Here is a 62,339-nt window from a genome sequence, read left to right on the forward strand (position 1 = left end):
TAGAGATTTAATTTATTAATGTTTTTTAGAACATTAAAATAACATGTTCTTTTCAATTGGCACCTTTTAAAGTGAAGTTTAAGCTTTATGGGAAGTCTTCACATAGATTTAATTTGATTATCTTAAGCATGTTATCTTCATTATTAAAATATTGATTAAATTTTTAAATGTTTACCTCTTTATATTGGGTTAAGTTTTTAAGACAAGTGGTGATTTAATATAGTATCAGAGCTAAAGGTCCTCCGTTCGAACCTTAACTTCATTATTCACCTCTCATTTAATTAAAATATTTCACGTGTTATGCCTCACCTATTAAGAATGAATTTGAGCGATGTCCTACTCACAAACTTCTATAGTAGAAAAATTTGCATTATTCTTATAAACAAAGACACAAAGTTTGCGTAAGTTGCTCTGATATTGGGTTATCTCATTAATTAAACATTCAAACAAGAATCACACGACAGTGTATCTTATTTGGAACTTAATTGATTAATTTTGCAATTAAAATACTTTATCTAATTTCTCTCTCTTCGTTTAATTAGTTTTTAAGAATATGAGAATCGGTATAGCATGTTGAGAAGGAATTCAAAAACAAAACAGAACAACATTAAATTTCCAATAGCTGAAACATATTCGAAGGAATCACAAAAAAAGTCCCACCAAATCGGCCTTAATCAGATTCCCCAAGATTTACAAACCCACTCTCAACAATTGGAACCACAACACGCACCATTGATTTAAGGTAAATTTATCTTCTCATTTCTTTTCTTTAATGCCAAAGAAATATGAATGATCAATGAAAGCATTAAGCATGGGACTTTAAGTCCCTTTTTTTGGGCAATTAATCAAATTCACTCTCCCCAAAATCTAGACAACTTTCAAAATTTATAGGAGTGCAAATTATCGCGCCCATAGTTTGACAAATTGGGCAGCTTCAACTAGGTTTCTTTGGAAGCATTCCCTCATGAATGTTTCGATTATTGAGTCTTCCTATTAACTAGGAGAAGAATTCAACCAGTAATTTTCATATCATTTCCATCGCTGTTTTTCGAAAAACAAACACGTAAAATTCTCAAAAAAGCCTTATACCATATATTGACTATGCAAAGGCCCATAACATATATTAACTTGAAATTTTTTGCATTTAAAGGCCCACAATATATCTAAAAATCGTGACCAAATGTGATCATTAACCAACTCCAAAATTTCATATATTTTGAGTCGTTTTAATTGTTTGACAGCTTGACTTTTAAAGCTTAGAAAAATCATAACTCTTTCAATTTAACTCCAAATGACACGAAATTTGACTTAAAATTTTATTCATTCAAAGGCCAACAACATATCCAAAAATCATAGCAATCCAAAACTTTTTAATACCTTAAAAGTCTCTTGAAATTCTGAGGTTATGCTTGATTGGAATTTTTGCTTTGACATTTGCACTTTTTAAAAATCGTAACTCCTTATTCAAGTGTACAAAAATCATGAAACTATTTTCAAAATTTTAATTTCTCATTATTCTATAATACTTTAAAACCATTTCATTTATTGGCTTTGTTTGGCAAAGCTTTTCTTCCATTTGTTACTATTCATGCTTTTCTTCCCTTTGTTACTCCGTCCATTCAACTTCAAAGTGGTTGCCTCCCCACGACATACCTTCATCCCCTCATCTACCATCCAGATGAGAGGGTACGTTATCTTGACTTGTGCTTGATTTGTGCTTGATTTGCATTTTGAATTAATTAATTTCTATTTTGATTATAGGTTAAGGAATCGGTTGCCTCTTATTTGCTAAAGATGTGCGAAAAAGGGGAGATAGGTGCCAAGCACAATTTTGAAAATGCAACAGATGTTGATTTTGTGGTGGCTTTGATGGAGAGCGATAGTGAGAGCATCGAAGTGCTCGGTGCAACGATAGTTTTAAAATGCTTCTTGGATATTCATAAAAAACAGGCTGTCTGTTGTGAGAATGTTTTGATGAGGCTAGGTGCTTTTCTTGAAGGATCACCGAGGAAGAAATACGTGGCTGTGGGAGCGTTGCATGAAATCAGGTGGCCGAAGAAAGGCAGACAGGATGCTAAAATTGAGGAGAAGTTTTGGCAAGTAATCGGAAAGTATATAAGAATTCAAAACTAATTGGTTAAATAATTCAAAGTATATATGGTTAAATAATTTTTATGATCTAATGTTTTCAAATCAAGATTTTTTTTTCTTCTCATATTTCAAATTAAAATTTTGGTTTTCTAAGGTATGAAAATGATAACATGCAAGGTAGTTTTTTATGTCGAGATCTTAATGTTTTTTCAATATCTTAATCATTTTTCGAGATCTTAATGCAGTATGAAAACTTCAATATAAATTTATTTTTGCAACTACTTTATCATCCATGTAATACGTATCACTTGATTAGCATAATCTGGAATCCTAAAGTTTTAATCACATCCAAAAATCTATTGAAGTTTTACCCAAACGGCGGCGACTGCTTGGAAGGCCATGAAGTGGAATGGCCTGAGAAGACTACTGAGCACCTCTGCCGAGTGTTGGCCATGGTTTGGAGCGATATCCAAGATAGGGATGACGCCGAGCTTAATTAGGTCGTGGTGGTGAGCAAGACCAAGACTGTTGACCTCATTGAGCTTGTTCAGCAAGACTTCCGGCTCATTGGATCCTAGCCGGTAAATTAGGTCCGGCAAGTTAATTTCTTGGTGGTGAACAAGTCATGGTGTGACTGTGAGCCCAAATGTTTGAAATGCTTATCCATTGAAACCATCATTTATTAAGGGCATTTTGGTCATTTTGATTTTGAATTGGTGCAATATCTACATAGAATGCCCTGTATTTTCTTCTTTCTTCTCTTCTCTTTTCCTTTTTATTGGTTTAATTACTAATCTCCTCCATATTTCAATTTTAACAAGTTGTATATTTCATTTAGACCCGTTTGGCGTCTTTGTCTTTTTTGAGATCTTAATGCAGTATTAAAACTTCCAGCTAGATTTTTTTTTGCAGCTAATTTTTGTCATATTTGTAATATGTATCACTTGATCAACCTAATCTGGAATCCTAAATTTTTAATCACATCCAATAATCCATTGAAGTTTTACCTATAGGGCGGTGACAGCTTGGAAGGCAGCTAAGTGTAATGGCGTGATAAGACTACCAAGTGCCTCTGTTGTCTAGACTAGGAGGCCTGCTTTGTCTTCAGCACGGGCATGATAGTTTGTTGTTTTAGCTAGTTTCTGGTTTTTTTTTTTTTCCTATCATAATTTATGTACCAGCTCGCCTATAAAATAAAAATTAATATGCAAAACAAAAAATCAAACCATTATTTTTTGTAAATCAATTTAACACTTTCATTGCTTAAACTAAGGGAAAGCATATTGTTTTCGTAATACACTATTGCAGATATAATTAAGAATCTCTTCCATCCATACTTGATCAGTAACCCGTTGCATGCTTTAGCTATGCTATGCGCTACAACATTAACTTCTCTCTTCACATTAGAATTTGTCAAAATTGTGTAATCTCTAAAACACTTCATTGCAATCACATTTTAACTTTGTAGACACCCACTAGAGAAATTAGCTATTGAATTTCTCCCCTTTGCTTTCACTCCATTATTGAAACTTTCCGAAATCAGGCAAGAGATTCTTCTAACCTCTAATCAATTGAGTCGGATGGTTAAACTCCTCCCATGAATTATTCCATTCCTTATACACCATATTTAATTTCCTGGCTACCAGTACCAACAATTCAAATTCCTTCGCCACACATTTACCAATCATCTCCTATTTGGTTGGTAACAAATTATTGCATGCTGATCATAAGAATATCTTCTCCGCATTTGGCACATCCAATTTCTATATCACATCACACACTCTATTTTACCCCGATTTTCATCAACCTTCTCCTCTATTCACACATTGTCTTTCTTTTTCCAAATGATAAGCGATTCTCACATAAAATTCAGCACTAGTGGTGTCCCTCCAAATGAATTGGTCCTTTAGATGATAGAGAGTTAATGGTAACTAACATAAAACTTAAGCCTCATCCCGGTGAAAATATCATCCTTCACTTTTGCACCTTTCACTAATATTCTTTTGGGTGATTGGACAACAAAGGTGGTGGGAGTAGGCAATTACCTATCTTTCCAAATTTTAACCGATTCTCCATCACCTCAACGCCAACTAGGCCCTTCTTTGAGGAGGTCACATGTCGACCAAATACTTCTACATGAAAAGAAGACAGTCCATCCAATCTTACATCAAGAATCGTACCCTTCGAAAAATACCATGCTTTGAGAATCAGTGTTATGTAGTAGCTTCCAACATTAATTACTAATAACGCCTTATTCAAACATACTAAATCTTTGAATACCAAACCATCCACGACTTAGAATATTTTATGTTTCTCTCAACTCATCTAGTGGATCTTGCAATGCTTCTCCTTATACTTTCACCAAAACGTTTGCATCTTCGAATTGATATCCTTAAAAAGAGTCTTGGGCAACTGGAATACACTTATGATATATGTGGGGATTGCTTAAGTCACAGCCTTTATGTGAACTTCCTTCCTTAGTTGTGAAAATAATTTAACCTTTCAATTTTGCATCCCCTTCCATATAATGTCTTCAATACTTTTAAAAGCTCTATCTCCCAATTAGTGTCGCTAATCCCAAGTACTTGTCATGTTGTCTCCCGAAGCATGGACCCAAGCAATCTATAGAATTTGTTCCTTAATTTCCTAGCTAGATACCCAACAACCGTTGCAATTTGCATTATTCTAGAGTATTTGCCTTGCAAAATAACAAAGTATCATTAGCAAAAAAAAAACAATAATAATTTAATAAAGGCTCTCATTTACCGATTGCTACACCCGTTATTACTCCCACACTCTCTACAAGGTGAAAGAGAGCAATAAGAGGCTTAGCATGGAGAATAAAGAGATAGGGGAGTGTAATGAATTCCTTTGTCTTATACCCGGATAACATTATATTCTTTGTTAGCTTCCTATTGATAACGATGGAATAGAAAATAGAACTAATTCAGTCCATAATCACCCTTATCTACGTCCTTTAAAAAAAAAAAAAAAAAAAAAACCACATTTCTATCCATACAAAAATGCATTGTATCATATGCAAGGTGATAAGTAGCCAAAAAAAAATGATTGTGGGAAATTGAGACAAATTTTGAACAAGTGTTCCATTTGAAAGATGTTATACAAGCTACAACATATCATACCATTTAAGATACATGTCGTATGAACAAAAGATTGTCTGACAAAATGTTCACCCATTTCCTCGCATGACAAATCCAATCTAATCGACAAAAGAGATAGATATGGCACTGTAGGACTGTAGAAGGAGGCCAACACGGACTCCACGTTTAATTAATGAGAAAAAATATATATATATATATAATGTGCGCGTAGGGTGCACGCGCATGACTCAAGCAAATCGTGGGATGGGGTCGGGTCCCACCCTAATTGAAGGTTTGATTTTTTTGTAGCACCTCCACGCGCTGTCTAAAAGGTCGGGAATACAAACACAACAACACAACAGTGAAAGATGTTTTGCTTAAATGAATGAGAAATGTCATGCGACTTTGGAGGGTCCATAGATTTACAAAGACTAGCCAACAAAATTCTTTATTACACTCTCTCTACTCTACTATAGTTAGCGTTATTATTGGAGAGAGAGAGAGAGAGACAGAGGGAGAGGTCGAGAGGAACCCACCTCAGTTTTCGCTTTCTAGGAAACCATATATTGAGGGGGAGAGAGATAGAGAGAAAGGGAGCGTATGTTTGAGGGGAGAGAGAGAGAGATAAAGAAAGAAGCTCAGAGAAGAAGGGAATTGGAGAAGATGATGAAGGTGATGATGAAGAGAGAGAAAGGTCGGCAACAATAACAAGAGCAGAAAATACAGAAGAAAGGTCGTTATTGCATTTTTTCTCTCTCACACACAAACACACTCTTTTCACTGCTCACTTCTCTGCTCTTTCTGGCCCCCCCCACACCTCCCAGAAGCTCTTCAGTCATCGCTCTCTCTCTCTCTCTCTCTCTCTCATAAACCAACTTTTTTTTTTTCCCCCTCAGAAAAGCCAAAGGGACAGTGGTAGTAGTCTTACCAACAGAAGAAGCAGAAGCAGAAGATGATGCTGCAGTACTCCGCTTTAAGAGCGAGAAGATAGAAAGCAACCCAACAAACAAGATCTCCATCTCTCACTCTCTCTCTCTTCTCTCAAAATTAACTCTATTTTTTTTTTCTGTCTCTCCCTCTTAAAATCTCTCTGAGAGAATTTCAGTGACCCCACTCACATAGCACCTACACAGATATATCCATAGATTGTGTCCAAGATCACAAATCTCTCTCTCTCTCTCTCTCTTTGAAATCCATAGTATATTTAATACAAACACCCAGCATCAGTTGTGGCTACTACAAGGAGGTTACCTTCAGATTCTGGAGCCTTCGCAGACTGGGTGGCTACGTCCTCATCCGGCGCGGGCCGAGCCGCGCCGGATGAGCTCTCCCTCGGCTTCAATGCCGGACCAGCCGCCGCAGGAACCAGCACCGGACCCACCTCCGGAATGTGGTCCGCCACGCCCTCCAGGCCCGTCAACTACGGCCTCGCTCCCACCGATATGGGCATGGTAGGCCTGCGCGACCTCTTCGTCGTCGCCCCCGCCTCTTCCTTCAACCATCACCACCACCACCACCACCACCAGCACGACCCCATCATCTCCGATCCTCATTCCATCAACGCCTCCAACCCCGCCACTGCACTTGGCGTCGGGGTCGGCGTCGGCGTCTTCCCTCTCCTCACCGCTGCTCCCTGTCTCGCTTCCGCCTCCAACGTCGGCGTCGAAGATGACAACAATATGCTCAGCAGTAGGAGCAGGAGCGGCGGCGGAGGAATTCACCTCTGGCAGAACAGTAATCAGCCAACCGCCCAGCATGGGCATTATTTCAAGAAACCAGCAATTCTCGATCACGGCGGTTCGGGTAATAATTTGGTCCAGAGCGGCGGCGTTGGTGGTGGGATTGGCGGGTCACCCACGACCACCTCGTCCACTGGTACCGCCACGTGTCAGGACTGCGGCAACCAGGCCAAGAAAGATTGCAGCCACAGGAGGTGCAGGACTTGTTGCAAGAGCCGCGGTTTTGATTGCGCCACTCACGTGAAGAGCACGTGGGTGCCCGCGGCTCGGCGGAGGGAACGTCAGCTCATGGGCGCCTCTGGTTCTGCCGCCGCCGGCTCTTCCGGGGCTACCTCCGGCGCCAAAAAACCTAGACTCATCGGCTCGCAAACCACAACAACCTCTCATACTTCCACTTCCAACACCACTCCCCCAAGAAGCTTCGATACAAGCTCTAGTCATCAAGGTTTGAAAACATTCAAAAACCCAAACGTCCTTTTCTTCTTTTCTTTTTTCTTCATATTTCATGAATTCAGAATAGGGTTTTTGCTGAATTATCCGCAGATGCGAGCTTCAAAGAGGGTTTGCCCGGTCAAGTACGTGCACCGGCGGTTTTCAAGTGTGTGCGGGTGACAGCGGTGGAAGACGGCGAGGACGAGTACGCATATCAGGCGGTTGTAAAGATCGGTGGCCATGTCTTCAAAGGGTTTTTATACGATCAAGGGCTTGAAAATAGAGAAGGGTATCCTAATATATCGGAATTGCATTTAGGCGGTGGCAGCGGCGGTGGCGGTGGTGTTGCCGGGAGGAATGGGGCGTCGTCGTCGTCCCCAATCCTCGACCCGACCGATGTCTACGCTGGCGGAGCATTGCTCGGAGGTTCAAGCTATGGTAATCCAATAAATTGAAACATCCTTTGGAGTCGGGGAAGGAATGACATTGTAGGATAATTCTTCTTTCTGTTTACCAAGTACTGATAAGATTATGTTAAAATTGTTCAATATTCTTGTATCTTATTATCATATGTCTTGGCTTCTTGTTTTTTTTTTATTTATTTATTTTTTTTTTAATTTGCTGTTCCTCCATATAAAGAGCCTATTTCCTGTTGTCATTACAATGAGAGGACCATTATATGCTAATGACGCAACATTTTCTAACTGCTAGAATCATTTCTGTACCAAATTACTAAAAATGGAAGTTTTTTATTCGATATTATTGCTTCTTGGAAATTTATGATAATAATATTAACTGTTTGCTTTTTCGTAATTGCTGCCATTTCTATTTATATTTTTTGATCCTCGAGTTTTATTTTCCTTCCATAGGTGAAATCTACAGTGTTAAAGGATTATTGTGGTGTCTGTCAACCTTTCCTTTATTATATTTTTTTCCCATTTTGTCTAATGCTTGTATATATATATATATTTTCCTGGTAATATTGAATTTTTCCATCGATAAAGTATGTTGTATGCTTCCTTTTCTATATATATATATATACACATTAATACAATCATATCTACTTTCATTGTTGGGAGCCAACATTATATTGCACAAGTTCTTTAGAGTACTGTTTGGTTAGTTTGGTTCATTACCAACTTGAAGTTGGATATCATAACTATAGTTCTGCTTTAGACTTTAGCATGAGAAGTAGTTGTAATGTCGCCATCATTTGTTGCCAAAGAAAGAGCATTACATGTATGTCCTTTTCAATCCTTAATTTCTACAGTGTGTAGACAAACTGACAATTGCATGTATTCATCAACACATGTTGTACTTGCTTCTGCTAGCTGTTATGTTTTTAGATTTGAATTTCATTAGAATATTTGATATTACTTTATCATATTACATTTTAATCTTGCAGGTTTGTGTGGATTGTTTGTAAGCATTGATGCACTAATTAAGTGTCTGTATTATTGAACTTGCTGATAGCATTCATTTTGCATCATGTTTGAGTGGTTATTTGTTTATATTTCTTCCCCTTAAAATGTTTTGAATATTTTTTTCAATTGTTTATTAATGCTGTTTGTTTTTCTTTTTATTCTTTTACCTTTTTATTTTTTTTATTTTTTTGTTATCTGGGTATATGTCATTTTGTGCTTGACAGGAGGCGAGGATGTTTATTTGGCTTTTATTAATACTTTATTCCCTGAGATGCTGCAGGTGACTGAAACTTTTGGCTTTGATCTAGCATGCAAATGTTGACTAATCCGATTTGACAAAGAGGTGTCTGTATTCAATGGTTGCGTGGTTTTCTTTTTGCCTCACATGATGTCCCCCTTTAGATGTTTTCAAATTAATTAGAAATAGATGAATTTTGTCATGTGAATTGCGTTATCATTCACTTCTATAATGCTTATATAAAGATATGCTTGCATTAAACGTTTGTATTTTTCTGTTTTTAAGGACAGGCCTATTGTTTTCCTTCTTGCTTTATTGGATGCATTGCCCACCTGTGTCTTTCTATACATCTCTTTTGTTTTAACTTTTTTGGATAATTGCATTTAGGACAATTCTCAAGTCAAGCACCGAAAAACACGGATGTGTCCTTCCTACAGAAATATTTAACTTTGGCACATTGTTTTAGTGTCCCACAAGAAAAATTACTTTCCAAATAGTAGAAAGATCAACACTAATCATGTTATTTCTCCTGAAGTCAAGCATTAGAATGTTAGTTCATGCTGGTGGTAGGTTATAGAAACAAAACAATCTTCTTCTTCTTCAATGTATCTTTTTTCTTATAAGAAGACGGGGGGTGCTGAGGAATTATCTACTTTGGTTCTGTCAATGGCTGTATTACTGTTTTATTGCTTGTTTTCCTAGCTCTCCCAAGTTGTGAACTCTAGGTATGATACCCAAATATAGATCTTAAGCTAAAAGTTGGTTTACTTCATTCATCTTCATGAACTCTTTATTCTAAACTTCAATTCACTAAGAGAGAGAGTAGTGTTTATTTGAATTGTTATCCCAAAATGTTGAATCAAGATGAAGAGAGAAATTCATCTAGCAAGACCATCAATTATTCAGTGGTAATCTATCCATATAAGAAAAGAACTTGCTTTTTCATAGGTCTCCTTTTTTTGATACTCGAGTGGGAATATCCTGTTATGAATAGTTGTCTGCAGATTGAAGTCTTTTCTGCTTGGTTCTCCTCATGGTTATTTTATCTCAAAAGTACAAATCAAATAACTGTATAGTAGTTTTAACTGTACTAAGATGACTTGAGGACATAGAAATGGCCATGATTCATCATTTGACTTGTTTCTAAGAGCCACAATGCAACGAAAAAGTACGTAGGTTTTCATTCTTAAGTTTGCTGCATGAACTTTGCAAACATCTAGCCGAGGTTCATAGTTGTGCCTTTTCTTGCTTGCACTCAAGGCAGAAACTGAGTGACTGTATTGCTTTGTTGTCCTGTATACATACATAAATTTGTGCAATTAATTGTAGTAGATTTGATTTTAAGAAAATGTCTTCTGGTCTCTTGTCTTCATTATAATCCACTGAAAGAATCTGTGTCATTGACTAGAATCGTTCAGTTGATGCAAGTTTTATCATATTGGCATATCAAAGTTTTGGTAGTTTTCTGTGTACCTCTTTAGATTTGGCTTATAACTTGGTGTAACCTAACTAACAAGACAAGCTTCTTAGTCTCTGCTGGGTTGATCTATTGGATTATTATCTTTGCTTTTTATTTATTTATTTTTTCTCCTTTTAGAATTTTCCACTTTAGACTTGCATGAAAGAAAAGATACTGGCATGATGGTGATGATGATAATTAATTTTTGTATTCACTGCTCTTAGGCTCTTTGGTAGTGATATTGTTCTTTCATTTCTCATTATTTGAGCACAAATTAATTTGTGGTGTGGTTATCTTTTAGAATAGGTGTAAATTGACTTGTACCAATACACAGTAGCAAAATTATGTAATTAGTTTTAAATTATCTATCCTTAATTCATGGATGAAAGTTAAATTCCCTTGCTACATTTCCTATAGATATAAAATTTTTGCTTGTCGCCCAATGTAGATATGCAATTTCTTCTACAACTACCTTGTATAAATGAATATATTCTTTTATGCATTTTGTTTTTTAATTCTTGATCTTTAATGAAAGATTGCCTAGGGCTAGGGTAATTGCTTGATCATTTAGTCAATCAACTTGTTTCTTCCTTGTGAAAAGTCAATAAACTTGTTTTTGTCAGTATGCTGAAAATCCAGTGCATAGATTATTCAAACCTGTCAAATTAGAAGTCATGATTATATACATGTGATAATGGAATTGTGTAAAAATATCTAACATATTAATTGTGACATTCCATCAGCTTAAATCATTCTTCTTTTTTTAATTTTTTTTTTTTTATTCATATTGTATGTGGGCATCTTGTTGAATATATATATAGGTTTCGGCTTACATGCTGTTATTAAAATAACAGCATGTATGATGTAGTTTAATCAACAGTCAAGATTGAATATCTTCTAGAAGCTTTTAATAGGAGGGAGAATGAAGAGAGATTTTGAGAAATTCAATCTTGACTGTTGATTAAACTATAGTATACGTGCTGTTATTAAGCCGGATCCATATATATATTTTTCTTGTGTAAAGAAATTGTTGATTTTTCTTTTGTCTCCCCACTTTTGGTGATGGCTTGTATTTGACTGTCTTGAATGCTATGTATGGGAAATGGAGCCCTTAGGAAAAATGTTATATAAAGCCATGGTGGATTCAAGACCTTATGAAATGTTGTGAGGTACAGATGCTATGAAATTGTTCTCGATGGTTGTATGAAGCCATTCAAGAGCCAAAAGCCTTGAATCGTGGATTCTGGTCTTAGTGCAGCATTTTCTTTCTTTACTATTTTTTGGTTTAGTGGCAAGTGAATAGCCCTTATTCAGCCCTAAATAAATAAATGCAAAGAAAAAAAGAAAGAGAAAGATGGGTGCACTAAGATGCAATCAACAATGATACTCAAAATTATATGATCATTTTTTGACAAAGTTCTCTACCTTGCATATTGGGTTGTAGGAAATTTGCAACCCAATCCATTGACCTCAGATTATGTGAGAATTAAAAATGTATGTTATTCTAAGGACGCATGTTAATTTAATAGTCCGGGTTCAAGAAAGTCTCTCCAACCTAATTTTGCGGGAAATTGTCCTTTTCTATATACCACAACCCTTCTCTAGTCTACCTTCTATTTTAGGTTTATTTATTTCTTATTTTGGTTCTGTTAGAATTCCTGTAGTAAGTTTAGGTCTTTCCGAAAGCCTGTTCCTTTAACGAAGGTTTGAAACCCTAGTGGGATAATGATGTCATATAAAATGAGTGTAAAAAATAGATCATTGAATAATTAGAGGAATGTCAGGCTTACTTGAGATAAGAATCTAATAAAACTTCATATTTTGTCAGTAAAAAGTCTATGTTACACACTGCCACATCATTATCTTTTGGTTATCTTTCTCTTTTAAAAAAAAAAAATAATGATGTGGCATTTTGTCATGTAGACTTTTATGAGTAAAATGTGGAGTTTTTATTAGATTGAAGCATTTCTTGGCTTGCAAACACATTTTACAAAAAAAACCTTTTACAAACTCATGTGGCACAACATGATTGGATATGAGACAAATTCAAATTTTGAGAAATTTAATTAATTATGTTGTATCACATTAGTTTGTAAATTTTATTTTGTTTTGTTTTTGTAAAATGTGGTTGTAAGCTTATTATTTTTCTAAATATTAACATTAAGACGATAAAATAATCCTCTTGCAACTCTCTCTCTTTCACACAGCTGGGCTTGAATCTGCCACCTTTGTACTTTGCTAGGCAACTTGTGATAAAGCGTTTGATTAGATTTGATCAGGCTTTCAAGAAAATTGAGGTGTGCCTGTGACGACACTGATTCTTTCAGTCACTTTGATTGTTGCTTAATCTCACATTTTCATGGTGACAGTTTCTATAAATGGTTTGGGAGCTTCTTTCCTAGTAAATAAAAGTCATTGCACAGAGGGTTTCAGACCAGAATGTGCCAAAAAATAAAAAATAAAACCCCATATTTCCCTAGGAAAGTTTTTGTAAATGGTCAAGAATCTGCTTTTGTATATATATGCACGTACGGATCTTCTTGACTTCCAGTTCCAGCCTTGGCTAATGCTAAAATGGAATCATGTTAATATTCATCAGATCTTTAGCTAAACCAGAACAAGGTTGGTGTCAGTGAAATTGACCAAATTTCAGAGAAGTAGGTGGAAAGTTGATATACTTCGTTTTTGTCTCCTTGTAGTGGAGCCAACTGCATGCCAAGGGTGTTTGTGAAAAGTGTCTGTCTATACTTTGGCTTATATATAAATATCTGTAATATATGTACCAAGAATGTGCTTTCTTGAAAAATTGCTTTTACTTGCTAATATATGTGAAGGGAATCATAGGAGAATATGACAAGAAGAAGGAAGAAAAAAAAAAAAAACCCTTTTTTCAATGGGGAAAAAAGGGTTTCAAATGGGGTATTTTCTGCTATAAATTCTTAATGAGGAGAGAATGAGAGAGTAAATGAGAATACTTCCAAACACATGGTTCGAAGCGTTTCTAAAAAGCATTTAAAAATTCACATATAATATTTACCATTTAAAAGTTTATTCATAGTATGCAAGTATGAAACAGTGAATTTTTTTTTTTTTAAAAAAAAAAAGAAGTAAAAAAGAAAGTTGTGGTCTAAAGATCTAAGGTATTTTACTGAATTGGTTTTGGACACATCTTGTCATTTGATTTACAAAGTGATTTTATAGACATCCGCGATTGAGATTAGGTGGGATTTTTACATTTGGTATAAAGATTGAGAAATGGTAAGGTTGTTGTCAATGAGGATGCTATTTAATTGTTGGGAATCTTATGAGCTGATAGTGATGAGTGAGTTTTCTTGTAGAAAAGATCTTGTGAGTTGTTGAGTGGTTTTCTTGTGAGAATGATTCTGTGATTTGGTGGTGGGCTGGAGATTACTCATTACCCCTCCACAAATGAACATGTGGCACACAGCGTTGAGCGTGGCCTTATGAAAGAAAAATGAGGAGACGCAACCGGTTTAGAAAAGATGTTTGTCAAATTATCTTTGCAAGAAAAAAGGCGCACGTCTAAAGTGTCGGCGACAACTTTATCACAACAAAATTGAAATCAATTTTTATATGGTTGATTCATGCATGAAAGATGGGGTTTGTCGGGAGATAAGTGGCACCAATGTTATCACACCACAAAGTAGGAGTGGGAAAGGCCACAAAGCATTGATTGAAGCCATTTGAGTTCAACAATGTTGCTTGCTAGAGTGTGATATTCAAACTCAGTGCTTGAATGAGCTATTATTTGTTGGTTACAAGAAGATCAAGAAACAACAATGTTGCTTGCTAGAGTGTGATATGCACTCTAAGGCTTGATGTTCAAGAAAGCATTTTGAACATCGATTGAGCAAATGAGAGAACCTGGCAAATGGTGGTTAGCTTCACTACTAGATTGTATGCGTCAGCGTGTCGCCAAAATCAACTCTAGGTTGTTGGTGACATCCTTTTGTAATTAGACGAACCTTACAATAGTCGATAGAGCCTTCAACTTTGCGCTTGACGCGGAAGACCCTTTTGCAACCAATGATGTTCATGTCTAGGGAACGAGGGACTAGAGTCCAAATCCTGTTAAAGAGTAAGCATCAAATTCAATGTTCATATCTTCACGCCAGGCAGGATGCTTTGCAGTTGTTGAGTAAGATGTTGGCTCGACCTCATTAGAATAACAGACGTCAAGAAGATCTTTGGAAAGTGGATATATAGCGAACTTTGACTCTACATTTCACCTATTTTTAGTGTTAAAATATTAATTAAATGATTATACTTAATCATTTTAACATAAACTTTTGAAATAATGAGTGTGGATGAATTAATTTTTTTGCTAAAAATTTAAATGAAAAGTGCATGAATTTTGGGTCTTAAGTTTCAGCCGAACATTAACGTGTGGAATTATCAAACTAGGCCCAATTTGACATCAAAAACTGAGTTGTGTTGAGCTTGGGCTACATTTGGCGCAAGTTCGAGCTACGCTAAGCGAAAGCACTTGGCCCAATCCAATTTGCATTTTCTGGATCCAAAAGAGTTCGGGCCAATCATAGGCCTGGCCCGCCCGGCCCGATCTGCTTTCCAATTCAACGTCTATTATGCTTCAGATAGAACAACCAAGAAAGGAAAAATCTTGCTTTTCTCTTTTTTTCTATTCCCACATTCTCTCGGCAAACGAGCAGTCTTAGTGTTTCCATCACGGTGAGATCTCGTATTCGGTTTGTTTCTGAGTTTAATTTTGGCTTTATTAAACCCTAAATCCAATTCAAGCTCACACTTTTCCTTGTAGGAACTCGTTTTCTCTCTTAGATCGAAGAGAAAATTGATATGGGGTTCTTGGTAACAACCTTAATTTTCGCAGTGATTGGGATCATTGCGTCTCTGTGCACTAGAATATGCTGCAACAGAGGACCCTCTACTAATTTGTACGTTTCTCACAATCCAATTCATTTGTGTGTGTGTGTGTGTGTTTTTAATATATAATTTTCTATTTATTTATCTTCCTCAAATGTTTAGGGTTATCGATGTGTGGAAATTGTATTAAGCTTCTGATTTTGTCAATTCATGGTTGAATATATCATTATTGGAGCTTATTAGAATTTTCCCTTTTTCTCCTTTATCAACTTGTAGGAACAGTAAAGTAGCTCAAAATTCTACATTTTTGTGTAATTTGGTTAGCTTTGTTGTATGATCTGTGCCGAAACTACTTGGGGTTTTGTTTGGTTGTCTCATGAATTATTTGATGAGTGAGTTCATAGTTTGATGGGAAGTAATAAACAACTTCATTATCTTAAATGGGAGCATTTTATTAGTAATATGCATAGAAACCATATTTTGATAAAATGGAGTTCTCACTGTGACAGATGCTGTTGAATCGTTTCTTGGAGGGTTCATGAAATGCCCACTGTCGACTATTATTTTTGAAATCCACCAGTTATAGTGGTAGAGTCGTTTATCAAGTGACATATGGAACAAAATGCCATTTGAATTTAAGGAATGTCTGTTGATCTTAATTTTGTCGGTGCTGGTCTTTTAGATATTGGGGATCTGGTCTTGCAAAATGGCTGTGGTTTAGTTTCAATTTCTGATTCAGTATTGGTAAAGTTTCTATATTCAAATAGACCATCCATTATACTGATTTCATCGGTATTTAATCAATTCAAAGAAATTGTATCCCATCAACTTTCGGCTGGATAGTATCCTTTTTAGATCCACTCCACCTGGGGCCATCTTAAGTTTCAAGTCATTGATCATGACATTCTCTTCCAAATGAAACCATAATGATCCTTTTGGTTGTGTGCTCCTTCCTTGTAGCTTCTTTACTTTAATCAATTTGGTTCTTTGTCATGCAGTACTTTTGCTTTGAACATTATAGCCAAAAAAAAAAAAAAATCTAGATTTGTGTGATCTAGGTGTATTTGATTAGTAACTCTTGTTGAGGTCATATTTGTATCTATTCTCTACTTTTTGTGTTTGGCTGTGTATATTATATCGCTTATTGATAGTATCTAGATATCTCAAATTATCTGCACTAGTCAGATGCTAATGAATAGTAGGTGTGCTAATGAAATACCATGGCTCATCATCTGATGGTGGTTTGAGTAAATATGGTAATTGGTTTTTTAAATTTATTTGAAATGCTCAACTATCTAACAAAGACAAAACATGTTAGTTAAATCCAATAAAGACAGTAGCTTGTATTATTCTTTATTCCTTCTAAAACACTTGTGTGTATGTGCTTTCAATCATCTTTATTTTCTTCTGGTAATGTGCAAAATGGCCTAATTTGCTCTTCTCATTGCAGCTTCCACCTAACATTGGTCATTACGGCAACAGTCTGCTGTTGGATGATGTAAGTGCATGTTTCATTTACATTTTATTAATTTCATCAGCTATCACTAGGTATTATAACATTGGAAGTCCATCTAATTTGATGTTATGTGTAAAAGTTACTTCATGTATTCATAATTTTTTAGGATAAAAAACAGGGTAATTTGATCAGGGCAACTAGATATCATCCTCTTAGATTCGACTTGGGAAATTGTTTTTACTTTTATTGTCATATAACTGATTATGTCAATTGTTAAACACTATGTTGAAGACGCCAAAAACATATTAATCTGACTTTTCTTTTCTCTTGTTGGGCTCAATTTTAATTTGAGCAAAATTGTTCTTGTGTATGTTTATTTGTTTCATTGTTATCATAATGTATTCCTCTTTTGCATGTTAGGTGGGCGATTGTATATCTTGCGCAGTCGAAACCGCTCATAGTCCCAATTCTGAGTGGAGAATGAAGTTCTGTATTGAACACCATACGGTGCATTATTGGTAAAACAACAGTATGAGTTATGGATTGGCTAGCAAAGCATCTAATTTTGTTTCGTGCGTCATTCAGTATCTTCTTGTGTGTAATTCTTGTTGGAGCATGAATCTTGAATTGGTTTTGCATTGTTGCTCAACATTTCATGCAATAAAATTGTTATATTACCCTCCATTCACTTTCAGAAATCGTTCCATCTGATGGTGAAAAGTAAAAATATGTAGTTTAGATTTACTGTGTTTTTTTACCTATAAAAAAAAAAACAAATATGAGGTGTGGGGGGCAATGAGTGAGACATAGGAAAGAGGGGGGGAGATAGCAGACAAGAAGACAGTAGGATGTGAAATAGATAGAGTGGCGGTATACACCTTTCAATTGCACTCTGGTTGGCCATGTGATCTGTTAGGATATTGCATCAAGAATGATATTTTATTAACTTGATTGAATTTCTAAAATTCTGCGAATAAGTTTTCGATGAGTTTGGCTTGCATCCGGTGAAAAAATTCTGTGAGAAAATTAACGATGAAGATGGCTCCTATTCATTCGATCTCCTCCTTTTTTTTTTTTTTTTTCATGAGAGATTTGATAACCCAGTTTCATAATACATTTTCTGTGTAAAGCTTTGAACTTCACGATCATAACTAATATTATCTTTTTTTCTTTTTTTTTCTTTTTTTCTTTTTTTTTTTTTAAAAAAAACAAAGCCCTTAATAAACAAAATCATTCCACTTTTTGTTAATTGCATTTTTAATCTCTTTATTTTCTTTCTTTAATTTTTCTTAATAAAAGCATGGTAACTAAGAACAGCTACGACTACACAATAAAGCTAAATAAATATTGGATAACACTTGTTGGATGTGATTAGATATGTGAGCAGTCACCCTGACCCATCGTCCATTGTGGTGGCAATGAACACTAACCGAGTAAATATGTAATTAACCACTCAATTAAGGGTGAAAAAGAAACAAAAGGCAACCATTGTAGCTATAGGCGGCCAAGTTGTGTTAAAAAAAAAAAAAAAAAAAAAAAATCATTTACAATAATACTTTTAGCTTGGCGTACTTGTAGAATTTATTGTATGATAAAAAGGTGTTCTTGTCGGTTTGTTTTCTCCTCATGGGTAAGATTGTAGTTGTTTATTGGGCTGATTATGGGTTTGGTACTTTGGTCTCAGCTCATAGAATGGGGATATAAACATGGATGTCTTTAAAGAGGGAAAATGGGAGAGATGATTTATTAAGATGGCTAAATAAATGGACTATAAATAAATTGAGAAAATTTTAAGTAACTTGGAAATTGAACTAATCTATAAAATTTTAATTCATAAAATGTGCATATGATTTTGTTAGTGATTACGAGCCCTATTTTTTTTTTTTTTTTTTTTGACATGTCTGCACAAAAGGGAGGATGGAGATTTGAACTAGTAACCTTTGCTTTATTAGGCGTGGTCCCAGCCGATTGAGCTACCTCTTAGAAGACACGAGCATTAAGTTTTAAATATATGTTTTGGCGATATGAAATTATTTGCCATGGCCCATGATTATTTATTAAAAAAAATCACCATCACTTGATTATTTACATGTGTCTTTGTGATATGAAACTATTTGCCATGATATTCTCATGTGTTAAATGGAAAATAATTTTCAAAGAAAATGAATTTTCAAAGGGATGAGGTTTGGATGGAAAATAGGATTTTATGGAAAAGAGTTATGTTGCAAAAAAGTTCTAAAAGTGTATGTTAAAACCTCTCACCATTGTTCCCACCGGCCACTTTGCTCCAAGCACCGACAAGTGGGTTGCATGCCCAAGATAGCCCGTCTTCCTCCGTCATCCTCTATGGCTTTTTGTTGTTGGTTTTTGTATTTTTGTAATTTCTGTTTTTCTATACTTCTTTTTGGTTTTTGTGGGTTATAGTCTCCCTAAATCTGATTGTTTTTCTTGTGGATGAGACCTTCATTTCTGAAGTGAGTCGCTTCTTGATGACATATATGGTTCCGAATTCAGCAGTGCCTCCCCCTTCCCCCTTACCTAGTAAAAGTTCGAGTAGGGTTGAAAGGTCACTTGAGGGTCATGTCCACACCTGTTAGAGTAAGGTTAAAAGGTCTTTCGAGAGTCATACCTTTGCTCGCGTCCTCTTTATTGGGTGTTAAAGTATGATTTAAGGGTCTTGTCGTGTCCTCTTTATTGGGTATTCAGGTATAATTTAAGAGTCTTGTGACTCTTATGGGAGTCATAACATTGCTCTCTTTTGTTTTGATGCCTATACCTTTATGCGGCCCATTCCTTAACTTTTGTCTAAAGGTATAAAGGACCATGACATTTTTAACTCCTTTGAGGTCATTAACACACCTATTTCCTGTTTAGTGTTTCCAAATTTGGCTTTATTTCTTTCGTATGAGTTTGTTATTAGGAAGCTCACCCCTCTTGGACTTTTTGTTCCTTGTAACCCCTCCCCTTTCTATTGAATGGTATATTTACAAATAAAATAAGAAGAAGAAGAAGAAGAAGGCATCTGCATATTGTTTCCATGCATGCTGTCAGTATAACATAGCCTGATTCACTGAGTGTCTAAAATGCAAAGGAAAAAGGGAATTGTTTACTTTATTCCTCCATCAATGCCATCCCTTTTGTGCTTGCATAAAGTGAGATGCTTTTTTCTGGTTAACAACAGAAGTTCTACACCCTTTAAATCTTTTAGGCAAAAAGAAGCTACCTCATTGTTTTTTTTTCTTTTATTTCACCAGTTCTGACTTAATTAAAAAAAATAAAAAAGGTTTTTCTCCTTCCTATGTAGCGAAGCACATGTAATGAGTTTGGATGTATGAAAGTTGGAAAGACTACTAAATCAGCAATATGCAAAGAGCCAGTAGAGACTCAACAGCTTTGAACAAAAATTTCACATTACAAGCTTCTAATTTATAAGAGAAAAAACATAATGAAATCTTTTAACCAAAAAACACTAGAAAATCTTTCAGAACTTTTGACTTCAATTAGGAAAGTCGAACATTAGGAAACCCTGATACCAGCAAGTTCTACTTGTGCCACTGCTGCGTTAATTGCATCAATGACATCCACCTTATCCCGACTCACTGCTTCATCCATCGGTGTCTTCTCGTAGCTGAACATAACCCGGAACCACGATGGTTTATGATTTAAAACAAAAGAAGAAAAAGAAAAACTCATGTTCATATTAAAAAGGCTTTCTAACTGTAAGTAAGAGGTTAGAAATAACAGACCTGTTTAAAACACTCACATTTGCTCCTGCCAAGATCAGTTTCTTAACCACCTGAGAAAAACAAACATTAGTCAAAGATCTTTAATGTTGCATTACATTTGCCAGACATAGGGAATGTGATAATTACCTCAATATGCCCATTGAGGCAAGCCCAATGAAGAGGTGTATTATTCTCCTCATTGAAAGTATTAAGGTCCTGCTCAGACAAAAGTCACAAAAACTCTTTAACATTTCCGCAAGTAATTTAACAATCATAAACCACAGTAAGAGTAGGAACTAAGTAACCAGTCCTTTGTAAGAATTTATGAAATTGGAAAACAATGGCTAAGAATATATTAAGTTCCATGGTAGACATAGAATTTTCTTTATTGGAAATTTTACAAACTTGCCTAATGGATCTTACCCTCCATCCCATTCTCATGGGGAGCTAAAAATTCATTTGCACATAAGGGTAAGGAATTACCAAAAATATGCTCGTCAAGGTTGGAATGGGGTTATAAATCTGAAAAAATTAAGACTAAGGATTCCACAAAGTACTTGGAAAGGTTTTGGTCATCAAAAGAGGAAGAAAATGAGAAGTAAGATAACCATTACAGTCTGCATATACTAGGAAAATTTTTGGTCTTTTGGCAACCAGATGATACACTCAACTAACATTCAGAACATGGAAGCTACTTAAACAAGCACATATTTCTAAAGTGAATATCAACTCTGATAAATCCAGTAAGTTTAAATGGTCAAGATCTTGTCGCCTTAATTTGAACTACCTAGCCAACCAAGCACCAAATGTTTTTCTTTTCTATATTTTACATCAAAGCTGCAACTCAGGAATCAGAGGTTGAGAACATAGGGTAATATAAGCACAGATAATTTGTGCTAAAACAAACAGAGTTAAAACATTTATTTTTGAGCAAAAAAATGTAGAGAGTTTTTGTATGATATGGCAGGCAATAATTAGCTTGAACATAAAGGGTTGAACCAAAGACAGTGCCAACAAGTTAAACATAATGAACACATCAAAAGACAAAACTTGTAATTTACCAACTATCAAATATCAGTCTATTGAGGATTTTTAAAGTATGTAAATGATAAACAAAAGAAAAAAAAAATTGTAATATGGCTTACTTACCACTCCTCTGTTGACAAGATATTCTACGATGTCAAGATGCCCATTAGCTGCAGCCATATGAAGTGCTGCAATCAAATATCAGCAGGACTTGGGTGAAACATAGATAGATCCTTGATTAGCAGAATAGAACAGCTTCATCGTCAACAAAGGATACAGTAAAAGTATCATGGCAAACAAAGTTTTGAAATTCAACTTAGAATAGAAGGGAAATTTTACCAAAATCTAAAGGAAAATAGTAGAAAACCTTAACTAGAAAAGATAATTCTTAAACTTAAGCACTAACATGACAAAATGTTATATACAAAAGGTAGTGGACATATTTTTATTGTTTCAAACTCTTATCTATAAATATGTTATATACATGTCATGCATCTAATATCCAAAATTGTGCAATGTGAAATTTATGCCCCACCAATTGCACATGGGTACATTAAGAAGATATTTACCTAATCCACAGATCTCATTTCATAAGGGCATGAATCAACTTAAACCATGCAGTCTCAACTTTCTTTTGAGAAAAATGCATAATTTGGGAAATGAGGGGCTCAAGCTCAAAGCAAACTTCTTAATTATATTCGCAACCACCATGCTATAGCTATACCAGTAAATTGTGTTGACTTTCCAGCTTTATTTTCAAATCCACTGAAATTCTTCTTCGAATACCATCAACTTCAAGCAGAACAACGATCCCCACTAAATCATTTGATTCATGTGATTTCTAGGGTATGGATTTGCCTTCACTTGGAAGGAAAGTATGCGCTACCTATTTCCTGAAGCAAATTTGAGGAATAAAACTAAAATCCAGTAACTGGCAACACTAGGCGTAATTTCAGAGATTGGAACAGAATGTTCATACGTTCAATCTAGATCTTTAAGGAACTCATTGCTGACAATTTGGAAGCTTTTGGGATAACGAAAACAACCTAAGAATGAAATCCTTCAACCTGAGTAAAACGATCATCAAAATTCTTTCTTTCTTGCAAAAAAATTCTCTATTTTTACACAATAAATCACAGGTTTTTCTCCAAAGACATCGTTGTCTGCTAGAACACAGCAACGAGAAACAGAGAGGCAAAAACTATGCAATAAGGTTATAACCTGTTCGGCCAAGTGAGTCCTTGGAATCAAGAAGAACGCCGGCGGTGGCTAGGCTTACGACGTCGTCGAGATCATCATATCTAGCAGCCTGTGAAAGTCGTGCAATTTTAATACTCCAGATAAATTCAACCAGAAGTAATGGAAGTGGTGTTGTACCTCAAGCAAGGCCTCCACATGCTCCGGCGTCGTTTCTGTTGGCGTCTGCTCTGCTGTGTTTGCCTCCGTCCCCATCTATCCCTAGTTCCTCAATTTTCAAAGTAGACAGGGTTTACTAATTACAAAAAAAATTCTTGAGAAAAAGGTTGAGTTTAGAATGAATTGATTTGTTTAAACTTTAAAGTAGATTTATTTATGTTTTTAGGGTTTTTATTGCACGAACCGAATAAAATTCCTAATTTGCTGCATTCTTTTTTTTTCTTCTCTTTTTAAGTAACTAACTTTTTTTTCTTCTCTTTTTAAGTAACTAACTATAAGCGTCTAGTTAGTTCCTTGGTTCGGGCGGGAAGGGAGATGAAAAATTCGAACTAATGATCTCTGTTTCATTAGGCGTGGTCTACAGTCAATTGAGCTACCTCTTTCAGACATAAGCAATATCACATGATTATTATCAAACTAACTTAAAGAGAGATCCTCATAATTTGGCTCTTTATTGATGCCTAATTCATCATGTCAAATGCCAGACAATAGTGACACAGAAGTGTGCTTTTAAGCATTACTCTTATCTTATTTGTTACATCCAAATAATGAAATGTGGTTCTTGTTATAATCAAATGCTAGTATTTAGATACCCATAATCTTATTTTTATTTTGATTAACTCAAGTCTCTGTTTATTATTACTAGCTAAGTTATAACATAAAGAAAGTCATTCAAATAATTTTTTACTTTTTATATATGGTTCTCACCATTAACACCGTTTTTAAAATAAAATACAAAATATATATATATTTTTAAATAAAATACAAAACACTTGTTATAAAACTTCCCCCACATTTATATAAAGATGTTTTAAAAACACTTTCAAAAATCCTTATTATCTGCCCAACACGGAGGCTGCCCTTCATGCCTTTCTACCTTGCTGACGTGACAATGATATTGGGGTGTTAACATATAGGTTGATATGTCAAAAGAGATAGGGGTGTTCAAATTGTTATAACTGTCGATTATTAGTTATAACCGCTAAGGCGCTAACCGCAACCGACTTTAGTGGTTATTGGTTTTTAACAACTGCAACCGCCTAAGTGGTTAGCGGTTATTCAATTTAATAACAGTTATACCCCCTTTTTTTTTTCAAATGGGCTTTTGAGCTTTTTAAAGTGTTTTGAACTTTTAATTTGCTTATTTTTTAGTCTTATTTAAGGGTTTAAGGCCAAACATGAGGGATTGAGAATCGAAAATGAGGGATTGAGAGGCAGGGAGGGACTAGGGAGAATAAGATGGAACCAACCTATTTCTCTACGGGTTTCATCTTATTCTCCCTCCAAAACAACGTCGTTTTGGATGTTTTATTTAATAGTTTATATATATATAAAGGCGATTATCGGTTATAATCGCATTTTTCTATCCTTAAAATCGCTAACTGTAATCGCCATAGGCAGTTAGCGATTTTTAATAATCGACTACCAAATCGGTTAGCGGTTGTCGGGTCGGCTATAACTGACCCGCTTGAACACCCCTAAAATGAGACACGTGACAAATAACAATTCGAGTGACGTAGAAACATATTTAAAACTTAAGAAAAACCTAATGACCTTATTCTTACGACTATAAACCAAAGACTAAATTTCGTAAATTATTTTACATACAACCTAAAACATAAAAGATAACGTTAATAAACAACTAAAACAAAAAATGAAAAAAGTATTAACAAAAGATAGTCGTATTTCATAATATTAAAATTCCCATATCGTGATCGTGTGAAAAACTACAAACCCAGCTAGTCGTTGCATAAGCGAACACGCTATTCTCTCGTGGAATGAGGGATTAGATTTGCTCCGTGTTTGGCTCGTGGGCTGTGGCTCGACACCCCTTTTTCCTTTTTGGGTGCGTATTTAAAAAAAGTAATCTGCGATTTTAAATCAAATTGCAATTTTATGGTATTTGGGATTGCGATTTTAAAAACACAAAAATATCTGCAATTTTCATAAGCTGATTAGAGGGTGCTTATTTGAAAAAGTGCGAATTTAATACAAAATCACGATTTCTATTAAAAAGATATTTAACGCAATAATTACCTTTTTTAGAACGAGAATAAAAAAAAATACCAAGAATACCCACCTAAAATATATTAAAACCCTTCTTTTTTCTTTTTTTTTTTTCTTCATCCTCTCTGTCTTGTTCATCCTTATTGGTAATTTGGTCATGAAACCGCAATTATATGCTAATGTTATCAAAACACTAAATTGATAAAAAAAAATACTTTTTAGTATGTTTTTCCAAACGCGTGTGCGATTTTAAAAAGTAGCGATTTTAAAAACACAATTTTTAAAATCTCACTCCCAAATGGACCCTTACTTTATTATTATTATTATTATTATTATTACTATTTTCTAATTAATTCCTTTTACTTTATGCTTTTAGTCCCAAACTTTGGTTGATTTGGTATAAAAGTGTTACAGTGACGTCTACGTAATGACAAGCGCGTTTCCATTGTTACCAAAGTTTTTTTAATTTTATTTTTTTCGTACAAGTCATTGTTTCCAAAGTTGACGACATATATGCCCCAACCACGAAGACACTGAGGAGTTTTCGAGGGGGTAGCTCAAGTTAAAATATATTGAAATATATTAGCATATATTGTAATTGATAAAATCAAATTAGAATTAACCCATATAGTTTTGTATTATTTCCTCATAATATCACAATATATTATAACAGCTCAATCAGTTGAGGACTACATCTTATGAAGCAGAAGTCATTAGTTTGAATTCTCCTTCTATAGTATGAACATGTAAAAAAAAAACAATTATAAAAATAAGGAAAAACTTTACAAAATTTCTCTGAACTTTTACGTATTTTGAAAGTACTCTCGGAGTTCAAAAAAACTCTCAATTAAGAGTATCGAATTTTCAATTTATTTCAATTACCTCATTTTATTAGAATTTTTCGTTAAATTTTGTCACAATTTAAAAAATACAACTATTTTTTATTAAAAAAAAAATTAAAAAATTGTAAAGATTCAAGCGTCTATTTCTTCTTCTTCCTATATATATATATAAACATCTTTACAATATTTTTGAAACATCTTTGTAATTTTTTTTTTTTTAAAAAAAATAATGAGTATTTTGAGAATTTTGAAAATATTTAACGAAAACTACTAATAAAAATGGGCAATTTGAAAAAAAATGAAAGTTCAATATCCTTAAACCCCAACCTAACCCACCATGCCAGAATTGGTTATTACTTGAATTTTAAACTCACTGTAAGTTGTAGCTAGGGGTAGCAAGATTGGTGTTTATGGGTCAGATTTGAGTTATATTGGGAACTTAGTATAAGACTATATAAGTTACTTTAATCTGACTTATTTAATTAAATTGGTTAGACTTTTAACTCTAACTTTTAATTTTGTGTCGAGTTCATAGATCGAGTAAAAAATTATCGACCCTAATTATAGTTATGTGTCCAGTTAGTGAGTGGTTTGCCACATGTAAAAAAAAGTTAATTGGTCCAATTACATTGCACCATGCGTATCATCTTCACATAATATCATTACTTGACAATTATTAAATAATTCCTAACTAATTTTTCATTGGTCCTCTGACTCCACCTTAGCCTCGTTACATCACTAAAAACAAATTGCACTTGGTTCATCATTGAATCGAGGTATTTTTTGTCCCGCCTAGTAGGCGTATATATTTTTAGCTATTGTCTTTTTCTTTTTTGACATGTCTATATAAAATGGGGAAGAAAATTTGAATTAAAGATCATCACTTCATTGGGCGTGGTCTCGAACCGATTAAACTATCCGTCTGAAACTATTGTTGTTGTTATCGTATCACCATTCTCCGCTTCTAACCGGGAATAAAATAAAATAAAATATTCGGTTAACTAAAGTAGAATTGAAAACTAATTTTACACCGTTAAACTTAAAAAAGTAGAAAGATTAATTTATCCCTTTTGACACCTCATTCAATACGCACATGAACAAATTTTATATTGAACCCTAAATTAAAAGGTCAAATAGACAATAGGACAGAGAATGAAAGGTTGAAAGCAAACAACGTGTCGCCATTAGATAATCCCACGGGGTGACATGTCACCACACAGCAGCCCCAACAAATTTGGCAAAAACGACTTTTTACAAACTGATAAAATATTTATGCAGAGAAAACATAAAGAAAAAAAAAACAGAAAAAGGTTTTTTTCTTTTAATTAATTAATTTTAATTTTTATAAATAAATATTGGTAGGGCCTTCGATCCCTCAAAAGAAGGCCTCCCTAGTCCCTCCTCAACCCCCAACCAGTACCACACCAGTCCTTCCTTTCGTCTTTGGAATCAGAATATTTCTCTTATATTCTTCTGGCATCTCTTTCCCTCCACAACTCTCTCTCTCTCTCTCTCTCTCTTTATTTTTTATTTTTTTTTTTGTGTTGTTTTTATCTTCTATAAAAGGATTCTTTCTCTCTTTTCGGTTGGTGTTAGCTTAAACGAAATCAATTAGCACCATGAGTTCTTCAGTCGTCGAGATCAACGGTGAGCAGATAGTCAACGGTCTTCACGGGCTATCCATCCAAGACCAGGTACGGTTCTTTTTCGTCGTTCTTGGTTCTTTCGATCGGTGTTTGAGATTGGGCGATTTTCAGAAGCGGATCTAGTTTAATTGTGTTTTATTGAGATTTTTTTTTTTTTTGGGAAAAAAAAATGTTCCGTTCGTTTTTATGGATCGGTGTTGGTTGCGGAGAAAGCTTAGGAAAAGAAAATGAAAGAAAGGAGGGAATTCTGAATGGTGTGGTGTTTGTTGGTTTGGTCCTAAACTCGGTAAAACTAGGCGGAAGCTTTTTTAATTCTTGCATTTTCTCGTAAACCAAACGGCGCGAAAGTGAGGAGATGCATTCTTTGACCGTGTCTAATGCTTGCATTTGTTTGAGGTAGAAAGTTCAAATCATTTTCTTTGGCTTGGTTGAGTTGTTTCTCGAGGCTGAAATGATAGACAGTCGAAGATTGGAAGTTTTTAGTTGCGTCCTTTGTTTTCCTGTATTTTATCAGTAACCGAACAGTAGTTTAGCAGCACATTCTAGTCATTGAAGAAACTTGGAATGCAAACAAAATATTCAATTACGATCTTTAGATGGAACTTTGAGTGATTGTTGTGGGTTTGGGAATTACAGGGTGACATGCAAAGTAAATCAGAGATTGAGGAAAAGGGGTGTGGGAATCATGGTGGGATCTGTGCAATATGCTTGGATAAGATAGCGCTTCTGGAGACTGCTCTTGTAAAAGGTTGCGAGCATGCTTACTGGTATATCTAATCAATCTCTGTATCCATTTACCTTTACTATTCTGGAAATAATGTCGCATTGGTGATGCTACTTTTTGTGTGCCTTTGAAGTTATGATTATGGTTGTTTGCATGCATCTTGGAATTCTTTACTGGAATTGCAATTCTGCTTTAGTCATTTGGTTTTAGGTTTATTCTGATTTTCATTTGATTAGATCTCCTCTAAAAGGCTAATGCCATGAGTGCGGTTATTTAGCGATATTTATGGTGTTTTTGAGGGCAGTCATGGATAAGAATTTTGGTCTTCCATTCGCTGAAAGCTCAAGTCTGGTTAAATTTGATTGTTACAAATTAAAAGCATGTGATTTGTAAATGCTGGATTAGTAGTTTTGGCATAGCTACAGATTTTGAGGATGTTTGCAGGCAGATGGTTGTCATAGTTCTACACTTACCTTCATTTGTGCATTATCTATGCGTTAGATTTGTGTTTGTATGTTCAGAGTTAAACTGATGAAGAAATTATCAACTCTATACCTTATTTAACTAAAAAGAAGGGAGAGAAAAAGGTAGAGCAACATTACAATTGGTTTTGGGAGGCATTGCAATGAACAGTGGCTTAAGCACTCATATAAAACATGGATTCTTGTTGTGTTGATGCTATTTGTTATATTCGGAGTATTTATTAAGTTAGTCAAGAAATAGAAGGCTTTGTGAGGATACAGTTGATAGCCTATTATTAGTCACAGATTTTACATTGAACTAAATAAATATGTATTTGTGTATAACTTATGTATTTTCCTGAATGTTGGATGTCTATATTTGTGTATAACTTATGTGTTTTCCCGAATTGTGGTTAAATATATTAGCCTTCTGAACTTTGATAAATACTTGTGTGTTTGTGTACACCATTGAAAGCTTGATGGCGTTTATTTAATTATTGATGACCATTGTAGTTAAGGGTGCTATGTAGAAATGACAATAAAGAGGTGATGTTGGTTTTAAAGTTAGTTACGTGCACTATAATGACATATTATATTCATATCTTTTTGGTTAATCAAAGTTATAAAAATCATGCAACAAAGATATTTATATGTGGTTGTTTCAAAATTTGACCATATTTATGCTTATTCTTCTAAATATTCTTTACATTGTTTTTTGAATACGTTTTCTCATTTTTATTTTTATTTTCTTTTTGTTTTGAGAATTTGTGATGCTTTGCATCTATGCTATGAGGCCTACAGTATTCCTTAAGTTGGAGAGTAATTAAAAACCTCATTGCTTTCGTATCGCCTATTGAGACATGGTTTAAAAATTGTATCGATCAGGTTGCTGGAATGTAATAAGAGGTATGTTAATTTTGATCTGTATTATGTGAGCTAGTATTAAATGAACATCTTGATCACTTGGTGCATTGTTATTCCAATATTTCCCGCACTCTCTTTCACTAAAATGTTTGGAAATTGTTTTTACCTGCATGTTAGAGTCTACAACGTAGAAGAACTAAAATTTCTAAACTGTGTAAACAGTTCATGTTAGGAATATATATAATCATCATTAGATGCTATTGAATTTGAACATTTCTTACCTTCTTGTTTTGTTGCTGGTAATCTCTAGTAATCTCTCCTGGATAGTTGAGATTCACAGCATCTATACTGTGTTAGTGGCCAATTTAATCTCACCCTAATCAGCATGGTTTTTTACTGCTGTTCTATTATTATGCCCCCCCACCCTCCCTTAGGACACTGTCAAATGTGCACTACTATATGCGCTAACACACAAGGTCCTGTTGTTCTTTGGAGGATTTTAACTACCTTCTTTCCTGAATATCTTAAATGGAAGAATGAAATGACTTAGGAATTATCCCGTATTGCTCTGTGTAAATTGATCCCTGAACATTACTGAATTCCAGTTAGGTTGATTTTGCGAAAATATTGAGTTTTAGTACTTATCCACTCACACACACACACACACAAGAGGGAAAAAAAAAAAAAAAAGGCCAAGAAAGGAAGAGTTTTAGTTTGTGAGAAAATTTAATCATGGGCATGGGACGTGGGAGAGTTTCTGAGGTACTGGAAACCTCATTTATTTGGATCTAATAAAAAGTATTGTACAATTTTGTCTTTTGTTGATTATATATAATAATATATTTTTATTGTTACCATATTCTGGGGGGGAACTCGTGTCAAGGCATAAGCTTTAGGTGTAAGCATGAGAAGTGGCAATTTTTTGGATTTAGTGAAAATAGAAATGGGAAGAAAAGAGAGAACAAAAATTGAAAACAAAAATTGAAAACATGTAGAATAGGGAGGATTGTAAGAGAAAGTCTAATTGCCTACCTTTCATTAAGGATTGTTAGAGAAAGTCTATTCAAACATGTAGAATAGGGAGGTTGTATCTTAGTTTGACTTTTGTCTAAACTTAGTGTTGGATATAATTTCTTGGATGTCCAAAGTTTGGGTAAATTGAAAATGGTGATTTATAGAGTTCGGAGAAATTGAGAGGTGGATATGGATTTCAAGACCCATTGTTTGGCTTTTTTCCTTTATATTAAGAGTGAAGTTATTCTTCACACCAATTTTATCATACCTATTTCATACCGACTGATGTGGCATGGGTTGAATGACCACTTTAAAAAAAAAAAAAAAATTATACCTTCATTTAGCTCATGCCATGTCAATGGTGGGAAGTGAGTGTGATAGAATGGGTGTAAGTTTAGCATTACGCTTATATTAATCAGGGTTTTTGTGGCGATGGAAATAATTTTGGTTGTTCTATGCTTACTACATGAAGAATAAAATAGGACAGAAGCTTTGCAAATTACGCTGTTATGTTGTCTTCAAGGAGTGGGATGCCATTCTAGTATTGATGGTGTTCTTTTGTTGATTATTTGTTTCTTTGTAGCGTGACTTGCATCCTTCGATGGTCCACATATAATCAGCAGCCAACCTGCCCTCAGTGTAAAAATCCATTTGAGTTCCTCAACGTCCATCGTTCACTTGATGGCAGGTAGAGTTTTCAGACCCTTCTCTCTCTCTCTATATATATATATATATTATATTCTCAATCCTGCATTATTAAGGAGAAAGAGACATGGTCATGCAATAATATTTACTGGGAGATGGGGGAGTTCTGTTTTCAGGAATGACACCTTTAAGAATTATAGTGGGGAAAATATAATCAAATGGTTGGAAATATAATGGTGGCAACAGAAATTTGATGAGAGATTTATGGTCGGTAAGGAAGAGAAGCTGAGAGCGGAATTAAGTGGGCGTACTGTTGCCAACTGTTTTGGGGGGTTATTTTTCTTTTGGATTAGTCTGGGATTGAATTAGTAATTTCAATTTCTGATGCGATTAGTGACACATATCTTTATGAACAGCATCAATGATTACATGTTTGAGGAGAGTGTCTGCCTACTTCTTAGAGCCACTTGGTTTAAACCTTTGATTGTGGAGGATCGGGACGACGTGTATGATGATTCTGAAGATTATTATCCATATGAGGACGAGGAAGATGATTTAGATGAAGATTACTTCAGTAGCTCGTCGACTCTTCGAATTGGTAATCGAAGGTGGGGAGACAATGGATATGTCAGGGCAGGACGCCAAGAAGCGAGGCCAGTTCATCGATCCAATTTCCAGGACTCTGGTGCTGGTTCTTCCCGAGAACCCAAGAAGGAGGCTGTGAAAGCTACAACAGGACGGCGGGCAAAGAGGGCACTTAAACGTGAAGCAGCCGATAAGGCGGCTGCAGCAAAGCACCAGGAGCGTCTAATTAGGTTGGGCAGGACATAGAGGCCTTCTCTGTAATTACGTGGGCTGGATGTCTCCTTGTACAGTGTTTCCTTGCTTTTAACTTCATGAAATAATGTACAATCACCTTGAAAAAAAAAAATGCAAAAAAAATACTTGTGAGATAATGACATGGTAGTTTGGAATTATTGATTGATGTAGGCATTCATGATTTAGATTTTTAATCCTATAACGTCTTGACAGTGCAGTTGTGATGAATATCTTCTTCTCCTGGCGTTGATATCCCTTTCTTCTTCACATCTTTGTCTTACTTGTGCATTTGAACGAATTTGGGTGCATTTGGGTTCAACAATTGTAGGCAAAGAATAACGAAAAGCTTCTGGTTTTACGACTGCGAAATGATATGTGAGAAAATTAGGCTCCGTTTGTTGAGCTGAAACAATCTAAATCATAGAACATTCATCAAAACACAAAAAATAGAACCTAGAGAGTTGGTGTCAACACAGTTAAGTTGAAGTAGACAAAGAGTACCCAAAGAAAAGGACCTACTTAGTTGGAAAATGGGAGTATTTCACTCTCTAAGTCCACGCTGCCAGCTAATCAAAATGGGGGTATTTCACCCTTTTCCATGCTACCACCTAATCTACTTACCTAACCTTCATGAAGAAAAATAGTGATGCCGAAGTTAAGATGTTAACCGTGCCAAATTGGTCATAAGTATTTGAATTTCTTCTGCCTTGGAAGTGGTCACCCACTCCCAAACAATTTATGGGATGGCAACACCCTTTTTTCTCATTCACACACATATTTCTCTCTCTCTCTCTCTATATATGTATAGAGAAATGCTATATGCTTGACAGGTACTCACATTCCATCTACTAAGCCGAAGTTAAGATGTTAACCGTGCCAAATTGGTCATAAGTATTTGAATTTCCTCTGCCTTGGAGGTGGTCACCCACTACCAAACAATTTATGGGATGACAACACTTTTTTTTCTCATTCACACACACATATCTCTCTCTCTCTCTCTCTCTCTCTCTCTCTATATATATATATATATATATATATATATATATAGAGAGAGAGAGAGAGAAATGCTATATACTTGACAAGTACACATATTCCATCTACTAAAGCTGATGTGGCATGGTTTTCACTCATTTCTATCCACTAAATGCTATGGGGGACCATGCCAACATCAGCATATATATATATATATATATATATATATATATATATTCTTTTTTTCTTTTTTCCTTTTTTTTTTAAAAAAATAAAATAAAATTGGATGGCATGGTATTATCCTGACCATTTATTATAAATGGAGGACCACATGCATATATGAGGTATTGTAGGAATCCTAATCCGAGAAATGATTGGTATTAATATTTTGCCCATATTTCCTTCATATTATCTTACAAATCAACTATTAAATTTGTACACTCATATAAACTCTACATAAGTTAATGGTAGATCCCACAAATCTAATGGTTTAACCATTAAATTTGTAGGAGAATATTAAAATATATATAAATTATTGACAGTTTGACACCAATCATTTCCTGCTGAGGTCATTTTTAAGCGTTGCAATTCCCCTGAGGTATTACAGCAGCGAGTGTATGAAATGAAAGCACCTCATCATCATCCACTAGGCGTTACTTTATGATTTTTTTCCAAAGAGTCGTGCAAAGGGCTCTCAGGAGGGAGGCAATGAGCCATGTCTAATGTCTAATCGATTTGCTCTTTCCCTTGCTAAACAAGACTCTTTTAACCATTTTGCCCTTACTTCTTTGGTGAGAAATCCATTAACATCTGAAGCATGCGTACTAATAAAGTTGGTACAATTATGGGTTAAAAAGTAGGCGACAAAATCCATTAACATTTCAGCATGCTTACTAATAAAGCTAGTACAATTCTCAAATCAATATCATTAAAGCAAAAAAATTTACTTTTAACCCTTTGAACTTCTAATTATTTAAAGTTTAAAAACTCTCAGTTTTGTGTATTAAATTTCTAATTTTTAGCTAATATGTTAGGTTTTTTCCCGTCAAACTTTTCAAAATAGTCATGCTTTTTTATAATAAAAATTGACAGATTCAAGCGTTGGTATTTTTGCAAATTTTATCAAAAATCTTAACTAACACTTAAATCTTTGTATTTTTTTTTAAAATGGGTATTTTAGTAATTTTGACATTACGAAAAAACGTAACGGAAAGGTAGCATTGCAAACAATTAAAAATTTAATATATTAAATTGAAATTTTTTGAAAAAGGGAATTAAGTGAAATTTTCCAATAAGGACATACTCTCTATTGGATAATGTTGATAATCACCAAGACTAGATGTTTCTCCATTGGGTATTGCTTTCTTAAACTTCATTTTCGGGACAAAGAGAAAATGAAAATTGTAAGTGTTTTTTTTTTCAGTCTTCTCCGTGCATTTTTTTTCAAAAAGAAAATTGAAATCATCCACCAAACTCATCATTATATTGACATGCTTAAACCCCATTGATCAAGAAAGTCAAGATGTGAGCGAGCAAGTTGGAACGTAGCCATCTTCATTTTTATAATTGAAGGTTAGGTGGTTACAATGGTTTGGACTCAAAGAGAGAAGCTCTTGCTTATTTAGTCCACCTTTGAGGGAACCACCCCCACCAATATTTTACGGTTGAGATTTTGTTTTATTGAATCTGACGGTGTATGTTACCATGTAATGTCATCGTACATACATCATTAGATTTATAATGTCTAACTTGGTCAAGTTTTCCCTTTTTTTTTTTTTTCATCGTATTTCCCTTTCTGACTAGCCTCATTTTACTATAAATAAGCTTGTAATCACCACTGAAATATACCGTTCGAATCTATATACTTTTCTTTTGTTTATTCTAATATAATATCAGGGCCACTTTTTGTGGCATTGTCTTATTCTCGATACATCATACACATGACTTGATCTTTTACCAAATCGGTCAGAACTTTCAGAAATTTATTATGCTTTTCAAAATGGGCCAAGCTTAATTTTTCAGACTCATAAATCATCTACACTATGAGGATAAATCTCACTCTTTTCACAAAATTAGTTCTAATTCTCTTTTGATAAAGGATAATGGGAGAAGAAATTCATGATTTTTCCAAAACCTATACCTAAAATTCTCATCAATTTGCTTTGAAGAAAATGTGTAAAAGAGGATGCAAAAGGGTTAATTGGAGAATATAACATTGATTGGCCTATGCCCCATTACTGACCTTTTACTTCTGTCAGGTCCTTGCAATTGCAGCTGTTCCCCATTGAGATTGTAATTTTATTTTTCTTTTATTTATTTATTTATTTATATGAATGGTTAAGAATTATCATTTTAAATATTGACCTTCCAAATATGTCTAAACACAACCTCCACTGGTATCTCACAAATGGGTCCCATGTGCTTGGTCCATCAAGTTCAACTCCACAGTTGCATAATTTGAATTTGTCTATGGCTTATATGACTTTTACCGTGAATGATATTATTGGCATTGTGGTTGTCAAATTACCAGTTTCTTCAAAGATTTATCTCTATATAGACAGGTATCTCTGTGGATAGAGATAAAGATAGGGATCCATCATCTAGATCTTGATTCACTATTTTCATTTTTTTCCTTTATGAGTAAGAAGAAAGAAATAAGACGCACCCACTAAAACTAAAAATGATTGATTTAATAATTTAATTAATATTTTAACATACTTATTCAAACTCTTCCCTAATATATGAGACTCAATGCGTAAAATATTTAATTAAAATTAGAGGAGAACGATGAAAACAAGATTTGCAAGCAGATGCTAAGCAAGGGGTACTGGCTTATAGAGTATTCCTTCTTAAAAGAACTTGGGTTCTACTCTAAAAATGGATCAAACATACCAAAATAGCTGGTTATTATGTTGAGTGGAAACCAAATTCAATTACAAGATTCAAGTCATATAAAATGGTGAGCCATGGCTCCCTCTTTTCTTTGTTCAAGTATAAATCATGTAGCAGATTAAGTTGTTGGTCAAGGGCGAAGGACAGAGTTCCTCATATTTTGTCACTTCCTTCCAATAGTAACTAGAGAGAGAGAGAGAGAGTTGTAGGTGAAGGGAAGAGGATAGGTTCCTCATATTTTCCCACTTCCTTCCAATATTAACTTGTTCGTTTCCCACATGCTCTTTTGGAAATGTTGAGACACTTTCTTGCATTAAAGCCTGAGAGAGAGAGAGAGAGAGAGAGAGATGATCTTGTCTTAAAGCTTTGGGGAGCATCTGTGAGAGAGAGAGAGAGATGGGTGAGGAGAGTGATAATGAAGATAGGGTAAAGTGGGACCTCCAATACCCTCAGTGGAGCAAAGAAGTCATTAGAAGTGGAAGCTGCAATGTCAAGCAAAGCAAGCCCCGAAAATCTCTCTATCCCTCACCCACCCCCTTCAAAAAAATAAAAATAAAGAAGGAACACAAAAGTGACATAAAGACAACAATAACATCATCATCCTCCATAACAAAATCATCATAATCATCATCAGCTTTGATTTTCTTCATTCTCTCGTCCCTTCACTCCCACCAACTACCACACCCACCTCTTCTACTTGCTCAAAAGCAATTAAGCTCCTTCCTTCCACCGTAAGTCTCTCTCTCTCTCTCTCTCTCTCTCTCTCTAATCTTTCAGTTCTTTCCATGCTTTTGCTTGATTTTTCATAGATTATTCTTGTCAAAATTCTTCAAGAACCTACAAGTTTGGAGGATACTGGAGCAGGGCTTCCAATGTCTTGCTGTCAATCACTCTGGTAGTAAGATACTCTGGTCTTGTTCTGTTTTGTTTCATCTCTCTCTCTCAAAATTTTCCTGTGTTCAATCTTTCCCTTGAATTCATGTACTGAAACTTTGGTTCTCACAGCATATCTAAAGGAAACAGAATTAGAAACAAACTGTATATATGTGTTTGTATTGATTAATCAGTTTCTACATCAACTCTGTTTCTGTTCTGTTTTCACCTTCTGGGATCTTTCTCGCAAATCAAACAGAAGATAGCAAAATTATAATCCACCCATTGAATGCTATATTCCGATGGATTCATTCAATCAAACCACTGGTTTCCGCTACAATCCAAGCTCAAACGTAATGAGCCATCATGAAGATGGTGATTCCGAGTTTTCGGGGATTCTTGACATATATGTTCATCATGCTAGGAACATTCACAATATATGTATTTATGAAAACCAAGATGTCTATGCAAAGTTTTCTCTTACTTATAATCCAGACGACACTCTCACAACTAGAGTCATCAATGGAGGCGGCAAAAACCCGGAATTCAACGAGAACTTGAGAATGAAAATCACCCAAGTTGATGCAGTCCTAAAATGTGAGATTTGGATGCTCAGCAGAGTTAGAAACTACATGGAAGATCAGCTTCTGGGATTTGCTCTGGTCCCAATTTCACAAGTTGCTGGCAAAGGAAAGGTGACACAAGACTATAGCCTCTCTTCCACTGATCTTATCCACTCCCCTGCTGGAACTGTCCAATTGTCTCTTTCTTTAGACACTTCCCTGCCAGACAATTCCTCTCCCAATTCGTTACCTGAGTCGGCTACCAATTCATCAATCTCTTCAGAAGTTGTGTTGCTTGATCGAAAAATCTCAGAAGTTATCTTAGACCCAGTAGAGTACTCGAGAATCGAATTCCCTGACATTAATGTTGTCAAAGAGACTCAACAAATGGTGTCCGAGTATTTCGACTTGGCGGGGCAAGGTTCTGCTTCCGGGGCTAATTCCGGGGGATTCGTTTCATTTCTCCATCTTGGTTCTTCTCCTCAGTTTGTTGATGACCACGAAATGACCGGGAATTCGTCCGAGGAAAATGGAAGCATACACAATTCTGGCTTCTTAAGTTCCACTACAAGCAGCTTAAGCGATGACAGAAACTCTGCTGATTCAATGGAGAAAAAGAGTCGTTTATGCGGCGAGCCATCGAATTCTGTCAACATCTCAATCACTACTGAGGTTAACCAGAGCTCCTGTACTTGCCCAGACACTCCAACTTCAAAGAAGGGGACTGAAATCAGAGATGAAAAGGAGTCAAATTTCACAAGCAAAGAGGAGGAGAGCAAGAAGGATAGGAATATGGGTGGTTCTGCAAAATTTGGTCAAGTATTTTCAGCTCCACTTGGGAACTTCAATCTTGAGGCAGAGCAGTCTGCGATGCAGCAGCAAATAGTGGACATGTACATGAGAAGCATGCAGCAGTTTACTGAGTCTTTGGCAAAGATGAAGCTTCCAATGGATCTCGATAAACCTGAAAGTGAAGACCATGGAAATGTGATTCAAAGCCACTCCAACAAGTTAGAAGCTGACAAGAAGAAAAAGGAAGGATCCCGGGTGTTCTATGGCAGCCGGGCCTTCTTCTGATCTCTAAAATGATGTTGCATATCTGACAGGGAGTTTGTTCTATAGCTGGATATGGAGTTTAATTTATGGTAACTTTGGCTTTCTCTCGGCTTTCTTATGTGATATTTATGTCAGATGTCAGTTTTTTTCTACTCTTATTAACCTCTTTAATTCCCATCTTAATGAGGCTATTTTCTTGAAATTTAGTGGCAATATATTCCATTAACTTGAATAACTCGACTTTAGCTGCATGTAATTGAGTCTAGAGCATATGGAAATATGATTATCATTTGTGGTATACTTTGTTTGCGTGGTTAAAATTCTTTGCTTTTAAAGCACTGAGGAAGCAGTTGATCAGGGATTCAGTGCAATAGGTGTTGCCTTATTGAACGACAGCTTCACTTGTTCAGACAAGAGGTTGGACATGAGAGGTTGGACATGTGTGATTTACAGGAAACTTGCTCTAGCTATTTTAGATTTGCATACCTAACCAGGATATTGTTGTTACTCTGCTTTCAATTACTCTGTTGAGCAGATGAGATTGTTTCATCTCCATTTTGCTTTGAATTGCACACAACTTTATTTTCATCAATTTGCTTTGAATTATACACATGAATCCATCGACCGGCGTCATCTCTCTAACAACTCCATGCTCTTACATGGGTTGTCCTATTGCATCCGGGAGCGAAACCACCCTAGCCTTAAGGGTTTTGGCCCCTCCAAATATTTAAAAATGTCAACAAAAAAAAGCTGAAATTATTTTTCTAGTTCCGCCCCCATTGCAAAGATTGAAATCCGAAAGCTACTGTTACTAGTGCAGTAGTGAACAATGGCCAACATAGTGATGGTGAAACCTAATATTCTAAGCTTACATATCCTGTCAGCAACAGTATGTATTATTGTTGTCAAGTATAGTGAGAAAATGTGATAAGCAGTGAGATACCTAGTCAACTACCTAGCTAGGTACCATGTTATAAACCACAAACAGACTGTCATTGGAACTACATTGGGGATAAAGAGTACGAGAAAATTTATAAATGCTATTCATTGTCATTTGTCGCCTAAAGAAAAGCAGCAAGCATTGGATCTCTCTCAATTGCCAACATGGGGGAGACAAGAGATAATGTAGAGATCTGGGAGGCTAAAGAGTTGGTGGTGGTGGCGGCTCCAAAAGGATGGGGGCGTGCGAAGATTGAAGAGCAGTGGCTGAGCTGAAACTTTTTTTTTTTTTTGGAATGGGGGTGAATTAAATATTTTAATAAAAAAAAAATTATGATTATTATGAATTTTTTTTTAAAGAAATGTTGAAGGTGTTACGGGTGTTTTTCATATTTTTTGTGGGGTTAGAGGGGACTTTTTAAATTTTTTGGGAGCTCATGAGATTTTTCAAACTTTTGGGGAGATATTTTAAATTTTTGGAGATCTAGATTTTTAAGAGAACTAAAGTAAGGGAAAGATTAAGAGAGATTTTGTTTTTATTTATTTATTTATTTTTCACTTTTATTTTTTTTAAAGAATTAATGAAGTTTTCTTATGTTCTTAAGTGCATCATAGTCCTCCCCCCCTCGGATTGAGATCTCATAGAATTTTTTAAAAAATTTAAGATTTTCAATTTCATAAATATCAGCCATTCATTTCATCTAAGCGTCTAAAATAAACCATGTTTAGCATTTAATGAGGAAACATGGCTTATTAAATTCCTTGAGAGTAGCTTCCTCATTAAATGCTAAAACATGGCTTATTTTAAATGTTTAGATGAAATAAGCGACTGAAATTTATGAATTTGAAAATCTCAAATTTAAAGAAAATTTTAGAGAATCTCAATCATTTCCTCTCACACAAGTGAAAGAGTAATTCTAAGTGGTTTACTTGTGTCCTACTTTGTCCTACTAAGAATGAACTTGGAAGAGGAAAAAAACAAACACTCCTAGACCAGCTACCATGCTAGAGGATCACCCCCTTCCACATGACATCACTGCCACCAGTCTTCTTGGACTGGATTATCTTTCATTGCCTTTTCCTTTATCGTATCTTGCTTGGAGTTTTGGAGGTCAAATGCATATTCATCTATCCACTTGAATCATCCATGTGCCTCCTCTTCACCTTCACCATCTTCTGTTTCTGTTGTATATAATACCTCTTAGCCTCGCTAGTTTTCTCGAAAACTAGTCAGGAATTAAGTATTTTAGGGTTCTCTAATTAACACTCCCAGGCCTTAGTTTAACTACGGGCATTTTCGCTCGACCTTCTCTTACAAGGTCTCCCTTTGAAGTAGTGAGGTGTTAGACGTCTGTATAAATTGAGGGCCCGTTTGATAAACGGTTTTGACATGTTTTTAGCACAACACTATTTATCCCACTTTTTTATTTTTCCAACATTCTCTTACTTTTTTTCACATCAATCAATTTTTACTACAGTATCGAACCGAAATCAAAACAAAATCGTTTACCAAACGAATCTTGAGTTTCTCAGATGATTTGCTTGCATTTAATTTTACATTTTTTTGGTTTTTGTCATCTATAGTATGTTTTCTTTGTTGTATCTACCAAAAAAAAAAAAAAAAAAACTATTGGAAGAAGAAGAACAAATTTATCATGTTAGATTCACTAACATCTGAAATTAAACAAATCAGATAATTAGAATGATCTATTTTTCTCAATTTTATCATTCAATAATAAGAACATTGGGAAATTTTCCCTTGTTTTCTTTGCCCCCTCTTTTTCCTTTCTGCCCATCTTGAGATGAGAGCTTGAGATGTGAGTCATGTGACCCTACAAAACAGGAACTTTTGGGCCCTACTTCTGGATAGTCCGACTTTGAAGTGGATAGTATAAAGAAATTTTTTGACGGTTAGCAAATGACAAAATAATATTTATACCAAAAAAAGAAAGAAAAAAAAATATTTATACCTTATGAAATGTTGTAAACTAATATGATAGTTTGTGTAGCGTATCTCATTAATTACTCAACAATAAGAAATATAGGTCCCTAAGAGATAGCTCAATCGGCTGGGATTGCGCCTAATGAAGCGGATGTCATTAGTTCGAATCTCCTTCCCTCCTCTTGTGTAGATATGTAAAAAAAAAAGAAAAAACAATAAGAAATATAGTCACATTAGTTTTTTTTTAACAATTAAATATATTCTTCATTGATAAAAAAACACAAATAAACCCAGAGCAGTTTACTCCTTGATTACAATACCATAAATATAGTTTTGAGATTTCTTCCAGCCAAACACTATCTATGACTATAACATATTTAATGACTTCTCTAACCAAATCATGAGCCGTTGAATTTACGTCCCTTTCAACAGATGCATTCGTTTTTTAATACCATCTACTATTGCCTAAATTTACTCCAATTTTTGTGCTTGGCTTTGACTACATCTACAATTTGCAAGGCATTTTCCTCCATGATGATATCATTGAAAGTTAGAAACTTAAAAACCCATCTCCCACACTATCACCTTAGTTTTCAACAAAATGTTCGAGGTAATATAATTTTTTTTTATTATAAATTCATGTGATATTTTATATTTTATAAAAATTAGTATTACTTAGACTGTCGTGTGACGCTCTAGGGGTCTTATAAATTGTCCCTAAGTTTATAAACATAATAAATGTCAAAAATCTACAATTTAAAAATCACATGAACTACTATATTTATTTATAATATTCTAAAGGAACATTCACGACCGTCATGATTTAAATTTGGATGGAAATATAATTGCATGAATTAATTAACAGCTATATTAATGTTCATCAAATTTGGTAGTAGTATAGTATAACTTTCCATATATATATATATATATATATATAAAATAATAAAAGTGGGTAATTTTTTTTTAAAAAATAAATAAATAAAATTGTTGTCGCCAGTGTAAACCAAACCAATGTGAGTTGAGCGCTCTCTGGCTCCTTATATGGGAATCAATTTTCTCTCACTGAATTCCTTCTGCTTTTGAACCCTCCGAGTGGACCCCACAGCTCAAAACCTGACCACCATAAGCCCCCTAAAACATCGCAGCGCTCAAACACTCTCTCTCTATCGCTCTCTCTCTATCTCTCTGTAGGCTCAGCAGCTGTAGCGTCCGAACAATGGCGGACTATGGCAGTGCAATCTCTCTCTCCCAGGGTCGAGACCTTTCCCACACCTCCGAAGACGACGACTCGGAGCACAGCCCTCGTAGCGTGCCCAATCTCTCAGCAGGAGCGACAAGGCCAGCAGGCTCATCGCCACCGTCCAAGCCCAAGAAAACCACGGCCATCTGCGAGTTTGGATCGACGCCTGAGGTTTCAAAGAAGCCCAGAGGCCGACCGCCCGGCTCCAAGAACAAGCCCAAGCCTCCCATTATCATCACAAAAGACAGCGACTCCGCCATGAAGCCAGTCGTCCTCGAGATCTCCGCCGGCTCCGATGTGGTCGAGACGGTCATACAGTTCGCGCGCAGGCGACACGTGGGCATCATTGTTCTCAGCGGGTCAGGGTCCGTTTCCAACGTGACTCTCCGACACCCCGTCTCCCACGCGCCGAGCCTTTCCCTGCATGGACCCTTTAGCCTCCTCTCTCTATCCGGATCATTTCAACAACAACAACAACAACAACAACCCTCTTCTTCTTCTCCTCCTCCTCCTGTTTCTTTTTCTTCTTCTTCTTCTTTTGGGATATGTCTTGCAGGGGCACAAGGGCAGGTGTTTGGAGGGATTGTTGCCGGGAAAGTTATCGCGGCGAGCCGGGTCGTGGTGGTGGCTGCCACGTATACGAGCCCGGCGTTTCATAGACTTCCGAGCGAAACTGATGAAGCTGGTGAGGAAGCAAAGCCTAACATTGCTGGAAATGCAAGCGAGTGTTGCAGTACGAGCAGTAATGCCATGTGCATGCCTGTTTACAGCGTCGCTAGCCCTACCCCACTCAACTGCCAGATTTCCCCTGATGTTATGCCTTGGGGTCCCACCTCCCGCTCTCCTTACTGATCACTACAAGTCCAAGAAGGGAAAAAAATTATTAGTATAGAAGTATGCAAATTCAAACATCTATAAAGTTTGAGGATTTTTGGTAGCCTTTATGAAATGGTTTTTCCTTTAGATGTTTGTCTTATGAATCTAGATGTTTCTTAAAACTTTGGTTGTTGTTGTTGTTGTTCCAAAGCTTCTCTATGTTTGTGTGTTGGACGGGTTTTGTTGTTTACTTTCTTGTTCGTAAAGTTTCTAGTGCTTTTTTTTTTTTGTTTTCCTTCCTTCCTTCCTCCAAAGAGACAGGCTTGGACGGTGGTGGAGGGGCCTGTTCAAGGCTTCAAGCTACTGTTTACTGTTGGGTTTTGCAGCCACTGATTGTCAGTGTTCCTCAGAAACCGCATGCCATGGTCCTCACCCTCGGGAAGGGCCCATTTACCATCTCCAAAGCAACAACCATATATAATTTAAATTAAAATTAAAAAGAAAAAAAAAAAAAAAACTGGGTTCATGAATCATGATTATATATATATATATATAATGCGTGAACTCAGATGACTAGACTACACTAAATCTGGTAGCTTTATCATCACTGAGTTCTCTCTTCTTTTCAAATCTTTAATGATACAGTTTACAGAGTGTTTCATCTTTTTTGTTTGAGCATGGAGGAGGGACTTTTTTTGTTTTTTTCTGCTCTCACGAAAGAGTCATATCCATACATATTATCATATGATATTTAATACGCCGCTAAGGCCGGTATACTCTCATTTGTTTCATTAAGAAGGCATGAAGAGAGTATGTCCAAATTCCAGTCAAAACACTCGGAACATACTTTGCTGTAAGACGTGACAATCACAGCAGTCCATCGAACCTCTGCTCTTTTATTTATTGGCTTTTTTGTCCTTTTTATCTATCACACACACACACACACACACACACACACACATATATATATATATATATATATATATATATATATATATGTGATAGAGAGAGAGAGAGATAGAGAGAGGGGTAACTTTGGGTGAAGAGGAAAATGATGAAAGAAACAGTACTAGTAGTGGTGAAAACCTGGGCAAGAACATGGTGATTGGGTTTGTGGAGGTGACTGGAGAAAGACTGCGACGGTGGGCGCACGCGAGGCCTGATAAATATGCAGAAGGCCAGGGCTTGGGAGTGCTCACTTGTCAACCTTCCATTGGCCGAATCATTTTCACGGGGGAATGCAAAGACAAACAGAGAAAACTCTAATAAAAGCTGCTTTGACTTCCTTTTTACCCCCCCCCCCCCATTGTAAATTTGTAATTGCACCGGCTGGTCAAAGTTCGGACAAAGCTTTTCCTGGATTTCTATTTCCACGACAGATTTTGTCCTTAAAAGAGCTTGTTTTGCCGTACAAGGGTGGAAAAAGCAATAAATGTGTTGGGACTTGTAAGTAGGTAAATTTGTGGCCATTTATTTTGTATTGTAGGCTTTTTTTGTTAACGTACGGGGGCCTAAACTGGCCCAACTGGGGACCCTCCTCAGGGCTAATTGTATCAGTAATAGGCCATGCTCTCTGTCTTGTGTAAGAGATTTCCTAGGGGTTTTATCATTTACGCTCTTTATTTACTGTTCTCCGTTTTTCCTAAGGGGAAAAATATTCACACCTAATTTTAAATTGTTTAAAAATTTTAAGTTAGTATAAAATAATAAAATTTAATTATTTATTGCTCACTTTTCGTGAGCACATACATGATATATTTAATTAAAATAAGAATAAATTGTTGAGTTAAGGTTCGAACTTATAACTTATTTTTTTGTTACTATGTTAAATTAGCACGCTTCTCAAATTTTAAACCGATATAAAAATCATCAATTTATTTAGCTTAACTATGCAAGTTCATAGATTACCTACCACTTGCAGGAACTAAGAGTTTTCAATTGATGTGTTACCATCTCATAAAATTCACTTGGAAACTGATTTTTGAAGAAAAAAATTGGTAAGTAGCAATTTTCTTCTTGAAATTAATAGTTAAGACTCTTTACAAGTTAGATATATCATCCATGCCGTGGAAGAGATGAGCTTAAGCTCAAGGGAGTTACCATTTTGCCTTTTGGGCTCTGTGCATCATGAAACTTAAAGCTAAAGCATTTGTCTATGTGACTATGTCTTCTTTCCTTCTAAATTAAAAGTCAACTATATTCCTATATGAAGCAAAGATACTCGTAAGTTTTATACTAGAGGGAATTATGCGCTTGATTTTATAAGCTCATGTAGGGGTAGTAATTTGGGTTAGTGTGTCGGGTTTGGGTCAATCTACTTGACCTTTTAACCCGTTAATGGTCAACTCTAATATGATTCATTTATCTAAGCAAATCAAATCTTTCCTTGACATGACCTACGGGTGATACGACACGACTTATTTAACTTGTTATTTTCTTTTTTAAAAAAAAAATCACAACTACAAAATCAAAAAAATCATCCAATCCAATAAATTGTTTTTTTTTTGGGCAAACAATGAAGATGAATGCTACACTTATACTCATTTCTTTACATAATTTTTCTATACTCATAGGTGGATCAAAATTTAATAAACTCATATTCGATGGTGGTTTTAAGAGTCACCTATGGCTAGGGGTGAAAAGACTGTTACGGTTAGTAGTTATTGGCTAAAACCGCTAACTGTAACCATTTAGGCGATTAGTAAAATCCACTAACCACCTCCGCTAACCGACTAGGTGGTTAACCAGCAGTTAACGGTTAATAACTACTAACCGATTTTGAAAGAAAAATTTTTAATTTTTTTTTTAAAAAAAAAGTTAACAAAACTTTTTAAAAAATCAAAATGACTTAGTTTTTATGGTAATATGATAATACCCTACTACATATATATATATATATATATATATATATATAAAGGCAATTAGCGGTTAGCAGTTAGTGGTTTATGGGCGGTTAATAACCACTCTCCTTTTCATCCCTACCTATGGGTATAGAAAAATTGTGTAAAAATATACAATCTTACCAAGAGCCGTACAAGGCGGTGACAAATGGCAATAAAATTCGGTCAAGAGTACTACTAGTAAAGGTACTAGAGAAAATCAGATAGGAGCCGTTGAAGATATTAGCTTGGTTTCATTGCACAAACATCCGGGCCTTGATGGCCAATTTCTAGTGTACTAGTTTTGAGTTCTGCCGCTGGTACAGAGGATCTCAGCACCCTATTATTATAGGATCTAGATCCCCTCCAATTGAGGGGATAATTGGAGATTTTCCAATTGTCCATCTGAACTGTTCATTTTGATTCAACGCACTACAGAATGCCACATGTCCCACTATAAATTAAATAATAAAATATCATTTAATTTTTAAAAAGAAAATAAAAATTAAAATAATCAAAAATTAAAATTTTTTATAAAATAATATGGGGTGACCAAACCATCCCCTAGGGCCCTAGGGGGAGGCGTTGGCCATCCCCAAAGACCAGTTGGGGGTTGCTTTGGCCACCCCCTAGGGCCTAGGGGGGTGGTTTAGCCACCTCCTAGGGCCAATCCCAAAAAACATGGGGTTGGTTCCTGGGGCCCTAGGGGGGTGTCGGCCATCCCCAAAGACCAGTTGGGGGTGGCCGAAGCCACTCACTAGGGCCCTAGGGGGTGGTTTGGCCACCCCTTGTGGCCATGGGTGTGGCTTCGGCCACCCCCAACTAGTCTTTGGGGATGGCCGACGCCACCCCCTATGGCCCCAGAGGGTGGCCGAAGCCACCCCATATTATTTTATAAATTTTTTTATTTTTTAATTATTTTTATTTTCTTTTTAAAAATTAAATGATATTTTATTATTTAATTTATAGTGGAACACGTGGCATTTTATAGTGTGTTGGATCAAAATGAACGGTTCAGATGGACAATTAGAGAATCTCCAATTATCCCCTCAATTGGAGGGGATCCGGATCCATTATTATATATGAAGGAGGGATCTGTATTTATGACTTTTAATTAGAAGCTTCTTGTGTATGATTTATTTAAAACCAGGAAACAGAATTTTCTTCAGGCAGTTTGTATGGTTTGCCTAACTTCTCTGGAGTGGTAATATATATATATATTAAAAAGTATCACCATATATATAATTGGATCAATTAGATGATACCCACTTTTTGTTTGGGTCAAATTTAATTTGTCAGACTACTTCATAGTTTGTCCAACTTCAAAGAGAAAACCCACACATTTAAAATGTGTCCCCGAATTACAGATCAGAAAACGTTACAACACAACCTTATTATAATATAAATAAATACATCATATTCACAAATTTAAAACAAATACAATTAAATTTTAAATCTAATTAAATCAAATATTAACCATTAAAACATGACCTAGGAACATTGATGAAAAACTTTAGTTCTCGCCCATTGCATTTCTCCATCATTGTCACTAGTCATTCACCTCTTATTTTTATGTACACTCAGCTTTCTTTCATGGGACTTTGTGCTCTTGTATTTGGTGATTTTGGGTCTATCTTAATTCCAAAAATTAGCTCAAAAGGTGAGACTTTTTTCCATACTTATAAACCGATCATCAGCCCTTTTCATAATCAATGTGAGATAATCCCAATAATCTCCTCACACATCGAGTCCTGGGTAAGAACAGAGACAACCCTCTTATCCCGTAGACTATTGGACCGAGACTTGTTGGTTGAATCAAGGCTCTAATACCAGTGTTAGGTGGTTTTGAGGCCTATTTCAACCCAAAAACTAGATCAAGAGATGAGATTTTTTCTCACACTTATAAACCGATCACCAGCCCTTTCCATAACAGCCCCAACATCTTGAATATAACTGGATCTTCTTCTATTTAATAATTGTTTGAATGAAGTAATACCTTAATGGGTTGCGGTTCTAAGCCTCTCTCTCCCCTATTCAATTCCGATAGTGATAGGATCCTCTCAAATATTGTAAGTAAATTGAAAATTAATTATTTTATAGTCAATATATATTTTGTTTTATTTATGCACATATTCAACATGTGGCAATACATACACCACTAAATATGTAAAATCTCATATTGACCATAAAATTAAGCACATTGTCATTATTATAAGCTTTTAATTTTTTTTTTTTTTTTTTTTTTTTTTTTTTTTTTTAAAAAGGTCATACTAAAATTTTCTTGAACAGGTCATTTTGGAGTGAGCTGGATCTATGTACAGATCGACATGAAAATATCTCTATTCATGAATCATGGAGAAGGTTCCTTCTATTTCTCTATCATCACCACTCCCCATAGAGGCTTAGAGCTCTACTTCTTTAATCGTTTATTGTTAAGTTTATTTCAAAATTTAAGGCATAAATATTGAAAGGTTTGAAAAGAGATGGTATATTGCAAAATTAGATTTGTCAATTTTTTCTCATTAGTACATATCTTATCCATTAGTAAATGGTATTAATTATTACTTAATTAAACATCAGGTCTTTTAATAATGGTTTTATCTAAATTTAAAAAACAATTACACATAACTCCCAAATTAACATTCCTTTTATAGTTTTTAAATTGAAAATAGACGAAAAGTTATGCAAGTAATTTAAAAAATATATAATTTTTGACTTTATATATAGCTAAATTACTCCTTACTTCTCTTGTTTTGAACATTTGAAATCAAAACTTTATATATATAAGCAAATTTCCATCTATTTTAATATTAGAAAACAAATTGAACATTAAAGAAAGTTGGTGTGTGGTGGAATTTTCCCTCACCAACTTTTGTTTGTAGAGAAGATTCTTATCTCTAGTATATGACTTGATCAAAAAGTAGTGGTGAAAAGAGCTTCAAATGTCTTCTTAGAGTCTTAATCACTGATCCTCTCAAAGCTCACTGAGATCGACCTAATCTGACCTAAATTGAAATAACATACAAAAAAAAGAAGAAGAAGAAATGGAGGTCCCCAAGAGAAGCTTTGAAAGCTCTGCTTGGTGCATATATATATATATAGCATAATCCAAGCCATTACTGATCACATGAAGTTTCCTCAGTTACTTATCCTCCTATTTTCGCTTCTTTTTTTTTTTTTTTTGAGAGAGAGGAAATTCTACAAAGGACAAAGGTGGACAAATTAAGAGCGACCTTAAACAACAACACTGAAAAAAAAAGAAAAGAAAGAAAGCAAAAACCAAGTTAAGCAATATTATTCAACAAGAAAGATCTAGAGCACTACTCAAAATGCAACTTGGAGGATTCGATGAGCAGTGGTCTTCAGCTTTTCAGGCGGGTTTCTGAGCGGGTGGCTTCTTTGGTGTATCCTGGCAATGGGTGCCGGAGTACTGTTCTTGATTAGCTTTGAGAGGATCTGTGGACCTTTGTGTACTGACGCTGGCACCTGCACCAGTGCTGGCGCCATGACCTCCTGTAAGAGCGCCTGCAGTGGCCTGACCCACGTCAGAAGGCTTTGCTGGCTCGTTGCCGGCTAGTAGCTCCGGCGGGAGCACCAGAGAGGCTTGTCGTCGATGACGGGACATGGGTTTTTGCTTGTTTTGGAGAGAGAGATCGAGAAAGAGAGAGAGAGGGGGGGTTGAAGGCAGTGAATGCTATGGGGTTTAGTGAATTTATTATGAAGTGATGATGCCCATACTTATAGTAGTGTTGCGTGGTAAAAGAATATACAGTAAACACAAGCGTACGGAACTTTTGTATTCTTTACTATAAATATCGATTTGGTAAAAGATTTTGTTTTTGTTTAAGTTTACGTTGTAGCAAAAATTGATTAATATGAATATATATATATATATATATATATATATATATATATATATATTTTTTTTTTTTTAAAAAAAAAAAAAAAAGTGAAAAAATAAGAATTTTTGATATGAAAAAATGAAAAAAAAAATTATTTTGAAGTAATTTTTTTTTTAAGTAATAAAAAGTGATTAATGTGATGTAAAAAGTAAAAAAATGTTAAAAAAATAAAGAAGTGAGATGAATTGCCTTAGCGTTTACCAAAGCTCCGGATATTTCAACACATTCTTCAAAATTTGAATCTTTGCCAACAACAATTACAACTTTGCCCAAACATAAGAATTGAACATGATTATAAAGGATCTTAATTAGAAATCATCCTTAAGCTTATATATATATATATATATATATATATATATAGACACGATTTAGATAGGGTGCAATACAACTAATTTGAGCGGATATTTTAAATGAAATGCCTAGATTATGTCATGAAAGTAAAAAAAAACTCGTAACTTTTTTATTTTTACCTGTCACTATTTATACTTTTATTAGCATCACCACTACTACTACTCCCACCACGACCACTCCTTTGGCTATTGAAGAAGTGGTTTGATCTCCTTTAATTGGCTTTTCGAGTGGCCGAATTATACATGCGGCCAAGAGAGTTGTTTGGCCTAAGGGATTCGTACAACCAAAAAAAAAAATGGTTTGTCAAACTATTATCTTTAACTATTAAGAGTTGGTTCGACTATTTTCAAGCAATTAAATGGTGGCTAGTTAGTCGCTTTCGGTGGTGGCATTACCTATCGGAAGGTGATAGTGAGGCTGATGAGATGACAAAATTTAGACCGTTGGATTTAAATAAACAATCTAAATATAGCATCATATTTCAATCCCATATAGGCATGCATCATCTACCGACTACCAATAGTCATGTAGTACACAAGTTATATGCAATCTTTAACTTGTGCTGTTGTGGGAAATGAGTGATAGATAGTAGGCGGTGAGCTACGGACCACATCTTTGTCTGTGCAGGCACAGGCTTTAAATCGGGACTCTCTCCATGCACGTGATTTTCTCTTTGCATTTATTTGAGAAAGAAATATGTTTTGACTCAAAAAGGCTGACTTCAATCTTATCACCAATTCTCTTGATTCGACTCATCTTTCTTTTAGTGCCTCCCCAGCTTACAGCCTTACACTGACAATCTAATTCTCTAGCTACAAATTATGACCATAAAATATTCATAATTCTGATTAATTATATCTTACGATCTAATCAATCGTTGTTTCACTTTGAATTAAGACTTAATTAATTAGTCAAATTTGGCCGATACATAGCTACCTAGTCACTGAAACTGATTCCATTGGCCTGCCAAAAGTTAGAAAAGAAAGGCTTAAAAGCAAAAGAAAAAGAAAATCTGACACATACCCAAGGTATATATATATATATATCATCGAATAATGGATTCGGCTTATGGTAAAGACTGAATTTTTTTAAATTTTATTTTATTAAAAGTTTTAAAAAATAAATTAACTTTAAAATTTAATCTTAACCGTTGATTAAATTACAATATATATTTCGGATCCATAATGCTATTCTTTACCTTGGTGAATTATCTCCTTACAAAAAGAAAAATTCATTTGAAAAAAACATAATGGCATTATGGATTTGTAGCATGGTAGCCATGCAGCTTGTCCCAAATCAAGTGATAATGAAGAGACAGCTACGTGTACAAAGGAGGCCCCACATCTTTGGAACGTAGCATCAATAATGTCTGTGTAGGGGACATGGATGTACGGACATGAGGCAGACAGTAATACATACACCTGCACCACTTCTAAAATAAAATCGAGACGACACGTGGTTCACGTACAGCGGCTCTGTTCCTCTATGATTCTTCTCTTCTATCCCCACACATGGAATATCTGTTTTTTTTTTAAAAAAAAAAAATTAAAAGTATTTTTGAATATTGCGAAGATATCTTAAAAAAACAACAAAGTACTCTGATGGTTCGTTTTGCATTATCCGTCAAATTATTGGGTCAGATTTTTGTGGGCCAGTGGGCTTCTTAGCCACATATACGTGTACCGTTTATGTGAATTTTGTTCGATATGAAGGGCACTTTTGGAAAAGCATATCCTGGTGCGTTTAGTTGAGGATTTTATCCGCATCCTATTCTTATCCCAAATGTACGTGTTTTGTTCAATAAAGTTTTTAAAATCAAAAAACAAAATTGTACCTAATGTTTTCATATGTTTTCATACTCAACCTTGAACCTTCACCTTAGGGTTTCACCGTGGGGGTGGGGGAAGAGTGGGGAAGTATATTTTCTCCAATTTGATTTGGAAAATTTTTTTGTACATATATATATATATATAATAGGAACAAAAACAGTAAGAGTTGAGAAACGCTAGGTTATTGAGGAACCGACAATAAATGCCCAAGACTAATAAGAGTATGTTTAAAATGTGTTTGAGAAATAGAGTTTTTAAGTCAAAAAGCATTTTTTTGACAAAATTTCAATTTTTAAGGTTTTGTCAAAAGTGCGTTTTGACTATTTTTAGAATAAAAAAGTTAAAGAAGTACTTTTGAAATTTTTTACCAAACATGATAGGTTTTATTTGACACAACTTTTTAAGTACTATAAGTACTTTTTAAGCTCTCAAACACAATCACAAACATGTTTTTAAGCTTTTAAATCAAAAAGTGTTTTTTTGGCAAAAGATTCATTTTTAAGTTTTTAACAAAAGTAGATTTTGGCTATTTTTAGACTTTTTGGACCCTTAAAAAGGTTTTTTTTTTTTTTTTTTACCAAACGAGTACTTTTTTCTTCAAACCGATTTTTTTTATTGTTAAACGCACTTTTAAGCCCATCAAAGACAATCTCAAACAAACCCTTAATAAGTTACCATAAAATGGTTCACTTTAGGTGGGTTGTATTAGTTGAGTGGTGAGTACGTACTGAGGTGGCAAAACTTGAGCCGTTAGATGTAGTTTTTGGCACATGTCTAATGTCTTTCATGTGTCTAAAAATGAGAGGAATTAAATTGCTGGTTTTTAATATGGTAGGTTTTAATTCAGAGGATGCTAATTCATCTTGTAAACCAGCCAAAACATCTCATGATCTTGTAATAATTTTTATAAATATTCATCCAAAAAAAAAAAAAAAACAATATTTATAAATAAAATCCAAACAACCAACATGAGTCGATTCAAGACAAACATATTAGTATTGCTGCAGATTGTGTTGTTCATAACAATCTTTTTTGCAGTAAATGTGCATGGAAGATTAGGGAATTTAATTTGATCCTTGTCTTCGGGTGTTTAATGCGGAGTCCATGCGTTGCTACGACCGGAATTGAATCAAATTTTTTTAAAATATTGTAATTTTTAAATATTTATATATTTTTATCGATCTTAGAATTTGGTTAAGCCTCTATCAAAATTAAACTTGATCCACCCTCTTGTTTATGGGGAGAGTATGGTTTTAAATATGCATGGAATTACTTAATTTGAAGGTGAATACTAAATTACAATTAGGAATAATTATTTTTTTTCGCGTCATTAATTATCCTCATTGCTTCATAGAACTCAACATTGACTTGTAATCTCACTATTAATTAGGGCTTTGATTTTCATGATCAAGGAGGTTTCTTGAGAGATAAAGCATCTATTGATAGAATAGAGTCTTCATATCAAGTTTATGCATAGCATCGTCATTAATTTTTGCATACACTTTTGGAACGCGTATTCGGCATTTGGTCTTTTGTCAAGGAATTACTAACGTTCCCTCAAACAGCGTCAAATTAGTAGAACAATGGAGCGTGGGTCGAATGAGTGATTCTAAGTACTTGCAAAGATGGAGAAGGTTAAACACAATTGCACAAGAGTTTGCCAGAGGGCCAATAGGTAATAGATTTGATGCTTAGGAGATGGTATTGGAGAATAAAAAGAGTAGAGTAGACAAGAAGATGAGAGTTTCCTATATGAAAAGTGCTTAACGACTCCAAAACCCCAATTTATGCGGAATTAACAGATATTAATCAATATGCAAACAATTCAAGCACCAAAGTCATGTAAAGCGATAAAGCAATCAGACACAAATATTTTGGTGACCAAGAAGAAATCTTTTAAAAAACGATCTAAAAGTAAAACCTCTTCGAGACAGCCAAATCCAGAAAATCACTATCAAAAGATTATCCAAAGATTACAGACACTAGGAACACTTACAACCCTTTGCAAGACCTTGACTATGTAAGATCGACAAGCCTACAACTCATCTCCTTACTCACAATTTTCTTCAACATGATTCTTCTTTACCGGACCATTCCGATAGACTTCTTAATCAAGCACCATGAAACTAACAATAATCATTTAAGAGGAATAATCAAGCTCACGCAGATTTTCTGTCTAAGCACAGCCTCTCACGAAACCTGGGGTAAAATAGGATGGCTGGACCACCCAATTTTGGCCAAGAGGGTGGTTGGAGCCACCCCATGGCCGGTCTGGGGGTGGACGAACCACCTCCATGCCCTATGCCACCCCCAAAAGGCCAAAAGGAAAAAATAATAATAATAAAAAAAAAGGTTCGAGTTTTGGCCCTTTGGGGATGGTCTGGCTACACCCAAATCCCAAACATATATATATATATATATATATATATATATATATATATATATATATATATATTTGCTTTTGGCCCTTTGGGGGTGGCTGGACCACCCCCAAGGCCAGTATGGGGTGGTCCGGCCACCCCATTTTGGCCCAAAGGGGTGGCTTTCATTTTTTTTTTCTTTCTCTTCTATTTTTTTTAGTACTTTTAGTTTTTTAATATTTTTCTTCTTCTTTAAAAAATTTAGTTTTTTATTGCCCAAAATGACTCGTTTTGGGTTACTGCATGGTGCGGTAGCATTCCACTACCGCACCTAAGCCGGATCCATTTTTAACATGTTTTACTTTTACCAAATACCTTTGCGATTTTAAAAAGTAGTGATTTTCAAAAACGTAATTTTTAAATGACAAAAATTTCCTCCAAACCGGTATGAAGGAAATATCCTCTAACTCATGTAAAATAGTACTAAGTGTCTATAAATATTTAAAAGGCACATTAAATTCTTAACCTCATTAATAGCAGTTTACTAATTTAGACTAAATTTAATATGCGTTTTAAATATTTATAGACACTTGGCATTATTTTACATGAGTTGAAGGATATTTCCTCCATACCGGTTTGGAGGAAATTTCTGTCCATTTTTAAAAACACAACTTTTAAAATCGCACTTATTAAAACTGTAATTCCAAACGGACCCTAAAGTAAGACGTGAGTTGTAGCGTAAAAAAGAAAAGGAAAAAAACAGAAGAAAGAATAACCATAAAACTAAGCTATTGGGAATGGAACTAAATTAATTAAGGTGATCAAATCATACATTCTACATACGGTCTCAAAGTGTGACATATCTAAAAGGTTTACAAGCACTCATTTATAGAAGACTGTAGACCTAAAAGACAAAAGAAAACTTATGTGCTTATAACTCTAACTTTATGTTTTTTTACTAAGATTTATAACATGTATAACTTTTGAGTTAAAGGACAAGGCTAAGGCCAAAAGATAACTTGGATAACTCGACGATTTAGTATTTGATTGTGCTTTATTGGAGTACAAAAAATGATAAAAAAAACCAAAGAAAGTGATGATCATAGAGACCAAAAGAAAGCCATATATCACTCACAGAAAAGTATGAAAGGACAAAAGAAATTAAGATGATGAATAAAAAGCTAATCTAACTGCCCTTCAGCAGTTCATCAGAATGGTAGTTGAAAAGTTGATGTTTTCATTAGGGAAAAGTTGGTTAATAGAGTAAGAAATTCCTTTATGGGATGAATAATTAAGGTAGTATAATTGGAGTAATATACACTAAACAGAATATGAAATCATTGGTAGCAATACATATGCCATGTGTTCTTCTAGTAATATTGAGATCTTAGAGGGTGGTAATTTAACTTTTGGACACAAGCACAAGCATCACACTCCTACAATAAGGGCATGAGCTTGATTTTCACATCATGTGCTTGATTTTCACTGTAGTTAATATTGTGTGTAATTAATTCTAATATACTTTTTTATTTATAATATAATTAAGTTATGGACAAGAGTTGAATCACATTGCAAAAGACCGATCCCAAGTATAGGAATGGCGTTTTGGACTTTATTGATTTTGCATGTGAAAACACCAAGGAGAGTTATTTGCCTGTGCAGAAAGTGTTATTTCCAGAAGACAACCATTTGGCGTCGGGAAAATGAGGGTTTATGTAGAGTTGCACAACATAGTTCTTGCATGGGGAGTAAATGCCAACCATTAGTAGTTAGGTGACTAAGGCTCCGGTCAATAGGAAGCCAATTCATTAAGGCTCCAACGGGATGCAAGCCTTGTTACATGACATTTTTCCCATACGCGATATTTGGGTAGATGAAGGTGGGTCTCAGATGGGTTTAATCATTTTGGCAATATGAGCACCAATAGTACTTTTCCAGTAATGTTGGTCTCCTACAATTCACCACCTTGGGTGAAACAATCTTCTATTATGTTATCCTTGATCTTCATAGGCCCAAGTTCACCTGGAATTAAGATAAATGTATACTTAGAGTCCCTAATATCAGAATTGAAGGAATTATAAGATTTTGGGGTGTCGACTTATGATGCAACCTCCAAACATTAAGGGGCACAAGTCAGCTGTTCTTCCAAGGAAAGCACAAAAGCAGGGGGGAACTTCTCGCTACCCAATCCTGTTGGCTGACCTTCATCATTCTCTCATTGTGAGAACAGCTGTCTTGTGCCCCTTAATTCCGAACGACCACCGGAGGCTTGTGACTTATGAGAAAAAAGAAAAGATGTGAGACATCATTCAGGTATAACCTCTTTATACAAATATATTTAAACTATTCGATGCGTATAACTTGTATGTAGAGAAAGATATGCTTTGAGACGAACCTGACATTTGAAACTGTCAAAAAACACACCTTCAAGGAGTTATCAAAAAAGAGCGAGTATAAATGCGAACTTAAGAAACAGTTGAACACCCAGCTAGGTGAGTCTACAGAAAGTGTCATTGCGACGACTGATCCTAATTAATTACATTACCGATCGGGTGGCTTTTGAAGCCCGAGTTCGATACACAGAAACATTACTTGTGTTACCTCTTTTAAATAATCAAATTTAATTGTAAATAAATTTGATTTGATATTATGTCCACATATCATATTTGTATTATCTTCACTGATCACTATTCTCCTAGCTATAAATAAAAGTCTTTTGTAATGTAAATCTTATTAAGGAATAAGAGCATAAGGTAATCCTATCAAACTCTTTTATGGTGACGGACTTATGTGTCTTATAGTGTGACGCCGAACCACTCAAAAATCTTTATTTCTATTTTTTCACACTATTTTTTTTTCTTCTTTTTTTACGAGCTTCTTCAAATAATTCTGAAGGCATTGCAACGAGAAGTTAATCGCACATTACCATAAAATGATTCTCTTCGATTTTACTTGAAACTGAAAGAATCATGTTTGTTTTCATCATGACAAATTAACTCATATTCGCCTCTAAGTTTTCTTAAAAACTTTGAACTGTTATTTTAATTTAACGACATAAATATATTAAATTTAAAAATGAATATTTCTAGGGATCACAGATTTATAAGTCTACTGTATTCACTAATCAATTCTCTCCTCTCTCTTTTTTTGAATTCATATTTAGTCGGAGTGAACAATATTATGAATGGACTTCAATTTTCTAGTACTGGGTACATATCATTGTCAATTCACTTCATAAATGTAGAAATATAAATGTGAGTTTGTAGTACTAGAGAACTCCATGAGTCCATGACTATATAGTGTTGGAAGTCCCACATTGCTTGGGTATTAAGAAAATGAGCTATTATAAGGGTGAGAGAAAACTTCAATTCTTAAGCTAGCTTTTGGATTGAGTTAGATTCAAGACTCATTTTTAATATAGTCTTAGGGCTTGGCCCAATTGGCAATGGCCCATCGTCTCCTATTGCTGCACGTGTTGGCTTAGATGTCCCACATTACTTGAATATTTAAATAGATTGACCATTTATAAGGGCAAAAAAAAACCTTAACTCTTAAATTAACTTTTGAGTTGAATTAGACTCAAGACTATTACAAACTGAAATGGTGCTCAAGGAGGCAGGCTGGAATTTAAAGTAGGAAAAATATCAGTAAATACAACAGTGGTGGAGATAATTAGTGGGACAGGTTCAGAGGAGTTGAAGCTTATACAATGGCACCTACTACCATCATGACAGTCAATGCCAGAATTTTTAAATAAATAAATAGTGCTGGTGAGGGTAGTAAGCAGTTGGCAGCGTTTGGTGATCTGATAAAGTTTGACTAAATTAACTTTGAAATTCTTTATCTCTATTTTCTTTTTATTTTCCAATTTATTACGGGTTTCTTCAAATAAATTTTTTTTGGATGAATAGTTTCTTCAAATAATTCAGAAGGCGCTGCAACTAGAATGGACAAAAGCAGCCTTTCATAACTACCAGCTTGGTTGTTCTACCCACCATTTCTTCTCGACTTGAACATTCTTGCTTGAAAGCCTCATCCACCACCTTCTCTTTCCTGCACAATTGCCACAGAAAATCAAGCAAAAAACAATGGCTGTTTGCTTTCAGAATCCGGCCATTGAAGAAGACTCTGTCATTCTCTTCTCAACTTCCAATTCCCCAGAAGAATCTACCGCAAGCCCTTCCTCTTCTTTCTACGATCACTCACCACACCCGGGACAACCTCAAAAATCCAAAACAACCTACAAACTAGCCGTTAGAAATCTTTCCTACGCCTTCCGCCCGCACAGGTCATTTTGTCATGACTTGGTACAAAAGCCTAAGCCCATCAACATACTCAAATCCGTCTCCTTTGTTGCAAGGAGTTCAGAGATTCTAGCCATTGTTGGCCCCAGCGGCACTGGTAAATCTACTTTGCTCAGAATAATATCAGGAAGGGTGAAGGAGACGGATTTCGATCCGAAAACCATCTCAGTCAATGATGATCAGCACGTGAGTAGTCCTGCTCAGTTGCGGAAATTATGCGGGTTTGTGGCGCAAGAAGATGATCTGCTTCCTTTACTCACAGTAAAGGAAACGCTGATGTTCAGTGCAAAGTTCAGGCTCAAAGAAATGAATGCTAAAGAGAGAGAATTGAGGGTGGAGAGCTTGATGCAGGATCTTGGTCTTCTCCATGTTGCAGATAGTTTTGTCGGCGATGAAGAGAACAGAGGAATATCTGGTGGGGAGAGGAAAAGGGTGTCTATTGGAGTTGACATGATTCATGACCCTCCAATTCTGCTCCTGGATGAGCCAACTTCAGGCCTCGACAGCACCTCTGCACTCCAGGTGATTGAGCTGCTCTCTTCAATGGCAAAAGGGAAGGAAAGAACAGTGATTCTCTCCATCCACCAACCAAGCTATAGAATTCTTCAATACATTCAAAACTTCTTGATCCTCTCTCGCGGTTCAGTTGTCCACAATGGCAGCCTCGAATCACTAGAGAAAACTATAAATAAATTGGGATTTCAAATCCCATTGCAACTAAATGCTATAGAATTTGCCATGGAAATTATGCGTACACTGGAGGATTCATATTCCAAAAGGTTCCTGCCTATTGTAGAACAGAGTGAACTCTGTTCCTACCCGATGTTCCCAGAAGAGGATATGAGCAGAGTTCGACAACACAATATTTTGTTTGAGATTATGTTTCTCTGCTCAAGATTTTGGAAGATCATTTACAGAACAAAGCAGCTGTTCTTGGCAAGAACAATGCAAGCTATTGTGGGGGGATTTGGGCTGGGAAGCGTATACATGAGAGTGAGAAAAGATGAAGGAGGTGTTGCAGAACGATTGGGTTTATTTGCATTTAGTCTTAGTTTTCTTCTCTCCTCCACAGTCGAAGCTCTTCCAATATACCTCCAGGAGCGTCGAGTTCTGATGAAGGAATCCTCAAGGGGAGCCTACAGAATATCCTCCTACATGATTGCCAACACTATTGTCTTCCTGCCCTTCTTGTTTGTGGTGGCTGTTCTTTTTGCCGTTCCAGTCTACTTCCTTGTCGGACTTAATCCGACAGTCGCCGCCTTTGCATTTTTCACTTTTATTGTCTGGCTTATAGTGCTGATGGCGAGCTCCCTAGTGCTCTTCTTGAGCGCAGTCTCGCCGGATTTCATCTCAGGGAATTCTCTCATCTGCACGGTTCTTGGAGCCTTCTTCCTCTTCTCTGGCTACTTCATTCCAAAGGAAAGCATCCCAAAATATTGGCTGTTTATGTACTATGTTTCCCTTTATAAATACCCGTTGGATTCACTTCTCACAAATGAATATTGGAGTGGGAGAAGTGAGTGTTTCTCTTGGCAGGGTGAAGAACATAGTTCCAAGTGTTTGCTGACAGGAATCGATGTCTTGAAGAGTCGAGGACTCGACAAAGATTTGAGGTGGATGAATGTGGGGATCATGTTTTGCTTCTTTGTGTTCTATCGTGTGCTTTGTTGGATCATTCTTTCTCGAAGAGCTTCAACTACAACAATATAATGCATGGCAGAGAGCTTGCTTTATGCTCGAAATCATCACCAACACTTATTGACTCAACTGAGTATATGAAATGTCCTAGTTTTGAATATGGTTATGGTAATTTAACGATGAACAATGTTATTTGGTAGGCTCTTATACATATGAATATAACTAGAATGACAAAGAAAATAAGTATTGTTATTTATTTATTTATTATTATTATTATTATTTTATTTATACAAGTGCTGATTTTCACTATCATATCATCAAGTTGTATACAGTCATACAATAGTATACTAAATTGCTTTACTCTTTAAAGATATGTCTGCTTCAAATTAACTTTTGAATATCGCAATAGCAGTAGGGTTATTTGGATCGCAATCGATAAATTGAAATAAAGTTCCTAGCCATTTGGTGTTTTAGGAAATTTAGTTACAATATGGTTTCATTCGCCAAAATATTAAATTATATCAAACAAAAGATACATATTTAGGGCCCATTTTGTTTGTGAAATAGACCCTTGGAATGAAATGTCTATTCCTATAAATCATTCGTTTGTTTAGTAGGGGTCCATTCCTAGGAATAGTTACTCCCATAGTCCCATGATAATCACTAATTCCACATACACATGAATAGATATTTCTCTCATTTTATTTTAAACTTAAAAAAAAAAAAGAAGAAGTGGGTGACTGACCACCACAATGGGTGGTCAGCCACCCATAGAAGAGGTTGGGGATGGTGTGGCCATCCCTGAGAGCGTTTTGGGGTGACTACAGCCACCTCAGATTTGCTTCAAGGGTGGCAGCGACACCCCGAAGCTCCTCTGGGGTGTTTACAGCCACTCCCGTTACTTACTAGGGGTGGCCAGGGCGTCGGGGGTGGCCTGGCCACCCCAGATTTGCCTCTGGGGCGGCCGCGCGAGATGGTGGCCGGCCATCCACTTTATTTTCTTTCTTTATTTATTTTTAATATGAGTTAAAAAAAAAATGCATTGGGCTTTTACTAATTTTGATTAAATTCGAATTAAAGCATGCGTGTCATTACTAAACTAAGTAATAGGAACAGTTATTCCCTTTCTCAATGGAATGCCCATTCCGCGAACCAAAGAGCCCAAGTGTTATTCTAGCATTAAGTAATGAGATTTCACTAATTTTCCTTATATGAGATTTCATTAAGTTCAAAAATTTATGGTTTTGTCATGATTTTAAAAAATTTATTGTAATTTAGTGAAAGGATATTTTTAGCATTTAGGGACGAGATTTCACTAATTTTCCTTATATGAGATTTTATTAAGTTCACAAATTTATGGTTTTGTCATGATTTTAAAAATTTTATTGTGCCTTAATGAAATTATATTTTTAGCATTAAGCGGGGAGATCTCACTACTTTTCCTTATATAGGATTTCATTAAGTTCAAAACATTATTGTAGGATATTATGGTCCACAATTTAGTACTCTCCAAAATTATAGGGGGATGAAATTTAAAATTTAAAAATATACTAATTCTAAATACGGAACCGTTTATTTTGTATTCAGAAAAAAAAAAAAAAAGATTTATTATTTTGGTCTGTATTACTTTTTAAAATGTTCATAATTATATAAGTTTTATTTGTATTGAAATATAATAGATATCACACCAATATCTTTTAATTTTCTATTAATGCTTTAATAATCATAATTCAGATTTTTCTCTTGCTTTTTTTTTTTCTTTTTTTTTTTTCTATATACTTTTTTTTTTGT

At 35.2% G+C, this 62,339-nt stretch overlaps 6 protein-coding genes and 1 pseudogene across 8 annotated transcripts; 6 read left to right on the forward strand and 1 right to left on the reverse strand.

Moving 5' to 3' along the window:
* The first annotated feature begins 5,648 nt into the window (after window positions 1–5,648).
* LRP1 (Lateral root primordium (LRP) protein-like protein) lies at window positions 5,649–7,947 on the forward strand. The gene is made up of 3 exons (XM_059573877.2): window positions 5,649–5,925; window positions 6,089–7,376; window positions 7,475–7,947. The coding sequence occupies exons 2-3, from the start codon at window positions 6,581–6,583 to the stop codon at window positions 7,816–7,818; spliced, it is 1,140 nt and encodes a 379-aa protein (XP_059429860.1). The 5' UTR covers window positions 5,649–5,925; window positions 6,089–6,580; the 3' UTR covers window positions 7,819–7,947.
* Window positions 7,948–15,114: 7,167 nt separating this feature from the next.
* Window positions 15,115–17,487, forward strand: LOC148583977 (V-type proton ATPase subunit e1). 2 transcript variants are annotated; one of them, XM_088519163.1, is made up of 4 exons: window positions 15,115–15,194; window positions 15,283–15,418; window positions 16,798–16,845; window positions 17,224–17,487. In XM_088519163.1, exons 2-4 carry the CDS (start codon window positions 15,321–15,323, stop codon window positions 17,285–17,287), a joined length of 210 nt encoding a protein of 69 aa, XP_088375289.1. In that variant the 5' UTR covers window positions 15,115–15,194; window positions 15,283–15,320; the 3' UTR covers window positions 17,288–17,487. The 2 variants fall into 2 exon arrangements, with proteins under 2 accessions (XP_088375289.1, XP_088375290.1); XM_088519164.1 differs by having other exon boundaries at window positions 15,125–15,194; window positions 15,303–15,418.
* A 2,680-nt stretch (window positions 17,488–20,167) lies between these two features.
* On the reverse strand, window positions 20,168–23,083 carry LOC132164186 (ankyrin repeat family protein). The gene is made up of 6 exons (XM_059574624.2): window positions 22,932–23,083; window positions 22,776–22,863; window positions 21,678–21,742; window positions 20,676–20,744; window positions 20,550–20,599; window positions 20,168–20,431 (listed from the first exon to the last, which is right to left on the reverse strand). The coding sequence occupies exons 1-6, from the start codon at window positions 23,004–23,006 to the stop codon at window positions 20,320–20,322; spliced, it is 459 nt and encodes a 152-aa protein (XP_059430607.2). The 5' UTR covers window positions 23,007–23,083; the 3' UTR covers window positions 20,168–20,319.
* Window positions 23,084–27,218: 4,135 nt separating this feature from the next.
* On the forward strand, window positions 27,219–32,220 carry LOC132164235 (uncharacterized). Its single transcript, XM_059574701.2, has 4 exons — window positions 27,219–27,513; window positions 28,102–28,232; window positions 31,112–31,216; window positions 31,590–32,220. Exons 1-4 carry the CDS (start codon window positions 27,439–27,441, stop codon window positions 32,002–32,004), a joined length of 726 nt encoding a protein of 241 aa, XP_059430684.2. The 5' UTR covers window positions 27,219–27,438; the 3' UTR covers window positions 32,005–32,220.
* Window positions 32,221–36,272: 4,052 nt separating this feature from the next.
* Window positions 36,273–38,504, forward strand: LOC132164438 (Calcium-dependent lipid-binding (CaLB domain) family protein). 2 transcript variants are annotated; one of them, XM_059574952.2, is made up of 2 exons: window positions 36,273–36,587; window positions 36,666–38,504. In XM_059574952.2, exon 2 carries the CDS (start codon window positions 37,032–37,034, stop codon window positions 38,367–38,369), a length of 1,338 nt encoding a protein of 445 aa, XP_059430935.2. In that variant the 5' UTR covers window positions 36,273–36,587; window positions 36,666–37,031; the 3' UTR covers window positions 38,370–38,504. The 2 variants fall into 2 exon arrangements, with proteins under 2 accessions (XP_059430935.2, XP_059430934.2); XM_059574951.2 differs by having other exon boundaries at window positions 36,691–38,504.
* Window positions 38,505–42,324: 3,820 nt separating this feature from the next.
* LOC132164508 (AT-hook motif nuclear-localized protein 28 pseudogene) lies at window positions 42,325–43,432 on the forward strand (annotated as a pseudogene).
* Window positions 43,433–58,679: 15,247 nt separating this feature from the next.
* On the forward strand, window positions 58,680–60,741 carry ABCG23 (ABC-2 type transporter family protein). Its single transcript, XM_059574995.2, has one exon. It carries the CDS (start codon window positions 58,695–58,697, stop codon window positions 60,618–60,620), a length of 1,926 nt encoding a protein of 641 aa, XP_059430978.2. The 5' UTR covers window positions 58,680–58,694; the 3' UTR covers window positions 60,621–60,741.
* The last annotated feature ends 1,598 nt before the right edge of the window (window positions 60,742–62,339 follow it).

Source organism: Corylus avellana, chromosome 8 (genome assembly GCF_965113065.1).
Source record: "Corylus avellana chromosome 8, dhCorAvel1.hap1.2, whole genome shotgun sequence".
NCBI lineage: Eukaryota > Viridiplantae > Streptophyta > Magnoliopsida > Fagales > Betulaceae > Corylus > Corylus avellana.

Coding starts and splice junctions, on each gene's coding strand:
- ABCG23 (XM_059574995.2), top strand. CDS start 58,695: ATGGCTGTTTGCTTTCAGAATCCGGCCATTGAAGAAGACTCTGTCATT.
- LRP1 (XM_059573877.2), top strand. CDS start 6,581: ATGTGGTCCGCCACGCCCTCCAGGCCCGTCAACTACGGCCTCGCTCCC. Junction 7,377..7,474: donor TACAAGCTCTAGTCATCAAG/GTTTGAAAACAT, acceptor AATTATCCGCAG/ATGCGAGCTTCAAAGAGGGT.
- LOC132164438 (XM_059574952.2), top strand. CDS start 37,032: ATGGATTCATTCAATCAAACCACTGGTTTCCGCTACAATCCAAGCTCA.
- LOC148583977 (XM_088519163.1), top strand. CDS start 15,321: ATGGGGTTCTTGGTAACAACCTTAATTTTCGCAGTGATTGGGATCATT. Junction 15,419..16,797: donor AGAGGACCCTCTACTAATTT/GTACGTTTCTCA, acceptor TTCTCATTGCAG/CTTCCACCTAACATTGGTCA. Junction 16,846..17,223: donor ACAGTCTGCTGTTGGATGAT/GTAAGTGCATGT, acceptor TTTGCATGTTAG/GTGGGCGATTGTATATCTTG.
- LOC132164235 (XM_059574701.2), top strand. CDS start 27,439: ATGAGTTCTTCAGTCGTCGAGATCAACGGTGAGCAGATAGTCAACGGT. Junction 27,514..28,101: donor GGCTATCCATCCAAGACCAG/GTACGGTTCTTT, acceptor TGGGAATTACAG/GGTGACATGCAAAGTAAATC. Junction 31,217..31,589: donor CATCGTTCACTTGATGGCAG/GTAGAGTTTTCA, acceptor CTTTATGAACAG/CATCAATGATTACATGTTTG.
- LOC132164186 (XM_059574624.2), bottom strand. CDS start 23,006: ATGGGGACGGAGGCAAACACAGCAGAGCAGACGCCAACAGAAACGACG. Junction 21,743..22,775: donor GGACTCACTTGGCCGAACAG/GTTATAACCTTA, acceptor ATTTGATTGCAG/CACTTCATATGGCTGCAGCT. Junction 20,432..20,549: donor AATGTGAGTGTTTTAAACAG/GTCTGTTATTTC, acceptor GGTTATGTTCAG/CTACGAGAAGACACCGATGG.